The 71,716-nt window shown below is 48.5% G+C and overlaps 1 protein-coding gene across 1 annotated transcript; it reads right to left on the bottom strand.

The window, feature by feature from the left end:
- Positions 1-35,074: 35,074 nt before the first annotated feature.
- WSCD1 (WSC domain containing 1) lies at positions 35,075-68,273 on the bottom strand. The gene is made up of 8 exons (XM_063112127.1): positions 67,595-68,273; positions 60,881-60,995; positions 59,137-59,321; positions 55,117-55,238; positions 42,333-42,492; positions 41,215-41,379; positions 38,085-38,285; positions 35,075-36,000 (listed from the first exon to the last, which is right to left on the bottom strand). The coding sequence occupies exons 1-8, from the start codon at positions 68,019-68,021 to the stop codon at positions 35,648-35,650; spliced, it is 1,728 nt and encodes a 575-aa protein (XP_062968197.1). The 5' UTR covers positions 68,022-68,273; the 3' UTR covers positions 35,075-35,647.
- Between the last annotated feature and the right edge of the window lie 3,443 nt (positions 68,274-71,716).

Below are 71,716 nucleotides of genomic sequence, written 5' to 3'. Positions count from 1 at the left end.
TAAATCTCAAGCCTCACTACTGTTAATTGAACCTACATCCCTCCTTCCTGACCATGGGTTGACTTTCTCTTTTATGAGTTTCTTGGCAATAACAGTGACTTCACCAATCTCCTGTCACTTCAACAAGGGAGCAGTGATGACATTTCATCTAAGGACACTGTAACAGCAGCGATACCTTCATGCATCTGTCAAGGGTATGATGTTGGGAATGTGAAGTGCTCCCCAGGACCCGCAGATGCCCCTTCTCCTTTCCTGCTGGGGTGTCTTTCCAGATCCGCACCCCTTCTCCAGAGGCCCAGGCTCTGTTCACGAGTTGAGTATGAAGTTGAACCCTGCTCCTGGGAAATGCACTCATTCTATGCTTTGCTCCGTTCAAGTTTCTGCAACAATGGGTGGAGGATGGGCGCTTCAGAATGGTGACAGGACCCTCTGGCTCTCTGGGCCCTTGCTGTGGTCACTCTTCTAATGTGTGTAAGCAGAGGGGGGTGAGGTCTGGGTGATGGCCGGCTGATGCTGTGTGCTGAATGACTGGGCCCATGTGCGCATGCACTGGGAAGGAGGCCCCACTGCGCACTTGAATCAGGCGCTGGCATCACAGAGGACGTTGTCTTCCCCGACGGGAAAATTGCTTCCCCTGCTCCCTACTCAGACTGGGAGGCTAATACTACGCTCATTTTAGAAAATTCAGATAATACCAAAATATATAAAGAAGAAATGGAAAAAAAAAATTACCCAAAATATCATTACTCAGAAATAACCACTGTTAACATCTTGGTGAATGCTAATACCAGACTGATTTTTCTTTATGCGCGGGTGTGATAGATACATTGTTATTTACAGCCCCGTTTGCTATTTAAGGAGGGCAGGTTCTGGTCAGTGAAAGGCCTGTTGGGAGCTGACCCTGAGCCCCACTTTGGGTTTGGATACGTGCAGGGGTGGCCTAGATCCGAATTTGGGGTGGGGCAGAAAAGGGACTGAATTGCTGCTTTGCAAAGTGGGAACAACTCTGAGCTCCCAGGGCCAATCAAGAGCTGGAGGGAGAGCAGCAGAGCTGAAAATAGAAAGGAAAATAAAGCAGCAGAGCACAGCCCAGCAGGAGGCTGGAGCCCTGGGCGTGGGAGTGGTCAAGGGACTTTTGAAAAACAGGGACACCTAATTGCTGAATTTCAAATTGTTTGCTTTGCTGCTATGAAAAGCCTTTAACAATGTTTATGGCACACACAGACCTAGTGTGTGTTCTAGCCGGAGACATTAAGGAAAGGGTTGAATCCATATCTAAGGGGTGGAACCAAAATAGGTACGTGGAACAGTAAAACACTCCCGACTTGATCTAGTTAAGCAGGAGAAAGGGGTGGGAAGGGAAGGGGAAGGGATGGAAAATCTGGATGTGACCATGTCAACAAAAGTCCTTCAGGAATTCACAGAAATATTTGGATTGGGGGTTCCCCAATTTGTGGATGGGGAATCCAAGACAAACTTTTCTAGATCTGAAACTATAGGCTGGCCCTAGACCTCTGGGATATATGTTTATGTTTACACGTTTTCTTTAAAGGAAATTTTACAGCACCGGCTGTTTTATATCTCTTTTTACTTAGTCCTGTGTCTTATGTGTCTTGGCTTGTCAATAAGTATGTGTCTAGCTCACTCTTCTCCATGTCTAGATGGTAAATTATTGGAAAGAAGCTAGCAGTGGAAATAGCCACTCCCCTAGTGATGGGCATTTAGGCAATTTCCTAAACTTCTGGAATAACATTCCTCTACTTATATCTTTGCACGTTTGTTGAGGTGGCCACTTAAAAAATGTGTTTTAGGTTAGAGTACCATAAACAAACAAACAACCCCCCCAAAACAAAAATCATACTGTTGATTCTTTTTTTTCCCCGTCTTCCTGAGACTCAGTTGTTTGAAGCAGGACCAGCAAGCCGCAGTGATCCCTGCAGGCTGCAGGTGGTGATGGTGATTTTACTAAAAGTTACCTGATCCATCAGACTGTGGGTGAGGCAGCATCTACACCCCTTAGCCTGGGAGAGCCAAAGGAACACGGGACCAGTCTTTCCCCTGAATTTGAAATTGGAACTGGGCCTGTTTGGTCTTTAACACATATTTGCTTTACAACTGTGACCTGTGACTGCCGCTGGGAAGTCTGCTATGCGAAAGGGATTTTGTGTCTCTGAAAAACTTGTCAGTTGAGGCAAGAAGATACCATTTGGTTGTATTGTCAATGGCAGGGAATATCAGAGTTGGAAACTTTGAGATCGTTTGGTCTGGCGTTTTCATTTTACAGATGGAGAATGTCCATAATTACACAACTTGTAAGAAAATTAAAGCCAAAGTTATTATTAGCATTTTATATATTTTTTAAGTCTGAAATTTAATAACAGCCCTGTGAGGTGGGCACCTTTCTATTGCCACTTTTCAGTGGAGGAAAGAGGGAAAGAGAGAGAGAGGAGACTTGAACGCCAGCAGTTTGGAGCCAGGTTCTGCACACTAAATCACTGTACACCCACTGTCCCCTGGATGTGAAAGGGGGAGGGACTCTGGGGCCCTTGACCTAAAGTTCTCAGCTTTGTCCCTGTCATGGGGTGGCTCTCAGGCAGAGCTGCCAATGTGTGGAGGGGCCTTTGGCCACATGCCTCTCTGTCCCGGTGTCCGTCTCTCACAGCTGTGAGCCTGGGGGGACGTTCTAGGTGGACAGCGCAAATGAATAATTCAATAAAAGTGAATAATTTCCATGGAAACCTTGCCAGCACGTGACCTGCTCTGCTGCCTCCAAGGGCTGGGTTCACCCTAATAAAGAAACACATTTGTCAGCGCGAACTGGGATAACGTTCTCTTTTAAGGGAACTGAAATGAAACTAGGTCGGCTGATGGCAGCGGGGCCAGGGCTTGTAGGAGCCTTGTTCAAACATATTGTCGGCATGTCGGATCTTGGGGAAAGCCCAGCATCTCTGCAGTGTTGGCAAAAGGACTGCCCTTTCTGTCAGGAGAGGGGCATGACGATCAGTTCATAAGTACCCTTGAATGTGAAACCCTACATTATCCCACAATGCACAAAGGACTCCCAGGCACAAGGTTGCAGAGCCCTCATAATATCTTCCATGGTAAGAAAAGGAAACTGAGGCCCAGTAAGTCTAAGTCTTTTAGAGCTTAGCCAAAGGTGACTTAGCTTGGATCAGGGCCCAAGCAAGGTGATCTTTCTACTGTGACCCTGATGCTCTCGCTAAACCGACCCACCCAGGCACATGATACGGAAGCTGAACTCTTAGAGTGTGAAGGCTGAACTACATCATTCACTTTCTCTATCAATTTTCCTGTTTAAACTAAAAATGTACATTTGTGGATTGCTTTAGGTTGGGAGACAATCTAGGATCATTTGGAGCTCGGCCTGGGACAGGGGTCAGAACTCAGTCCAGGGTAAAGACACCTTTGGGGCAGAGTTGAAAAGATTAGCCTGGGATGAGCATTGGGCTAATTCTGGGACTGAACTGAAACTCAGACAAAGATCAAGGTCCAGACCAGGGTCAGGGTTGTGCCTGGGACTGGTAGGGTCAAGGCTCAGCCTGTCCTGGAGGAATTAGAAACTTCCCTATGAAGAACTTGCTGAAAATACCTGAATCTTGTTGCTGTGGAAGAGTGAGGGGCAGACTGAAGACCTGCAGAGCTGGCCAGGATAGACACCCACCAGGTGGGGGTGGGTGGAACAAAGTCATGCTGGAACCCTTGGGGGGCTTCTGAGAGTCGGGGCATAAACACTCCATGCCCAGAAGCATAGGAGAGAGGTGGTCCTAAAATGAAACAGAGTCATGAATTTGGGGGGCAGGAGCAGCATAGGCCCGAGTGTGGAAGTTCAAATGAGTGTACCTTATACCTCTTTCCCATGGCTCTCCCTCCTTCTCATCTTTACTCCTGGGGAGGCTGAGTAATGGCCCCCAGAGATACCCAGATCCTCATCCCTGGAACCTGTGATGGTTGTCTTACGGCAGGTGGGGTTTTGCCAATGTGATTGAGTTAAGGATCTTAAGATGGGGAGATTATCCTGGGTTATCTGGGTGGGCTCTAGACATAATCACAAGCGTCCTTATAAGGGGAAAGGCAGAGGGAGATTTGGTTATAGAAGAGGGCAATGTGATAACTGAAGCAAGATCATATGCCATTGGTTCTGAAGATGGACAAAAGGGCCACAAGCCAAGAAATGCAAGGAATGTCGTTCTAGAAGCTGGAAAAGGCAAGGAAATGGATTCTCCCTTACAGACTCCAGAGAGTGTGAGACCCTGCCAGCACCTTGATTTCATCCCAGTGAAATTAAGTTTGGACTTCTGATTGTCGGTGAACTGTAAGAGAGCAAATGTGTGTTAAGTCACCAAGTTTCTGGGAGTTTGGTACAGCAGCCATAGGAAACCACTACAACTCCCCATCCCTCCCGTCCACTCCCTAGGATCACACTCCTGAATAAAATGCTCACACAGAAGCCTCTTCGTTGGCTCTGCTTTCTGGGGAACCCAGGGTAAGATACTATCTGGCTAGGAATCAGGCCTCAGCCTCATGTGCACAGACAGCCCTGCTCTCTCAGGCTCACAATCCCGTGAACACCAGTGCGCACCTGCCCCGTCACATCTACAAGGCAATCATAGCAGACTCAGTCTGGTACAGGATGGGAATCAGCCACCGAGAGCCAGAGCAATGTGAGAAGTACATCAGGGGATGCTTGGGGGCATGGTCAGAACCTGGTGCAGCTATGCTTTTGCCTGCATCAGTGAGTGTATGAGTTCCTATGCTCCTCGGTGGAGGCCTGGTCATGGGTGTCTTGGTGGGTTTACGAAGGACTGGCCACTCTAGGATATACCTGAGATGCCTGGAAGCTCTGTACCCATGGCATGCTGGCATATCACTTAGTGTTTGTCTATAATGCAAATGTCATCCTCTTAGGTGGAGCTTCCTTGTGCAGTGTACAACCTGAACGACCATACAGGGTGCTCCTGATGAGCTGCTTGGTTTTGGGCAGGTTATTTTACCTCTCTAAGTTTCTATTTCTTCTGTAAAATGGGAATACTCAGAGCACCTCCCTCAGAGTGTTATTCTGAGGACTTGACTTGATAATTCATGTGGACCCTGGAGTACAATACTTAACAAACGGTAATGGCATATGTTGTTGCTGTTACTATAAGTTTCATAAAGGTGGTATAAGCAACTTCATGGAGCCCTGCTTTTCAACATTACTGCCAAGTTAGTTCTTTGATGAGATGTACTCCCTTAATTTTAGCAGCATCAGGGGCCCAATGTTTCTTCCTCCTTCCAAGATGACACTGTGAACTTGGAGCCTTACCGAGGTGACCACAACCTGTGACCAGTCCTGGGGCCACAAGGGTGGCAGGCAGCCTTTGGAGAGCAAGGTTAGAAGCACCAGGTTCACGAAAGAGCGCTGTGAGCTTCATCACCACGTGTAAGCACTATGCCTTTCTGCTCCTCCCAACAGATGAGAGGAGAGAGCCTCAGAGGGGCTGGTGCCTGGCCCAAGGTCACACAGCCAGCAAGCTGTGGAACCAGGATTCAAACCGAGACATCCTGACTCCTAGTCCTTAGCTCTCTCCTCTACCTCTTTCTTAGGCCTCTGGCAGCTGAGGGAACAAAAGCAGAAGAGGAGGAAATGGAGAAGGATCCCGATCCCAGGTGCTGCCTCGGTGGAGGGGCTCTCACTTCAGACCTTGGATAGCAGCCACACAAGCATAAAATGAAGTGACAATCTGCGAGTGCGGTCTCTCTTTTTCCAATTCAGCTACTACGTCTGCCAACAGCAAATATCATCATTTCAGGCTATGGGAGAACTGCAGCTTTCGGGAACCTCTGTCACATCAACGTAAATCTCTCACCATTTCCTCCTGCCTTGGCAGAGACATTCCTTTAAATTGTGTTACACACACCCTGGCTCCCACCCTCATTATGGGCATGTATGTTTTATTTGATGGCGGCCATCAAACATGCCCTGATTTGATTTGGGGACTTTGCAGCCATTAAGAGTGGATGCTTTCCTTTTGTATCTCTTTATGGGTCAGCTCACCAGAGTGGGGTAACAGTAATAGTGAAAATAATAATAACTGACGTTGACAGAATGTTGCCTCTGTGCCCAGCATCGTGCTGATCTCTTTGCGTCTAATATTTCATTTAATGTCTATAATTTACTAGGTGTGAGGTTGATATTATTATTATTTCCACTTTATAGGTATGGAAATGGAGGTTCAGAAAAGTTAAATAATAGAGCCAGGACTCCAGCACAAGTGTCTCCAATACCAATATCCATTTGCTTAATGTGCTGCTTCCCTTCCTCCAGAGATTGGGGGTCTTTGAGCCCTTTACTAAGTGTCATCTGCCTAACAGCTCCACAGCTTTAGAGATGAAGACTAGACCTGCATCCAAAACCCAGCCGCAAGCCCAGATGCTCATAAAGAGGCCCAAGTCCCAAAGTCCTGGCCCTTTCTAGGTCTAAGGCAGTGGTTCTCAGCCAAGGGCGATTTTGCCCCCAGGGAACGCTTGGCAATGTTTGGAGACTTTTGATTGGCAGGACTGGGTAGAAGGGGGTGATAATAGCATCCAGTGAGTAGAGGCCAGGGATATTAAAATCCCACAGAGCACAATACAGTACCTGAAAACAAGAATCATCCATTCCAAAATGTCAATAATGTTGAAGCTGAGAAGTCCTTGCCTTTGTCATTGGCTTTAGAGATAATGATCTAATCTTATGTTGAGATCCTTAATTTAATTGCCTCTGCCAAGACGCTGTCTTCCCCCTTTTTTCCATATAAGGTCACATTCACAGGTTCTGGGGGTTAGAATGTGAACCTATCTTTCTGGGGGCCACCATTCAACCCACTACAGATACTAATGCCTACATCCTTGAATGGGATTATAAATGTGAAAGCACCAAGCAGAGATCCTCAGTAAATCTTAGATGACTCTAGGAGACTCAGGGCCTAGCATGCAATAGGAACTTGGTAATTATCTGCAGAAGGAATTGCATGAATGGTATAGCCACACCCTATCCTAGTAGAGCGACAGATGCCTCATGGTTTCATTTGGTGCTTTGGGTCTTGGTTATTTGATACTGTTTATGACCCCTTGTTTCAGGCTAAGTATCTGAGGTCAGCCCTGGCCCTGCCTCCTCCCTCTTGCCTGACTGGCCCAGCCCCCCACCCATCCTGGGAGCATCCCTGGAACCCCAGGTAGACACACAGACACCTCAGAGCCCAAATCACCAGCCTGCATTTGGGGAGGCAGGTTTGTGGGTGGGCCTCCCTTTCAATACCATCCTTGAGAGTCCTTGGTGCTGCCTGCACAGCAGTCCAGTTCTCCCCGCTCCTGAGCACGTGGGAGGGTTGCACTTCCTGGCTCCCTTTGGTTGGGTGCATCTGTGTGGCTACTTCCTGTATGGACGTGACATGCTTCAGTTTTGAGCTGCAGCATTTAAATACCGGGGCAAGCTCCTTGAGAGCTGTCTCCCATGCACGCGATGGTCCAGAAAGTGGCTGGCTCCCAAGTGTGAATCTCAGGGGAAGAGGGTGTGGAGCAAGATGGTTGACGAGCCTCAGTGGACAGGGTGCATGAGTGGGATACACACCTCGGGGCCCCTCACATTGTGTGACCTTATCTCTCCACGCTGAGACTCAGAGGAAGGGAGAGAAGTGCAGGCTGGGAAGGGACCAGGAGTGAGGTCAGGGGAAACACGACCCCACTGGGGACCCTGAATGAGGTGTGATTCCTAAAGAGCACACTGCTCTCTGCTCCTGCAAGGGGCCTTGGTGACACATGAAGGATTCACAGCCGAGGGGTGCAATGGAAATCTCTTCTTGGGTCAGGGTTAGTCACAGGGAACCTAAGGGGGGAATTATGCAAAACCTGCACTAAGAATCAATTCTGAGCCCAAGGTGTATAAACTTGATTTTTGACTTTTCAGATTCAAAAACAGTCTTTCCAAATGCATCGTTGAGGATTTGATAGTGGAGCAGAAAAAGGATGTGAGTGGAACACAGGGGAAATCCAAATAAAAGTCTGTATTGCAGTTAATAGGATTGTACCAATGTTCATGTCCCGGTTTTGATCAGTGTACTCAGATTACATGAGGCATTATTAACACCAGGGAAGCCAGGTGAAGGGAGCTCTCTGCATAATCTTTGCAGCTTTTCTGTAAATCTAAAATCATATTAAGATAAAAAGTTTTAGAAATCATCTCTCATTGCTTAATTGATATGGAGTTTTCTTTTGGGGTGATGGAAATGTTTTAGAACTAGATAGAAGTGTTGGCGGCACATTGTGAAATGGACTAAATGCCAGTGAACTGTACTCTTCAAAATGGTTGATTTTATGTCATATACATTTTCCCTCAATTTAAAAAAAAATCATAGGGGGAGGGAGGATTGGATAAGGGTCATCAAGAATAAGTATAATTTGTAACAGTGAACATGCTAATAATAAATAAATAAATAAATAAATAAAAATCATAAGGAGAAAAACAAGAACAAAACCAAAAATCTCTGTGGCAGTAATAGAGCAGGAATTTATACCACGGGTACTTGGGGCCATTGTTAGCAGCCCCCTTTTTAAACAGAAAGTTGGAAATGTTAAGACCCTTCAGGTCACCCAGATGATAAGGGGAAGGGCTGGGATTTGCACCCACGTCGTCTCACACCAGAGCCTGTGGGGTTAAGCAGTGTAGGGAAATTCCACAGAGAACATCCATGGGGTTAAAAGTTCTCCTCCTAAAATGGTACAGTTGGGGTCAACCAATTTTATGGGTCCTTTCATTCATGACTTCATTCATCCATTAAGCATTTCTGCAATGCCCACCGTGTCCCAGGCTTTGTGTAAGGCACCGGGATTCCAGCATGAACATGACCTTGTTCCTGACCTCATGAAGGTTATAGTCAAGTGTGGGAGACTGGCATTAAGTAAGCGAACATGTGAGCATGTAATGTAAATTGTGACACTTGCAATGAAGGACAAAGTCTGTTGCTACTGTGGGAATGACCGAGGGGACCTAATTTAGATGGAGAGACCCTGGCTGAGGAAGGGGAGTGAGAGTTAGCCAGATGCAGAAAGGGTGGTGGGTGGGGATGGGGAGGCTCTCAAGAAAGAGAACAACCTGCGAGAAGGCCCTGAGATGGGCATAAAATGGGCTCTTTTGAGGACCTGGATAAGTAGTATGGCTGGATCTGGAAATTTACAGAAAGAGAAAGGTAAGATAGTGTTGACAAGGCAGGTGGGAGCCAGATCCTGCAGAGCCTGGAAGGCTGAGGTGAGGCATGGAGATGCTCTCCAGTGCTGCAGAAGACTCTGGCCTGGGAGGGGTTAGGAAAGGTGAGGCTGAAGAAGCTTGGAAAATACCCAAGGACAACCCTGAGTTTGTCCCCCTGGAAGGCACTGGTTTCCCTGCATGTCACTGCATGGAGTGGCCCAGGACAGGGCTCAGAAGAGAGGCCCTGACAATGGAGGCAGCAATGAAAGAATGCAGGGGCAGCAAGGAGGGGTGGGGGCCTAGGAGCTGTCCTGGCATTGGCCCCTTTGCTGGGACGGGTGGTAGCATCATGCACATGAGTCTTGGAAGAGAGCAGGTGTTGGAGAAGAAATGAGGTGAGGGACATGCAGACTCTGGGGTGCCGGTGACACCCGGTTCTGCAGGCCATTGGGAATGTGAGATTGGAGTTGGAGATGGAGGTCAGGGTGGGAAGAGGGTAGGAACTGAGCAGCCCAGAACGACGGTCAGGCTGTGGGAACAGATGCAAGTGATGCGGGGGTTTAGATAAAGCAGGGAGAGCTGTGAGAATGGAAATTTGGGGAGTATCTAGGCTTGGGTGCCCAGGGGAGGAGGAAGAGCTGGTGAGGGAAACAGGCAGTCCTGAAGACAGGTCGGAAGACGACCAGTCTTTGGCAATGCAGAACCCAAAGGCAGTGGAGGAGGTGGACGCTGTCCAGCACTGCCAGGGCGCACGGATGGACAGGGGCAGGGAAAATGCGGTTCGGCTTGCCCGTTGGATATAAGAACATGAGACGGGGAAAGCAATCTTAGTGCAGTGCTGAGGGGTGAAACCATGGTTTCATTGAACGGAGGAGTAAATGGGCTGAGAGGGAGTGGAGGCAGTGAAGTGTCTGCACGCTGCGGGATGGAATGGCAGCTGGCCGAGGAGGGTTCCTTGGGGATGGAGGACAACCCACGTGCTGGTCAGCAGCCAGGAGGGGTCGGGCAACTAGGGAGAAGGTTGTGGAGCCGGCGCGAGGGCAGAGTTGGAGGACGCCAATGGAAGGGCCAGACATGAGGTGGGGTTAAAGGACCTTGAGTTAATTTCCATCAGTGAGTCAAGGGCTTTGGGGTCAGGTAGGGCATCTGCCAGGAACATCACCAGGCTCCAGCTGAGAGCTGGACCTGTCAGTGGGAGAAGTGGGAGCCTTGCTCAGTCAGCAGGTTGCCAGGTGTAGGACTGTCCCCAGCAATGCTCTGTCATCTAGGTGTGTTCACAGGAAGCAGACAGCAGAGATTCTGGAAAATGTGGAGTATGAGGCAGTGACAGTCATCAGCTGAGGTGGCCTGGCTGTGGGCAGTTCCACTCCTCAGAGAGCAGCAAGCCAGACTCTAGGACCTCGGACCCTTAACTCCTTGAAAGGCCAAGGACCAGAGATGCAAAGTAAAAAGAAATGGGGAGGATTAGGAAAACCCTAATTTAGGGTTTGCTGAATTAAGCCCTGTGCTAAATACTTCATGCAAGTCATCTCATGTAATCCTCATAATATCTTTGCAAGGGAGATGAGAAGAGAGATTGTTAGTGAGATCAAGGGGCTGAGCTGGAATTCAAACCCAGGGAAGTTAGAACCCAAAGCGCATGCTCACTCCCCAAGCCATGCTGCCTGCAGATCACAGAGAGCTCCAGCTAAGATAGCACTTCCACACTGCCTGGTCACTTGTGAGGCTGGGCATCTGATACGATGTGACATTGAAATGAAGATGACTTCTCTGAGCCTCGACAGGGCTGACTTCCTACTCAGATGATGAGAAGGATGAAGTAGCCCGGCTCACTGTTACTGCTTGGCCTCTGGCCCTCAGAGATGCATCATCCTAGGGGAAATTGAGGCAGCACAGCCCTGTCTTTAAATCGCAATGCAAGCTTCCTTGGAACATGCTTAAGCTGGCCATGCTGGCCAGATGGTGGTCTCCCTCTCTCCTGGCCCAAGTGGCTGATGGACCCAGGAAGAAGAAGGTGAAGGCTGACTTCAAGGCAAGTCAGCAGAGAGGAATCAGTCCCCTTCAGATGGATGGCATTAAACAATGAGAGTGGAGTCTTCTAATCGCATTACCTCACCCCAGGGGGTGTTTCCCGGCCCATTATCACATGGCGTGGTTGACTGGATCTCCATTTGTCACAGCAAACATCAGGCATATGGTAATGGTCCCGTAAAACATGCCCTGTTGGGTCTTAATGTCTATTTAATGACACCTGCTATGAAGGCTCCCATAACTGAACTCATAATGGGAGATGAGGGGATATTAGATTTTGGAGAGGAGAGCTCTCTGAATGACAGGCTGCCTCTTCCCAGGTGGCCAATGCTGTGCTAGGTTGGATGGGGGTGGCTGGCATGATGTCACAGAGTTTAACTGCAGGAAGGACTCCAAGGGACAAGCTGGCCAAAAGCCCTCTTTGTCCATGTGGTAAGGGTGTGGGGGTGCTGAGACCCTGAGGGAGGGGGACTGGACTGATTCCAGGGGGCAAACATGGAAACCAAGCTTGATTTACATTTCTTTCACTGACTGTGTTCAAAATGAATTAATCTGGTTCAAAATGAATCCCAACCACTCCATTTCCTATCTGGGGCGGGGAAGAAAACCTGGAGCTTGGTGGGAGTGGGAAATACCAAGCTAGAGGAATTTATTTCTCACCTTCCCAAGAGCTGGAAGTCTTCCACCCCACACCCCTCCATCTTTTGGTCTTTCTGCATCTCTCGGCCTCTACCGTCATCCTCAGGTGGGGAGAAGCGAGTGGGTCCTAGAGAGAAGGTTTTGGAAAAGAGAGATTTCACTTGCCTTCCACGTGAAAATCTCATCCTGGCAATCGTGGCAGTTCTCAGAACATGTGGATACCATCTATTTACCACACACTGGGTTAAATGCTGGGATGCTTACAATGGCAGGCAGCATTTTCCAAAGACAACTGTGACAACGGCTTCCATCCCACATGCTCTTCTATAATGTGACTCCTTCAAGAAAAGGAGTCTAAATTCTCCACTCCTGGAATCTGTGTTGGCCTGTGACTCACTTGTAACCATTGGGATGTGGTTGGATGCTCCAATCTAGTCAACCACACCCGCACTCCCAGCTGACAGCCACCATTGACTGCCAGCCATGTGAGGGAGTCACCCTAGACTTTCCAGCCCAGTTGAGCCTTTACTTCAGATGACTGCAGCCCCAATTGTTATGTGACCGCAAACTGCATGAGAGACTGCTCAGCTGAGCCCTTCCTGAATTCTTGACCCACGTAATTGTAAGCAGAATAGAATTATAGTTTTGAAGCCTTTAGGTTTTGGGGTAATTTGTTACACATAGTAAATAGAAAGCTTTCAGTGATGAATCAAATTCAGCCCTTGCCCTTGAAAGATTCACAATAAGAGATTGGAGACTCTTTAACCACTGCTCGAACTGTGATGTGGTGGCTGCTGTAACACGGGGGCATGCATAGGAGATGGCCAAATAGCCAGGGAAAAAGGCATTCGGTGAGGAAGGCTTGGCATGTGGAAGGGTAAGGAGGTATCACAGGACGCCAAGTAGGTACCACTGTGGTGCCAGACAGGGAGCTCTGGCATGCCCTCCGAGGTACAGAGCAGTATGCAGGAGAGTGTCCAGAACCACTGGTTAAAGATTGCCCGTTTTCCTGGAACATGAATTAAGCTTACTAGGAAGTAAGTGAAAACATTTTTGTATTAAAACCGACAAGAATACTCATATATTACAAAATAAAAACAAAAATTACATAATTTTTTAGAATTGGATTGGAAAAGTTCAAATAAATTTTGTACCTTGCTGCAGCCCCCTTGGAGATGCAGATTTGTTGCTGAGGGGCCCTTTAATGGAAACTTTGAGAAGCTCTGTGAAGTTGAGGGGTCACTCTCAGGAATTTTCACCTGGACGTGTGATATGATCAGTCCTGTTTTAGGAGCATTTCTCTGTAAACAAGAATGGAAGACGGTCTGGGTAAGACTGAATGTAGGAGGCCTGTTGAGAGCCTGTTGGAACATACAAGGTGGAGCTTCTTTGAAATGGGGGGACGGTGGGGATGAGAGGAGGGACAATTTGAAAAGACATTTAAAAGTTAGAATTGACAGCACCCACCCCCCCGACATTGCAGATATCTCTGCTTGGATGTCTCTTTCTCCAAGAATTTTCCATCTGATATGGATTAGAATCCCTCCTAAGTGGTCTGACGCCTGCTATGTTCCCCTCATCACACTGCCTGGTCACAACACCAGCATCGCCAGTGGCACTTACTGAGTGCTCTCTGCATGCCGGGCTCTTCACATGTCCTCATTTAGGGATGTGTCTACCTGTTTAGTACAGGAAATGCACCTGCCCCCAAAGAGGAGCTTAAGCAAGAAAGTGGCTTGAGCAAGAACTATTCCTCCCATGACAAAAAGTCTGGAAGTAAGTGGAATAGACTTTGCACAGGTGTCCAAGGATGTCATTTGGAAGCCAAGTCCTTTCCAGCTTCCCACTCCATCAGCCTGAGCATGTGGTTTTACCCTCATGGTCTCATGTTGGCTGGCTCTTCCGTGTATGTTTCTGGCCAGCACATAAAGAAAAAGTTGCTCTCATGAAACTTTGTCCTTCTATTCAGGAAGGGATGCCCTCACCAAGACTTCTACCTGCTTCTCACTGCCCAGAACTGAGACATGTGGGCATTCTTCTCAGCAAGGGAGTCTGGGGAGGTAAGCATTTTGTCAGGGTGCCTTCCCACTCCAGTGGTATTATGGATATTTTGTCGGCAACTAGCTGTATCAACCATAACACGTATTAATGTATTTAATTCTCGCAATGTTCCTATGTTGTAGTTGTTACTATTAATGTAGTCTTATGAATGAGGGACTTGAGAAACAGGGAAGTTAAGTACTTTTTTAAAAGATCACATAGTTAGTAGATGAAGGAGCTGAGGATGGCATGTTTATCTCCTACGAGACCATAAGCAACCTGAGGGCAGGACCATGTATTTACATTTTACTTGTATACCTGTATCCCCATCACCTGGCATAGTATTGTTAATTGGCTTGATGATTATTTGGATGTTTTCCTGACAATCTAGTAAAAATTTGTACTTATCCCATATCTGGCTTCTCTGTCCTCCTTCTCATGACAACGGAAAGAGAGATCGGAAGGAGTCTTCACCCTGGCACTTCATTCCTCTTGGCCAAAGTCAGTTTGGGCTTGTTCAGCTCGGACCAAGTTCTGTGGACTGCCAGCCCAGCCATGCTTGGCTGAGCACACCAGGACTTAACAAGGTCTGAATTGTTTCAAGGAGTGTTTTAAACAAGTTGTAAATGTATTTCACCAAGTCCCATCGCTGTATATAATTGATGGAGCTGATGAAAAGCAATCATGATCCCATGAATCATTTCTGCCTGTTTACAAGTGCATTTCATTCCCCATCTTCCAGAAGGATGCACAAAGCACACTTTAAAGGAAAATGTATTTGATATTGACATATGGTAAGACCGTCTTGCATTCCACTTTCTCACTGGCTCATGTGATATGTGAAAAAGAAAAAGGCAAGCTCATAATTACTATAGATTTTATTTAAAAAAAATCCACAGATAATTGCTTTTAAGTATAAACAAAGGCATTTGCAAGAATGATTATTTTACCTCCGCTTGGTTTACTTTAGGATAAGAAATACGGCAGGCACCTTGGGGTGTCATTATTTGTATACACATCTTTCACTCTCACTTGAAAAGATGGAATGTGTCTTGTTCCAATTTATAGCCACAGTTTCCTTGACCCCAGTGCCCTTGCTAAGGCTTAGCACAAGTAACCATTTGTTGATTGTATGAACAAATGAATGAATGAAAGAATAAGCCTTCTGGAAGAAATGTCAAACAACTCTGAGGGGCAGTCTTCCTTGTTTACAGTGATGATTGGGATTGCCTAACAGTCTGCACAGCAGTTCAACATGAAAGAAGTGATAGTAGAAAACTTGAATTAGTGACATTGTATCAGTCTGCTGATGCTGTGGTAATGCTGCATAACAAACCAACCCCAAACACAGTGGCTTAAAATGATAAGTATTTATTCATATAATTATGGGTCTGTAGGTTGATTATGGCTGATCTAGGCTGGGCTCAGGTGAGTGACACTGCTTTAGGGTACAGATTGGCTGGGCATGGCCAGGTTGATTTCACATGTTTCTTCTGGGGTCCAGTCTGAAGTGGCAACATCTACATGGCCCATAATCTTCTCATGGTGTATCACTGGAGTGCTGAAAGAGCAAACTCAATTGCACAAGAACAACTCAAGCCTCTACTTGCATTACTTCAATAACATCTCATCAGCTCAAATAAGTCATATGGTCAACCCAGAAATCAAGGAGGGAGAAGTATACTTTTAGACCCCAGGCCATGGAAAGAGTGTGCAAGTAATTCTATCACAAAGTAGCGAAGAGTTGGAACCAAAAATTCAATCTACCACAAAGGAAGCCATAGGGATAAAGAGGAGGAGACAGAAAGTGAGGTGATGAGCAGAGAGAATAAGCAGAAGTTGGAGTGGAGAGAGAAGGGGAAGAATCTGGGCTGCATCTAGGTTACTGAGTTGGAATTTTAGTCCCATGGAAGGGTAGGAACCACTACAGTAGACTCATAGTAGCACATAATGCACTATGTAAAAAAGCAGAAAGATATAATTTCCTGAGAGTTATTAGGTCTGTTGAAGAGAGAGACCCAAAAAGCTAAGTGTAGGTGTGGATGGTGGGCATTGGCTAGACACCTGCACCAGCTGTGTGACTTCAGCACCCAGATCAGCTACCGCCTCCTCCCACTGCCCCTGGCCCTCTGCCCCCTGCTCTCTCCAGTCATCAGTGATTTTCTCCATGCTAAATGCAATGGACACTTACCAGACTTCTCTTATTTTAATTGCCTATAGCCAACGACACTGCCAATTTCTTCCTTCCTGAAATTCCCCATTCTCTTAGATTCTGCATTATGATTCTCATTTGCATTTCCCTCCTATCGCCCTGACTATTGCTTCTTACTGTCTTTTCCAGGCTTATTCAAATTTTCAAGGAGGAAAATGTTAGCTAGAGAAGCAGAAGAATTTGGCAGCAAATGGTCCAAATATCTTTTGCCTTGGAAACGGCTAGAGCTTTGTGCTGACAATCCTGCTGTGATATGGAATATGGGTAGTGAGCTCATTTGGGATCAACTGCCACATGTGAACAGTGACACCCCCTGTCCCCCAATAATAAATGTGGATACAAGTTCAAGCCAGCTTTAGCCACATCATCATTTCTACCCTCCTCTGAGTCCCTGGGGGTAGGCTTTGTACCTAAATCATCTGGGTCTCCTACATAGCCCCAGCAGAGGGTCTGGCAAGTAGTGGGTGTGTTTTATGGACTGCACCCAGTTAATATTTATTGCATATGCAAAGGGAAGGGAGGCACAGCCTTGATCTAAAATAATATAAAATATGCTTCCCCTACATCATAGCAACCTTCAACCCATCTTTCCACTCCATCTCTCATCTCACAACCCTTTACCTGCCTACACTCCACTAAAATTGATCCCATGCTAGTCTGAACGAACCTACCTCTGTGCCTTAGCCCCTCACATTGGCTGCTGACCTCTCCACCTGCCCCCCACCCTTTCATTATTCCAAATTCATCTCAAATGCCCCTTCTTCTATGAAGCCTTCCCTGATTCCCCAGCAGGAAGCAATTACTTTGCCACTGAACTCCTTTAGCCCTTTCTCCAGTGCGTTTATTACTGTCCACCTTGTATCACCATTATTTCTGCCAGCTGCCTATATACTCTACTTCCCCAGTTCCTTGCAGTGGGGAGTTTGTTTCAAGTTTCATTTACTCCAGTTTAGGCAATGATTTGAATAGAGCAATAAGTAGTTAAGTAACAAATTGGGGTAGGGGTGGCAATATGGGAAAACAAAATCTGATAGGTTCTTAAAAACTCCTATCTCAGGCTTGTAGTTTTGCAAAAGAAAAGAGTAAAATCAGTTCTTATTGAATCTGTCTTCTCTTTGCAGAATTATTTTGTGGTCTCTTTCATTGGGCCAATTACATTTATGAAGATGAATTATGACAGGCGAGAACCCACTTGCATGTATTACTGTGTGCTAACTACCTAATTAGCGGCCGGTGTCTAGGAAGGGAGTTTGTTGGATATATCCATAAGAAACAAACACATTATGATCCATAAAAAACAATGAGCAATGATAATTTCATTTTTATTGGTCATTTAAAAACATTCACTGATAATTCTCCCCATGCTTAATAGGCATATGTTTGCTTCCTTTAAAATATACCCATAAACTTGTCACAGAAAAAGCACTCATAATTGTTCGGCCTCGTTTCCACCATGAAACCTAAATGAAAGACTTTCAAAGATGTAAAGTGTGGAGTTCGTCAAGGGCATTTAAACAGGTGGTACCAGCTATCCCGAATCAGCAGGTCTTTCCTGAGAACCTGGCACGGGCCAAGCCCAGTACTAGCTACTGCTTTGTTCTTCAGCCAAGGGAGTTTCACACCTGAGAGGGTTTATCTTCTGTTTTGCATTTGAATTAGAAAAGGATGAGCCTTTGGAACCAGTATCCCTTCCTTTCAGTGGATAGTCAAGAGGATGCTGGAAGTCCTTTCAGGGGACCTGGACCTCAAGGCCAGGCCTAATGCAGACACATAGCAGATGATAATAAATGTTAATTTTGTGAATAAATGATCAAAGGCTGGATGGGAGAATGAATGAATTAACGAATGATTGGATGGATGGATGGATAGATTCAGTCCAATCGGGTGGGACTTCTCATATCCTATCCCTCAAGGTTCTGGCAGAGACGGCAGATCTCACTGCCACTGGTTCTCAGCTCTTCTGGAAAGCGGACCAGATTCCTGGGCACCCGGGGAGGTAGTTACAGCCTCAAGAGCTACTCTCAAGTTCAGAAAGGAAAATGCTTTCATATGCTTCCAAAATCACTTTAGGAAATTATTTCGATCTTCCTAACTGGAAATTAAATCCTCCACACGCATTTCATCTCCTTCTTGCTCCTTTTGGCCATGCACCTCTGTTCTCTGGCCCCTGGTGGACCCCTGGTTCCAAGGTCCACTTTCCTATCATGTGCAAGGCCAGAAAACCATCAAGGACAAGAAAAGAGATTAAGTTAATTGGCTGCCCCCCAGAGAGAAGAACCTTGCTCACTGGCCTTCAGAACATGCTGGTTTCTCTCCAGAAACAAGACTCGTCAATTTTCTTGTGCTCTGAAGTGCTTGGAAGCCTAATAAACTTTCTGAGTGTGGGATGTATGTGTATGTGTTTATGAATGCAAGAGAAAGCATGTGTGTGCACGTGTGTATGTGTGCGCACACCTGTATATGTGTGCATGTGTGTGATTGTGTATATTTGTGAATTTGTATGTATGTGTGTATGCATATGTGTTTTTGTGTGTGAGAAAGTGTGTTCACACATGTATATGAGTGTAAGTGTGTATGTGTTTATGTGAGGCAGGAATTACATGTTGCATGTCTTATATACATGTGTGTGCATACATGAGTGTATATGTGTGAATGTGTGTGTGAATGTGTATGTGTTTGTGTGTGTGTGTGTGTGTGTGAGAGAAAGTGTGTTCATGCAAGTGTATATAGAGTACTTCAAAAAGTTCACGGAAATGTTTGTGTTATATTTTAATTCTATTTTTTCATGAACTTTTTGAAGTACCCTTGTATGCATGTGTGTATGTGTTTATGTGTGGGACAGAAAATGTGTGTATGCAGGTCTGCAGGTGTGTGCCCATGTAATACATGTGTGTATGCATGTGTGTGTGTGTGTGAAAAAGTGTGTTTACACATGTGCGTGCATGTGTGTTTGTGTTGTCACTGAGTGTCTGTGTGTGTCTCCAGAATTTTTCTTGCGTGGGGCAAGTGGGGAGAAGGGAGAAGAGCCGATGCTCCAGGGCTTGTCCCCCTCCTTCTGAGCATCAGGAAGGCAGGGTGGCTGCCAGTGGGCAGGCAGGCCGGGCCCCCGTCTGTGTTTTCACCCCTGGCCAAGCCCGGGTGAGGAGGCTACTCCCTGAGCTAAGCATGGTGGCCATGGGCTTGCCTAGCACCCAAGACTCCTCTGGGACAGAGACACAGTTATGTCTCCCACATTCCTGCAGCAGTGGTCTCGTCCTGCCCCCTCCTGTAGTACCCACAGCTGCAGCCTGGAGTCCATGCTGCTGTGGCCTGCTCACCTTCTGTCCTTTCTCTGGTTTCCTACGTCCCCCTTGGCTTTTTTCCTCTCTCCAAACATATCCAGCCCATACTGCTCTCTGACACTAGGTAGCAACCTAAGCACCATTATTTGTCCCAGGAGGTTCATGTGAAAGGGTGGGAATGAGCACAAGTCACCCACCCCTGCTGGTCTGGGTGCAGCTCTAAAGTCCTGTCCTCCTGGGGATAGTCAGAGCATTGTTCTGGACCCAAAAGGATGAGGCAGTCTTCTCATATCCCTTGGGAGTGTATTTGGAATGACACCCGCTGCTCTGGTTTCTATAACAAGTGTGTCGATGGGATTTTCCTGAGCAGGAGGATGGCAGGCATCCACTGATGGAAGAGAACGCTCGCTGTTATTGCTTGGATTCTAGGAAATGCCCTGATTGAGTCAAGGCAGCGGATGGTTTTTCTATATTTGCATGAATTTTTCTCATATTACCCACTTGTTCACTAATGCATTTGTTTGTTATTTCAACAAACATTTAATGAGCATCTAATGAGCCAGTGGGTCAGAGTGGTTAGCTCAGGAATTGGGCATCCTGGGTTCAAATCCCAGCTCTGCCATTTCCATGAGACCTCTCTGAACCCCCTATTTCCTTATCTGTGAAATAGGAGTAAATACATTATGTGCCTCATGAGATTGTGCTGAGGACTAAATGAAATCCCATCTTAAACCCTCCATAAATGTTAGCTATTATTACTATTGTTGATAGTGTCATCATAAGTATTACTCTGAACGAGGTCGTGAGTGAGGTGCTAGAAGAAACCAATGAATAACACAGCCCGTGTTGTGCAGGAGCTCGTAGTCAAGTTGCAAAGGCAGATATGAAAAAACTCCATTGATGGCTAACAGCAGAATGGCGGAAATGTAGCTGTGGGGATTCCAGAGGACAGACCCCTTAATTCTGTCTGGGGGAACAAAGAAGGCTTGCTGAAGGAGGCAGGTCCATCCAGATCGGACCTTGAAGGATGTTAAGATGTGAATAGTCAGAGAGAGGGAAGAAAGACATTTGAGGCAGAGGAAGAGGTACCATCTTGAGTGGCTGAAGCACAAAGGGCAGGTTACAGCTGTGAAAAAATGGTTATGTGTGTGTGTGTGGGGGGGGTTTGCAGAGGGCCTTGAATACCAAGCCAAGTGGGGCATTTGGGTTTTATTCTACTGGCCATGGGGAGTAAATCCAACACCTTAAGCAAGGGAGCAATTGGATCTGATCATTGCCAAGGGTAAAACTTGCCGTTATAAAAATAAATATGCTTACCCAAGATAGAAATATTGGCAGGAATAAGCAGCCAGATTTTTGATTCTTTGCCTGTGTGGGTTTACTTCCTGCCACAGGAAAAGGGGCCAAGAAGAATGATGCCACAGGATGCCTCGTGTCCAGAGTGGGCAGCCAACTTGCACTCACAGGCACCATGGGGCAGGGACAATGAAGAAGGCATCTAGCACCACCCGGAGCTTCTTCCAATCTCTACAGCCCCAGTAGGCTCCTAGGGATCTGGGGAAATTACAGATGGGAAACTGAGGCTCAGGAGGACTAATCACAAAGTAAGTTGGAGCCAGATGGACCTGAGTCTGAATCCTCATTCTACCTCTTAACTAGCTTTGTGAGGTTGGGGACAAATTGTTTAACTTTTCTGAGGTCCAATTTCCTTGTCTGTAAAATGGGAATAATAATGGTGACTATTCCACAGGGTCATAGTGCGGACTCAGCGAGAGAATATGTAGAAAGTTTCTGGCAAGATGTTGGGCATGCATTCACCAAACAGTAGCTGGCAGGGATAGCTCAGGAGGCTTTGAAAGGCTCAGCACATAGGACCTCCTGACCTCTCGTCTCCCTGCCTCCTTCAGTCCTTCTGGCCAGTGCACTCTGACCAGGCTGCGATCCACCCCAGCACAGGCTAGAGAAGAGCAGGAATGAACAGTGCAGATGCCTGTCTCGGAGGGTTTATACTCAGAGAAAACCAAAGCATGTCAAGTATTTTTCACCACTTCTCCAAAGAGGGTAAGATTTGCATCATACATCTTTTCTTCTAGGACCTTTGAAATTTTAGCTGTACGTGGTAAAACACATTGATGAATTTCTCCATGAATATTTATTGAAATAGCACTCTAGATACAAAGCTATTTGAAAAGTGAGCCTCCAAGGAAAATGCATTTTGTGCAGCCATTGATCTTAAAATATTTACTATGAATATGCTCATCCTAGAACGATTACACACTGCTTTTTATTATTTGTTCTGGATGAAATTGCAGAGTAAAAACCTAGATGGTTTTTACAAGCTGAATCGTATTGGTGAGATGATCTTCTGGACTGTGTTCAGCTTTCCTCCCAGCCCTTGATTTGTTGGTTTCTGGCAACTTTTCCAGAGATGTCTTTGGGATTCGCAAACAACTAGTGAAAGGGGGACTAAACACACACCTGCCAACAGGTGAACTGTGAAAACAGATAATTAGAGAATCATGGATCCTTGAGCTAGAAGGACTCCCAGAGGTCATCTTGCCCAGTGCCCTTACTTAGATAGGAAGGTGCCCTGAAAAATACTCTGCAGTTAGAGGCCATTTCTCAACACACCCATTGGATTGGCAAAAGTTGGAAGTAGTAATAATTCCTAAAGTCTGTAAAGATACAGGAAAAGAAGCATTTCATACATTGCTTGTGGGAATATAAATTTCTACAGACATTTTGAAGAGCAGGACACCAATATTGATTAAAATTAAAACTACACATACTCTTAGAACCAGCAATTTTACTTTTGGGAATCTATCCTACAGAACTAAAAGCACTAGTGTGTAAATGTGCGTGTAGAGTAATGCTTGTTGCAGCATCTAGAAACAACCTGGATATCCATCGGAGAAGAAATGTGGGAACAACTTGGTCCCTGACTCTGTAGACTAGTGGCCTACATTTTTGATTACCCATTTAATGATAGCAATGCTCCTCTAAAATATGGATATTTATTTGCATGTATGAATATCTTAAGTATAGGATAAACAAACACAAAATAGAAATTTTGAAGAGATGAGATAAAAATTAATAGATAAAAGTTTGAATATTTTCTCTCAGGCCAGTGGAATGTGTGCACCCCATTTTGAAGATACCTACAAGAGAATATTAGGCCACCTTCTTTTTTAAATTGAAACGTAATTGATTATACATATTTGTGGGGTACAGAGTTGACTATCAGTATTTGTGTACAATATGTGATGATCAAATCAGGATAGCTGGCATATTTACCAATATAAAATGTATTCATTCTTTGTGTCCATTAATCCATTTCTCCCTGACTCTATTAGGCTGCCTTCTGAAGGCGTGAATATAGTGCATAATTCAGTGGGAATATCTGTGCATTGTATTTTCACATTTTTGCAAAAACAAATGATGAGCCCCCAATTTTAATATCTATGTCTATAGGTATATAGATCTAGACATATATATATACACACACACACACACACACACACACACACACACACATGCTTTTATATATTTATACAGGAATAGAGAATCGTGTGAATGGATCGTGCCAGACTGTCACTACTGGTGACTATATCAGGAAGCTGGACAGGAACGTGGGAAAAATGAGTTATAAAAAATACTATAGAAAAATGGAAAAATATTCATAACATAATTTTAAATAAAAAGAAGAAAGTAAAAGTCTATGTATTTCATTAGATCATATAAGTAAACAGAAAATTAGCAGAAAAAAAGGACTAGAAAACAACACAGACAACTGAGTGAATTGATTTGATTAGGTACACAATTTTTGTCTTGGGTTTTGGTTGTCATTTTGATTATTTACTTCCTGTCCTTCCCTCAGCACAGTGACGCCATTCATTGGTCTCTATAGAGACCTTCTGCACAGCCAAGTCAACACTCCAAGGGCCCATATTCACGTGTCTTCATTTCACACACCCAGCAGGCAGGCTGGGGTCTCTCAGCCCCATGTCCAAGCAACCAGAAAAGAGACTCTCAGACTGCCCCAGTTCAGATCAGCAGGCTCCAATGGGAGATCTGGCCAGGGAGACAAGGTCATAAGGTTCCCAGATGCGAGCTCCACCACTGTGCTTGAGTGGTAGTTCTCAGGGAAGGGGAGAGTCCACTAGAGAGTGCACGGGCAGGGAGTGGTAGAGTCGGTTCTAGAGCCTGAGACCCCAGGCCCCAGGTCTGATGGTCGTTCCACATTTCAGAAGTGCTTCATTCCCCACATCCAAGGATGGTAACCCCGAGAAAGACATGCTCAGTGGTTTATGGGATTAGGGCAAGCAAGAGGTGTCAAAATGGAGCATCTCCATGGGAAAACGGCAGAGTAACTCACAGAGCAGAATTTGGCCATGAAAAAAAGTGAAATAGATGAGGTGTCTCCAGGTTATTTCCATCCATTGTCCTTCTGCAATTGAAAATCTGCATAGAACAGTTTGCTTAGGGTGTCCCCTGGCCAGGGCAGCTCTCAGACCTGAGGACTTGCTGGCATCCTGTGCATAGAATGTCCTCTTCCTGTCCCCATTCTTCAGTCTGACCCTGAGCAGCTCAGCCCACTGACAGAGAGAGAGATTGAGAGAGAGAAAGAGAGAGAGAGCAGGGCCTGGCAGAGGGCTCTGTTAGGAAGTGCACTTCCTAACAGAAATTGTTGGAATAAGCCCTGCTCAGTGCTCAGAGGTGCAGGAGAACCCACTTTGTCTGGGCAACTTCCTTGATCAGAAATTGATGGTGCCAGAGACACACTTGGCTACTGGGCCGTTTGAGGGGAAAATTGAATTATAATCCTAACATCCTTTGTACATCTGGAAATTTGTCATAGTAATTAAATGCTAATAAGGCGAGAGAGATTAAATGGATAGTTTCCTTAAAGATTACACTCCACCACCCAAGGTCAGGTAGAAATGATAAGTAATGTAGTGATGTAGTCAGATCACTCCGGCTGAATAAATGTCATGACGGAAGCAAGGAGTCGTTCAGTTTTCTATATTTGAACATCTCATTAGCATCTGTGTCATTCAGAGACGTATTGGGTGGCAGAAAGGTGACATTTAAGGTCTCTCATGGAAAGCCAAGCCTTTAATTATCTGATGGAGGTTAATGTGGCCATGGGACAGAGGAAGCCTGAGCATAGCAGTCAATAATGAATTATGTTAAGTGCAGGTTTCCTGCGTGGGCCCGTGGAGTGGGCCATTCCACTAGGATTCTGGCCAGAGTTTTCCTGCCTTGCTCGTTCCCTTCCAGGATGAATGTGGGGACCTGGACAGTTCTCCTTGGTATAAGGAACTAAGGGCTGCAGTTGTAAGGGAGGAGACTCCAGGAAATGAGCTCTCAGCTCCAACAATGAGGTGAGCAGGAGCCTAGCCAGCCTATGGGGCTGGAGAAGCTTTGCTGAGGATGCAGAAGGCTGTGAGTGGCTGTGTGCAGGGGCGAGACCAGGTGGACTGTGACCCTAGAGCAGGAGGCCCTTGATGGCAGTATGGTATGCAGCTCCCTGCTTTCCAGGATTCACGCCTTTGTGTCTCTCCCTCCGCTGGAGGAGGGCTGCATCTAGTGAACTTGTGGCAAAAGTGCTGTGGTGTCACTTCCAAGATTAGGTTTCAAAAAACTGTGATTTCCATCTTCCTCACACTCTCTCTAGCTCTTCTTGCTTGCTCATTCTGATGGAGCCAGCTGTTACATTGTGAGATGCCCTATGGAGAGGCCAGGGTGGCAAGGAACAGAGGGTGGCCACTGTCCAACAGCCAGCAAGAGATTGAGGCCCTCAGCCCAGCAACCTGAAAGGAATGGAATGCTGCCACTCCGCTATGTGACTGAGCTTGCAAGTGGGTCCTCCCCGAGCAGAGCCTTCAGATAAGACTGCAGCCCAGGCCAGCTTCTTGACTGGATTCTTGACCCAGGAAACTCTGAGTTCATAAATGTTTGTTTTAAGTCATGGCTTTGAGTTGTGGCTAGGTTTGGGGGTAATTTGTTACATAGCAATAGATAATGCAATGAGCCTTAGACTTTATGATGCTACTGGGGTGGGAAGCCCTAGGCTGGCCACTAGGCAGACTGTCCTTGCTGTGTCTCTGCATTCTCAGCCTTTCCCCATCCTGTGGAGAGGAAGGTTCTACCTGCACCTAATCTGGGAGTTAGGTCTTTGTGCTGTACCTTGGGGTCTGCAATAGATGGAGGTTTATATTAAAAGAATGTTCTGCTATAGGTTTAATGCTTAGCTTCAGGTAATAAGCTGCTGAACTAGAGAAGGTAGAAATGCCACTGTTCCCCACGTGCCCCAAGGCAAACAAGAACAGCAGCCATTTGCTGGAGATGGCTTTAGAGAGAAGGTGTGGATTGAGCCATTAGACTATCTTTCAAAACACCCATGACTGGAAGTTTTGACAGATACCCTGCCAATTTGGTTCCTGCTCTTCTCCTAGAGTTGGGAAGAGATGGTTGACCAAGAACTGGTGTGGTAGCTCAGAACAACTCTTCAGCAGAATTTGGTGGCTGCCATATTTCTTCACCTTTTATACCTGCAGCACGGAACAATGATAGCTCAACTCAGTCCCTGAGCTTCTCAATAAATAGCTGGTAGGAAAAGTCAGCCAGGTGTCTTCAGCAACTTCTCAACTTGTAAATAGGAAAAACAAGGAAGTGTTTTCCAGGAAGATATTATTTTCTGGTAAAACTTTAAAATCCAGGTGATTTAGGAGTTTCATAAATCCCTCTTCCTGTTCTGCTGACATTTTCTGTGCCTCCTGCACATCGGGTCCTGTGCTGTAAACATTGTCCCTGCCTCCACTAGCTTAAAAATCTAAGGAAGGAAATACATAAATATAGCTTTCCAAGTGAATGAAAAATATTGGATAGTTGTGTATTGAATTTAAAAAATAAAGAATGAAAGGAATTAACAAAAATTATTTTCAGGGTATTTTATTTTTCCCAGGGCACTATCCATTTTGGGGGGAGACCTGGAAGTCTGTCTGTTATGATATCATTGGTGAGGGCCTGTGTTGAGAAGACACAAAAATCATTCCTTTTCATGAGATCATGTGAATGAAATAAGGAGAATTTTAGAATGGTTAAGCTAGATGAGTATTTAGACAATTCTAATGTCCAACTTCTAATTTTTTTTAATGAAGAAATTGAGATTCAGAGAGGAGAAGATACTTGCCCAAGGTCATACAACAAATAAATGACACTTCTGGATGAGAACCCAGATCTTCCTACCCCAACGTGGTATTTTTTATGATGCTCTTAGAGCACCAAAGACCTGGTTTTCGTGTCCAATAACCTGGTTTTTCTGATGGCAAATTTAACATCAAGACCTGATTTTTATGATGGCAGGTTAAGCAAGCACTTGCCTTGTTCCCATAATCAAATCTACACAATGACATAGCCATGCCTGAAAATGAGAAGGGGCACCAGAGTGGACCCAAATCTGAGCAAACTCTGAAACATAGAAAGTAAATGGAACACCTAGAGGGAAGCCAGAGCTCAGGACATAGCTGAGAATTCTGCCTCAGAAATACGGGTGCTCCAAAGAAATGATTACGTTTTGTAATGATGAATATGCTAATTATCCTGACTTGAACATTGTACACAGGTATCGATATTCAACCCTGTACCCCACAAATATGTATAATCAATTAGGTTTCAATAAAAAAAGAAAGAAAGAAAGGAATACAGGTGCATCCTACCAAGAGTTGGTGAAATTTGGGAGCAGGAGGTGGCCTCGGGTAACTAACTGGGTCACCAGTTAAGGTATCATACCTGGGACAGCCAGGATGGTTGACACCTGCACAGTTCTCCTCTCTGTTCATGAACACACAAGCACCAACATTTTGATAAACACCAAAACCATGCAAGAGGCAGCAAGATCAACAAGTGGAAAAACTCACACCCGAGGAAACAGAGCTAATAGAGAAGGCAGTACAGAAGTTCACATGCGTACATTTCATATCCTCAGAGAGTCGTGGAAGGGTATCATATCCTGGAAACACGTTCATATTGTTATGAAAAATCAACAAGAGGTCTCAGGAATAAAAAACACACCCATAGAAATCAACAGGAGGGTTGAAGAGCAGAATGGATACTGTGAAGAGCAAGTTATACTTTTTGACTATCAAAGTGAATTTTTTTTAGAACCCAACACAATGGGATTGAGAGATGGAAAATATGGAAAAAAGAGCAGAGATGTGGAAACTAGATTCCTGAGTTTTGACATCAGTGTAAAGGAATGCCAGAATGAGAGATTAGAGAAAGAAAGAGATGGTAATATTCAAAGAAATAATAGTTAATAAGTCCGAAAATTAAGGAAAGAAGTACAGAAATAAACTAAAAAAGAAAAAAAAAAATTCAGAGGAGATAATCTGGGGGAAGGAATAACAGGAAGTGACTCTTTAATGGATACAGAGTTTATGTTTAGGATGACAAAAAAATTTGGGAAGTAGATAGACGTGATGGTCACACAACATTGTGAATGTAATGTATTAATTCCACAAAATTGTATGTTTAAAATGGTTAAAATGGCAAACCTTACATTATATATATTTTATCACACACACACACACACAAAATCCAGACATTGAACATTGCACTATGTGCTCAGCAGGATAAGGAAAAAAAAAGTATAGAATTGGCCAATATGAATTGGGTATGTTCCTTTAGCTTCAGAAATGGATTCTGTTAAAGTTGGTGCAGTAGACTGGGGACAATAGCTCTGAATTTATTATTATTATTTGTACATAACCTGATCCTCTTGGATGATGCTCTCAAAATATCCACTACATTCAATATGGTCCAATGGTCAGTGTTGCTCTATAGGCCGTGAAGAATGCACTGGTTGCTGGACTTTCTCGTAACTGGTGGTGTGGTGGGCAGACCCAAAGCTGATTCCCAGTCATCCCCACCTCCTGGTGTTTGTACCTTTGTATAATCCCCTCCCCTTGGGTGTGGCTAGGGCCTGTGACTCACTTCTAACCAGTAGACCATGGCAAAGGTGAGGGGCATCATTCCTGAGACTGCGTTATGTATGTAAAACTGTCTCACTCCCCGGCTGGCCTTGAAGAAGCAAACAGCCATGTGGTGAACTGCTTATCTGCAGCCCAGAGAAACTGAGGACCTCAGTCTTACAACCACAAGCCACTTAATTGGGCCACCAGTATGAGGGACCTTGGAAGTGGGCTCTTCCCCACTCAGATCTCCAGATGAAACTGCTGTCTGGCTGACACCTTGATGGCAGCCTAGTGACATCACGAAGCAGAGAATCCAGCCAAACCATGAGCAGGCTCCTGGCCCACAGGAACTGCGGGATGATGATTGTGTGCTGTTTTAAGCTGTTCAGTTTGTGGTCATTTGTTATGCAGCAACAGAAAATGAATCCAGGTGATTTTGGTGAGGTATGATTTGAACCTTTGGCAAGTCCCTTTGTACAAATGGATGGCTGAAGGCTGGGCAAGCATCTGTGCTAAGTACCACTACTCTGCTCCCTTGGGCTTCCTCCCAGACACACAGTGAACATGTGCCATGCCTTCCAAAGGGGGTAGATCACCATGCCAGCTGGATGTGGGCAGGAGAGTTATCCACATGAGTTGATGCCAGAGCCTAGGGGACCAGGCTTCTTGTCACTTGTAATGCTCAGGGTAGCTGGAATGGGATTCAAAGGGGCTGTTGTCTATCAGCAACTGATGAGCAAAAATGTGCTCATCACACATACACGCTACTGGTTTCAGCCCACCAGAGATGCTTGCCTATTCATATTGGGAAGACCAGGGCCTTTCTCCTTCCTGGGATGTCTGTGACTTGGATGAAAACTTGAAGTTCTTACCTTATGGCAAGTTGTGGTCTATCTCTCTGACCTCACTTCTTCAGAAAGAGATGCTTCCTCTGAGCAGGTTTTTAAGTGCTGGGGATGTTTGATAAATGGCTCTGAAAAGTGAACTCAGGTGCCTACCCAAAAGCATTATGGCAAGGAATTAGCAGTGAAATTAATGGAGTTGCTTCCAAATGAGCTGAATGTGCACACTTGTCTCATTTCCAGCAACTTCTTGAAGAATTATAGGGATGCATTGTGGGGCAATCAGGTGGTTTAGTGGAAGAGCCCACGCTCTGGCTCCACCTCCACCGCTCATTTCTCACAGTCTGACCTCGGATAAGACCCTTCCCATTCTGAGTTTCATTTTCCTCATCTGTAAAATAAAGGGGTTAAACTTTGGCCAATTCAGTCTCAGAAACTAAACTTCTTCTTACCCCCACATGAAAATAATAATGTCCACCTCAATGAGGCTCATGTGGGATGATGTCTGTGGAACTTTGTGACTTGTGAGAACACTAGTTACTGTTATTGATCATTGTTGGTCACACCTTCAAGCCATGGATCTGTCACTGCTGATGTCTGAACCCCCCCCCCCCAAAGTCTTGAGTACTGAAGACATCTTGGAAAGCTAATTCATTCAGCTCATGCTTATGATTATAGCATTGTATTGGTTGGGGTTCTCCAGAGAGAGAGAATCAATAGGATATGTTATAATTATATGAGAGGGATTTATTAGGGGAATTAGCTCACGTGACTATGAAGAAAAGTCCCACGATAAGCCGTCTACAAACTGGATGCCGGTAGCGTGGCTCAGTCCAAGTCCAAAGGCCTCAAAACGAGGGAAGCTGATGGTGTCCTTGGTGTAAGTTCTGGAACCTAAAAGCTGAAGAGTCTTGAGCTCTGATGTCCACGGACAAGAGAAGGGTGTATCCCAGCTCCAGTGGATAGAGAGAGAGCTTCACCTCTTTCCTCTGTTTTTTGTTCTCTCCAGACCCCTAGCAGATTGGATGGTTCCCACCCACACTGAGGGTGGGTCTTTCCCACCCAGTCCACTCAGACTCTCATATTAATCTCTGCTGGAAAACACCCTCATGGACACACCTAAAAAGATAGCTTTACCAGGTTTCTCAGCATTCCTTCATCTAACCAAGTTGACACCTAGAATTAACCTTCACAAGCATCAACTGGAATTCTTTTTATTTTTGTTTATCATCAAGATGCCTTAATTTATATAAGTAATTATGCTTATAGTTTAGGGTGGATCTGCTCATATTTCCCATGGCAGGGACCTGGATTTCTGCAATGTTTCTGCACAGTGCTAATTGTCAGGAGGAGCCCAAATCTATCTTCAGGCACAAAAGGGAGCCCTGTGGACAAATATAATCACATTGATTTCCTGGGATCCTTGCCTTTCTCTGCAAGTTGGATGGACCTCCATTCTGGCACACTGTTTGATAGTCAGACATTCCAAACAGTTTGAAGATACGAGCCAGTATAACTCCCCTGTTCCTCCAGTTTCTGGCACACAGCAGGATTCAAGAGGGAAGGTGAGAGGAGAGGAACCCTCCACGACTTCATGGCACTTCTCCTCTAATGGCAGCAATTCTACTCTGCCCCAAGCTTGCATGACCCACTCAGCAAGATTAAAGCTGTATGGTTACTGATACCTACTCTCCCTAGAAGGCAGTTTACTGCCCATCTGTTGTTACTGAAACATGTCCCTTGACGGGTGTCTCACCCCCAATCCAATTAGCTCATCCAAGAATTCCTTCCAACACCATGTCATAATCTCACAAAAGGAGTTATGGTAAATACACAAGGGCCACACTTTTACAATCATTACAGATGGGTATTCCAGTCCTCTAGTCCTCTTACCTATCAAGCAGAGATGATAATCAAATAATAACCACACCAACAGGTTCATTAAGGATTAAATGAGACAACTGACGTTTTGGGCTGAGCGCCCAAGTGGAATTATTTTCTAGGGATATCTGGGTGACCTCACCAAGTACTGACTTAAAAATGCTACTTGTCTTAGATGACTGAGCACAGCTTCTTACTGAGCATTTCATACCCAGCTCCATTCCTTTGAAAGGTAACCTTCTAACCCTACCAGCTCATGAGGTCTGAATTTCAGGCTTTATCTACATCAGCCATAGGGACAGAGAATGTCAGAGCCTCAGGGCTTTTAATCCAAGCCCTTTGTACACTGCTCTGGGTTTTAAGTAACAGAAATGCAATGCAACACCACTTAAACAATAATGAGAATTTATTGGCTCCTGTAACAAAAAAGTCCAGAGGTAGGACCTCTCTCAGACAAAGCTTGATCCTGTACATAATAGCACCATGGACCTGGTTTCTTCTCATTAAGGATGGTCCTCCATCAGGGTCCCAAGGTGGCCACTATAAAAACCTCGGATTACAGTCTTCTTCTTTCACATCCAGCAGGGCGATGAAAAGTTTCCATCCAACATCCCCAGAAAGGTCTTGAAATTCCCTCTGGCTGTAATAGCTCACACAATCATGTCTGAACCAATCACTGTAGCCAGGAGATGAACATGTTGTTGGCTTAGTCCAGGTTAAGTGTTCTCCCCCGGAGATGAAGAGGGAGTCAGCTCTGGCAGATTATACAAATCCCCAAACAGAAGCAAGGGGATGCCAGGAAAGGAAATGGCAGAATGGATGTTGAAACTGTAACCAAGCATCTACCACATCCCTCATTTTATGGATGGAAAACTGAGAATAGAGACAGAAAAGGCCTTGTCCAGATGACAGCAGGGCTGGGACCACATCCAGCCCTTTGGTCTGAAGACTCTGTATTATTTCCACTCCACATTATGCCTACCGCCTTCAGGCCACCTCACCCAACATTGAGTGGTGATCACTGTGAGGTCATTTCAATCCATTTCTCTCTAATCTTAAACAAACCGTTTGGAATCCATTGAATTTAAACCTCTCCAATGAGTTTCCAGTCAAAAGAAAATAAACCTGGACCCCAAGAATTCTTGCAGCCACAAGACCAACCTTAGCACTTCCTCCTCCCTTCTTGGGGCCCCCTGAGAACCAAGTAGCTAAGGGGAAAAATGCATTCTGATGTGCAAACATTATCACATATTCATGCACTCCAAATCTAATTTTAGCTGCAAGAGACTTCATTATAAGATGCTCATATAATTAAGCAGCTTTCTTCCCAGGGTTTGGAAGCCTGTCTATTCTTCTCTCCTTTACACATCACTGGGATTATCAGAATGTGTTTTAGCTTTTTAAAAATTACATATTTTTGTTTTTCCAAATTGATCTACAACAGGAGATGAAATCCACGAAAATTACATGTTTTAACACAGGTTTGTGTAACTCCGCAGCCTCGCTATTAATGTTGGAATCTGTAGACAGTGAGAATTTTGCTGTTCTGTTCTAATTGGTTCCCAATGCATTCACCACACTTTGCCCTACATATTGATCAGCTTTTACTCCTTGGCTAGATTGGGACAGTAACCTCTTTACGGAGAAGCCAAGAAATGTAGATGAGACCTAACTTGGAGAGAGACAAATGGACTTTCTTGAAAGGACAGATAGATCCCCCTTCCTGTTTCTGATGAGATCTGCTATGGCGGCAGACCCAGATGATTTGCACCTCCTTGCTCCTCCGACACCTTCACCAGTGGCAGTCCACCCGGAAGGACATGAGGTCTCTGGTCACCTGGTGGCAGTGAATATACCAACCCCCAGGAGGAAGAGTCCAGTGCCATCGCTCTCCCCAGACTCCAGGGGTGGTGGGGTAAGCCCCTGAGCTCATGCCCTGGCTGTAGTCCCAGACAGTCCTCTCTCCACACCTTTGTCCTTCCCAGCCACTATGGCTTTTGAGTCTTCTCCTTTAAAGATCGTCTGGATGGTTTGGGAGAGTGAAGGCCAGAGCCAGGGAGCCAATCCCAGGAGGAGGCCAGCTTCCTCATTTTCCATCAGTCCGGTGCTGTGTCTGCTGTCTCTTTTGAGACTCTAGATTTGCTTTGGGACACAGGTGTGCGCTGGAATCCCCTCCCAAGGCGGTGTGGAAACTCCTGACGGGTCTCAACTGCTCCCACAGCTCAGGGGAAACGGCCTCATCAGGTCCTTCACAGACTGAACCATAGAGCCATCTGGTGCAAATAAACATTTACAAAGACCTTGGTGTTCCCAACTTTGAATGGAACTGAGGGATGCTGTGGAAGGCGCAGGAACAGCCTTGCACAATGTGTGTTTTGAGGAATCCCAGGAAGGACTTAGAGGCCACCAGGAGCACAGATCTTCAAACCTACCCACTGGCCAAACTGAAGGCTGACGAAGCTTCCCCCTGAGCAGGGGCAGCTCCCCTGGACCCTCCACCCTCTACCTGCACTCACTGGGAGTAGCTCTCAGCTCCCCATTGTCCAGCAGGGAGCAGAGGGTCAGGGCATTCCAGTTTTCCCAAACCCCTTGCCCTGTTTTCTCCTGATGCAGCTTGGCTCAGGCTGAGGGGAGGTCAGGTTTACCCAGGCCTGGAGAACCGGCAGAGGGGCTGCCCAAGTTCAGGTCCACCTACCTCCCCCCTCACAGGGGCCAGTGCAACGTGATCTCCATAATCCTCCCTGCATCTCGGCTGCCTGAGCCTCACTCCCGGGTTGCACAATCCCCTCAGACCTGAGCCCAGTCTCTACAGCCTCCTTTCTGAGCCCAGGACATGTACCAGAGGGTGACTCAAGGTCACCTGCATCAGCACCTCTCCCAGTCTCAGTCCCAGGCTGGCAGGCCTGCCGTGAGGACAGAGCCCTTTCCTGCGCACCCCCCGTCACTCCCCTCCTTGTGCTGCACAGACATGAGAGACACACGCCCCACACTCAACTGTCCACCTATTTTGCAAACACACCAGGGCTCCCTAAGCCTCTGAGCCTTTGCACGTGCTGTTCTCTCTGCCTTGATTGTCCTTCCTCTCTCCTTTGCTGGGATAAATCCTACAGACTCTTTGAGACCAGTTTAAAGTTGCTGCAATGCATTCCCCAAAGATCCTGGGCACTGTGGCTGACTCCTCACCGAGCCTGCACAGCACCCACGCTCCTCCGCTGTGGGATTTCTCATGCCCACTTGTGACAGCTCTGTGCCCGCCCCCACTAGACCATGAACAGGATGGGGAGGGGGCAGGAGAGGTCCTTCCCATCTGTCCTCTCTCCGTGGCCAGCACACAGGAGGCGTCAGTGTCCATGACTGCCTCTACTCTTTGGTTGAGGAAATGTATGAACAAGTGGGAAAGATGCCAGCCTTGCAGAAACAGAGACAGAGGGTGACAACGCAACAATGACAGGAACTAGTAGGGTGGACAGCAGAATGACAGACAGCTCTGCCACCAGGGGTGGGGCAGAAGTTGGGGCCATGGCCTGTCCTCATGGTCGTGTCGATGGGCCACAGAGCACCCTTTCCTCATGACCCCAGCACGGGACCCCACAGAGACCAGGGGCCTGACAATATGGGTGGACAACCAGTCCCAGTAATCCCCAAGACACACCCCAAGACCCCTCCTGCTGGCGTATGGGTCCCTCTGGTCCTGGTCTCCCCTGGAAGCCCCACCTTCACCCTGCCAGCCCCCTGCTTCTGGGGAGTGATGTGAATCCCCAGCTTGCCAGGAACAGTCAGGGGAAGAAGCCGGGCAGGGAGGCCATGCTGTGAGGGGCACCGATGTAGGGCAAGTCAGAAGGGCAGGGGTGGGCTCCACTCTGCCCATGGTGCTGCTAGCCCACCCGCAGAGAAGACAGAGACGGGCCTGCAGAGTCGGCAGTGCCTGGTAGTCACACCACGCACAATTTATGGGATGTCAGACACGCAGTCAGGACCGCACAGCCCAGCAGCAACAGTCTCTACACCCACCTCCACCTGCTGATCCTTGCTGCTCGAGGCACAAATGCCCACCCAGCCCAGCACCCCAGAGTCAAGGACACTGAGGAACAAGCATGTGCCCGGGCTGGAGGCAGGAAATCTGAGGCCTCCAAGAACCCAGGGTGCATGTGCATCTGTGTGCGAGAGAGACAGCCAGCCTCTAGGAGCATGTACCCTGGCATATGCAAGTCTGGGACTGTCTAGCACACCCCACTGGGTGGCTTAGGTGTGTCAATATGAGCACTGTGAGCATGGAGCGGTGTCTGAGTGTGTCTGAGAGTGTGTGGGGGTCTGGCTGGGAGTGTGTCCATTTGTGTCTGTCCTGTGAAGTGTGTCTATCTGGGCGGGCTTGTGTCCAGGTGTCCCTGCACATGAGGCAGCACTCCCACGGGCCTTCCTGCTGGCCGTGCGTCCCGCGAGGCTGGGCCTGGGTGTGAGCACGTTGTGAAGCCCATGGTGCAATCGAGCCTCGGCGGGGCGGGTGGTGCAGCCGGAGCCTATCATCTGGGCACGTACTCCCTGGGCAGCCCAGCCCAGTTGTGGTCCCGCAGGGCCTGGTCCACTGTCCGGATGTAGCCATCGATCAAGTCCTTCATCTCCGGGGTGAAGGGCTCCGGCTCGGGAGGGCGCCGGCCGCGCCGCCGGAAGCTGCCCTCCTTGTTGTTCTCGACGCACAGCAGCCGTTCGTCGCTCACGGACACGTTGAGGAAGGCCACCATCTCCCGCAGCGTGGGCACCAGGCTGTGCCGCAGCTCCTCGTAGTGCACCACCAGCAGCCGCTTCCCGTACTTGAGCCAGTCCAGGACGTGCGAGGACCACCATGAGGCGTAGCTGTTGACGAAGTCCGGCCACTCTGGAGCAGGGAGAGAAGGGACACAGAGTGAGGGGACGACCCTGCCAGGGCTGCTGGCCCCTCTGGACTGCTCAGGCCGGGGAAGCTGCTGGATTTCCCACGGCCCCCTGCCTAGGGCCAGTTTGCCTGGAATGCCCCTGGAGGCAGACCCTTTTGGTGACTGAGCAGTGTGTGTGTTAGGGGACAGGGGCAGTGCTGAGCCTCTGCTAGGGTGATACCGCCATGCAGGCTCTATCGCCTGACCTGGGTCCTCCTATAAAGCTAAGTCAATGTGTAGCAGATGGATGGCTACGGGGTCTTGTGGGTTTTGGTGCCAGCGTGAACCTGTGATACTGCTGCGTGGTAAGACACACAATGAAGCCACAGACAGGGCTGGCCTCAAACTTCCACAGATGATCTACTCTATGAGATTTATTTTCCAGAAAATTAAGAAAGTAATTGTTTTTGGAGAGGGGCAGGGTACAAATGGCAAGCATCATCCCAACAAAAATAGTTTCCATAATTGGGTTATTAATACACCTTGAACGCTGTGGGAGCGTTCTCTCATCCTTGCCATGACCTTATGAGATAGGGACTATCCTTGTTTTTCAGATGAGAAAACTGAGGCTCAGAAGGCAAGGTACACAGCTTGCCTGGGGTCGAATGGCTTGTGAGAAGCAGAGGAGGGATCTGAGCTCAGCCTGCCTGGCTGTGAGGTGTGGCCTAGGTGAGAGGGACAGGGAAGGACTGGAAGCCAGCCTAGGACGCCCATCAGCCTCAGCTGGTCCAGAGTCACAGAGGGGACAGAAGCACAGGCCTGCCTGGCCAGTATCTCATTGCCCACCCACCCTGTCCGCACACAGCTTTATGTCTGACTCACTGATAATTTTACACCACTTACCACTGGACTTGTATTTCTATTACTTATCACCCAAAGGCTAGACTGTGTGTGCCTCGAGGCAGAGATCCTGATCCCTTTAGCCTGGGCCCTGCTGCCTTGCCCAGTGCCCGGCACACAGCAGGACTTCAGTAAGCATGGGTCACCAGACTGACTCCATGAATAAAGGTACAGTGGGGAACACGCCAGTTTGACCCGGAATCAGAAAATTTGTTTGTTATGGACTGAATGTCTGCATTCCACCCTTCCTCCTCCTGCCAGCAAACTCCTATGTTGAAGCCCTCACACTCAATATGATGGTATATGGAGGTGGGGCCTTTGGGAGGTAATTAGGGTTAGATGAGGTCATGAGGGTGGGACCACAGTGATGGGATTATTGTCCTTATAAGAAGAGACACCAGAGAGCTTTTGGTCTTTCCATCATGTGAAGACACAGTGAGAAGGAGGCTGTCTGCAAGCCAGGAAGAGAGTCCTCACTAGAAACTGAATCATCTGGCACTTTGATCTTGGATTTCCAACCTCCAGAACTGTGAGAAATAAGTGTCTGTTTCTTAAGCCACCCAGTCTATGATATTTTGTTATGGCAGCCAGAGCTGATTCATACATTGGGTTCCAGTCCCAGCTCTGCCACCCACCACCCAGGCCACCTGGACATGTCAAGTAGCCATGTACTCTGGGCTCATCTAGAAAGTAGGGCTGATGGTAATTCCCCTGCAGGACACTGTGAAGAGCCAGTGAGAGGCAGCTCAGGAGGGACTGACATGTTGAGCACTGACCACAGACCCAACACACACAGTATCACCCTGATCTCTGAATGCCCCATGAGATGTAGGGTACTGTCTCACTTTATGAAGGAGGGACCTGGTTCTGGAGGCAGAGGAAGTTGCAAACCAGGTCCACCTGCATGCAATGCTAGTGCTCTTCTCACAGCTCTGTGTGAGTGCCTGGGTATGTGCAGGGATAGAGAAGAGGTGTATATCAGCCCACTACCCCATTTGGTGGGGACAGAGGAGATTCTTGGCAATTGAGCTGGTATCCATGTAAAACACCGTGATGTGTGGATCTGAACAGGCATGGAAGGGTGGGGAAGAGGTGAGCACGAGTCCAGGCACAGCAGCAGTAAGTCCACAGAGGACTGTGTGTACTGATCCTGCATCCCAACAGGCACCTTGTCTGCACTGACAAGCCAACCACCAGCTCCATTTACCTTTGCTCTTCCAGTTGCGGTCTGCTGCGTAGCCCAAGTGCCCCGCACATTTCCTGTTGAATTCAGCCACGAGGGATCGGTACGGGTTCCGGATCAGCAGGATGGCTGAGTCAAACATCTCGATCTCCCTCCTGCCGCTCTCATGGGTCTTTACACAGATAGTGCGCCGGCTCCGCCAGTGGTCCTTCTCACCCTTGAACCCTGCCAGGAGAAATGACAGGGTCCTGTGAAGGGAGGTGTCCATGGGGCCCCTGTCCCACAGCAGCAGATAGGTCTGAGCACTAACCTGCAACCCTGAGGGGAAGCCAGTATCAGGGTCATCCTGGGTGGCATGAACAGAGGGCATGGGAAGGACCTGTGGATGGTGACTGGAGCAGCCACCACAGGAGTGACCCCTGACCGAGGGGCAGTGAGAGTAGAAGGCATCTAAGAGCACACTGGAGATACATACATACATTTTGGGTATTTTCATGGAGATAATTTCACAAGTATCACTAAAAACGTCATGAGTTAACCATAGCTGTGGGTATAGCCAGATGAAGAGACTGAGGCTCAGAGTGGGTGCATGACTTGCCCAAGATCATACAGTACCATCAAAACGGTGCCTGGGCTCTCTCTGCATGGCTTTGTATGTCCCCGGGAGGCTCCCAACTTCCCCTTACCTCCCCACGGTGGGGACAGGCTCCCCACCGTTGGGCTCAAGGGCTGTAAACAGCTGCAGCCCCACCCTCTGCTCTATGCCATTGTCCTATAACAGGGCCCCAGCCTTGCATATATGGATTCTCCACCTCAGGCCCCAGAGCAGGTCTGGTCAAGGTCTCATCCACAGTGTTTCAGCTTAGCCCTGAGGAACCCAGAGCCCATTTTTTTATGAATAGAGACTTGCTCCCATTGACAAATCTCTTTGCGGCCCGTCTCCTTTCTCAGCTCCTTGATACAGTACTGGGTGCTCAGACCCTGCATGACTACTGGCTGAGAGGGCCAGACTCTGTCCATCCATCCAGTCTCATGTTTATCAACAAAGATTATGTGTGCTCACTGTGTTGGACTTTGTGTTGGGAATAAAAGGATAAGACTCAGACCTTGTCTTTAAGCTTACAGTCTAGTAGGCTGAGTAGCCCAAGAACAGAACATAGGGGCTTATGTTCTAGAACAAAGAGTAGGGGGAACAAACACTGGGATCTCCTAGAAGGCTTCCTGGAAAGATGTCTCCCGAACCTCATCTCCCAGCCACATCCCAATGTAGTCCATGCCATCCAGCTCTGGGGACATGCTCCATAGAGGCTCAAGAGCTTATCATGCACTCTTGGAAACAAAACAAGTCCTATGCCCTGCCCACCTTCAAGAGTAGCTGGGAAGCATTTATATCTACAGCAAGCAGTGAAGTGTTCTTTGAAGCCTGAAAAATGCAAGCCTCTTTTGAATTTAGAAGTCTGAATTTGCCCAGTGAAACTCAACATGTTTTAAACTTATCTCTACCACAGGCCAAACACCAAAAGCTTTGCTTTGATTCATTCTATCAAATGTCTGGGAAATGCCATGAAAGGAACATTCAAAACATGAGCTAAATAAACTTGAAATCTGGTCTTCGACAACTGTGAGACCTAGGGTGCCTTTGGTACTGCCTCAGCCTATTCCAATGACAGCTATTCTGCCTTGCAGCTCAGACCACATTCACCTGACATAACAGATTGGCATTTTGGCATTGGAGCTGCCTTGTGAATTTCGCATGTGTGTGTGTCATCATTCCATCAGTATTCTGAGGCCAGTGGCTACATGTAACCAGTCCTGTAAGGTTCAAAGATGTTCTGAGTATCTCTAAAGCCTCTTTGAGGCAGTCTTATCCCAACCCTTACGCCTGTCTATTCCAATCATTGGGCTAGTTAGCCATATGTAGACCGAAACAGCCAGCTGCTTGAATAAGGCAAGCCTTCCAGATGAACAAGGTAGGTGAATGCAGCCTGGGCACACTGGGTGATTCCCAGGGGACTTTGCCATAGTGGGCAGAACCATGAGCTTCATCCGGCTACTTCCTCCCTCATTTGCAGGTGCCTGCAACACTCAAGACTCCCAAGGAAGATGGGTCTGGGTTATGTGGACAACCTTGGCTTTTTCCCAACCAGACAAGATTGTCGTGAGTAATTCCAGAACCCATTGCCAAGCTCAGGAAGTTTCCATTTCTCTAGGACGTTATTGAGAGTATCACCTTTCCCTAAACCAAACTCTGGTTTAGAAACCCAGAGAAAATGCTGTAACACTTGACTATGGAGTAAAACATTTTGCCAAATTTAGATGCCACCTGACTTGTCTGAGGTTGTTCATTCTTAAATAGTACACATCCTGGAGCCATTTAAGTTAATTTATTTGGCATAATGAGACTTCTTATTTCTACAAGGGAAAGATGAAAAACCATAAAACTCTTTTTGGACCTATTTTAAAAAGTTGCATTTTAATGAACTACCCCTTGCCTCAAAAAAATTTTTAAAAAAGGCACATTAAGTTAGTTTCACTTCTAATTATTGAGGGTTCTAAAATGTTTTAGATTCAAGAAATGTTATAGAGGGGGAATTCAGGCTGCTAGTATTTTCCTTTGCATCTAGAACAGGCAACACCTCATGAAGTCCCACTTGGAGGGTGGTCCTGGGGCTGGCTGCCTCAGCATCGTCTGGAGCTTGCTGGAAGCAAATCCTAGGCCCCCCTCAGACCATCTGAATCAGATTCTCTGGAGGTGAGGCCCACCACGGGAGCTCCCACTCCCCAGTGCAGGGGTACAGTGGGAATGAGGTACCTATGGACCCTAAGCCCCCACTGTCTCCATGGCCACTGCCAAACCCTGGCTCCCAGCATAGCACAGGGAACTCCACATTCTGCTAGGGTAGGTGTGTGGGGGGTGTGTGGCTGGGCGGAGCAATGCCACCCACCCAGGGACAGACAACAAGATGGTCTGAGGAGGGTCTAGGGATTTGCTTCCAACAAGCTCCAGGTGATGCTTTTAACAGGCCTTCCAGGTGATTCTCATGCACACTCTAGTCTGGGAAGCATGGCTCTAGTGCTCCGAGGCGTGTGGCTGGTGAGGGGACAATCTGGCTACTGGGAGCAGCTTCCCACCCGTTCTGCAGCTTTGACCGACCTTTGTTGTAGAGGGTTCCATCAAAGTAGTAGCTCCCTGTGTAGAAGCCTGTGGCGTGCTCGATGAGGTGTCTCGCCCATGTGTTCCCAGCTCCTGGGAAGCTCGACAAAGCCACAAACACTTTGGATTTAGTGGGCAGGAACCTCCTGTCTGTGCACCGAGTGTCTGAAAGTCCAGAAGTCACCACAGGGTTACTCACCTCTGCTATGACTCACAGAACCAGCACTAGACTACCCTAGACAGGGACTGGTTTTGACCCAAGACTCCCATTTAATAGATGGGGAAACCAGGGCCCAAAGAAGGGAAGGAATCCACCCCCTGTACCCTGGTCTGTGGCTAGCCAGAGAAAGCCCACCACGGGAGCTCCCACTCCCCAGTGTGGGAGTAGGGTGGGAATGAGGTGCCTATGGACCCTAAGCCCCCACTGTCTCCATGGCCACTGCCAAACCCTGGCTGACAGCATAGCACAGAGAACTCCACAATCAGCTAGGCGAGGTATGTGTGTGGGGGGTGTGTGTGGCTGGGCGGAGCAATGCTACACACCCAGGGACAGACAACAACTAGCCTGAGCCGGACTAATTTCAGGCAAGCAACTCTCTGTCTCTTATCACCCTTCCCCAGGGCTGCTGCTAGGAGCCTGTGAAATCACAGCCCCAAACCCACAGGGCTATGTGATAAAGGTGGTAACGGCTCTCCCACCTCTCCTCAGTTCCTGAGCTCATCTGGAGCAGACCTGATACCCACACCGAGGAGGATGCCCAACTCCTGCAGGCATTGGCAGCCCTGTGGCCCGGAGGCTCCCATTCTTGCATGTCTCTCAACCCCACCCCCTGTCCTTGCTATCCTTCTGGGCCCTGCCTCTCTCTGCTCTTCTTACCACCTTCAACCCCAGAGAGACTCAGAAAAAGGGCCAGGTGTTCTTCAGAGTCTGGCATTCCGCCTCAGGAGAGGGTGGAGGCCTTACCCTTCCTGTGATCTCCACCACCTACCCACACATTGGGGACTTTACACAAACACCTTCCCCCCAGAACTGCACACAGAGGCATGACTGGCCTCTCCAAATCTTGGAAGATCTGCCAACCTCCCACCCGGATGCCACCACTTGATGCAGAGCTCACCTTGCACGGGTGTCTGGTAGACCTCACAGTAATCCGCCAGCCTCCGCGCCTCAGGGTCCTGGTCACATAGTGAGCTGTCTGCAGCATCCCGCAGGCTGAACTGGGGGGTGGGGTAAGCACAGTAGCACTCCCAGCCCCTGAGGATGGCCAAGGGGAACTCCTGCCAGGGAAGGGGAGGAAGAGGAAACCACGAGTGAATGCAAGGGTCACTACTCTGTAGCTCAGGTACTGGAAGAGCACCATGACGTGCTGCCGGCTGCACGGGGTCAACCAGGATGACCATCACCCTTCCATTGACAGGCTCTGCCCAAACCCAAGGGAGACAAAGCTCCACAAGACATGTCTTCTTCTCTCAAGTGGCACATGGTTGGGTGACAAGTTAACAGTCACAACACAGTGTGTGCAGTACTATGACAGAGGGCTGGGGAAAGCATACAGAGCAGAGAGCTGAGCCTGGAACTGGGCTGTCTAGATGTTGGGTATTCCCAAGAGTGCCAGGGAAGGAAAAGCACTCTGGGCAGGGCATCCACGTGAGTGAGCATCTGCGTGGGAAAGAGCAGGGCAGATTCCCATATAATCATCTTTCCAAAGATGGGGATGGTTGGGAAGAGTGGCCTTGTTCCCCCAAGGTGCTCAGCCCAATGGGGGCTTCTTGAAAAAGGAGGGGTCCTGCCAGGGTCAGGAGAGGGGAGGTGTCTCACTGTGGCCAAGCCAGCTCCCAGCAGTTTCTTCAGTGGGTTCTTTTTCCCCTTTGGGGGGGGTCTCCACCATGCAGTGGAGAGAGCTGGGGTGTTGGCGTGCTGAAGACCAAAGTGTGAATTCTAGTTCTCTTGCTGAGCAACCTTGGGCAAGGTGCTTAACCTCTCTGAATTTCATGGTTGAAAAAAGTAATAAAATGCATCTTGTATGTTTATGATGAGGGCTAGATGAAAGGAGCCTGGCACGCAGTACGTGCTTCCACGGAGGGATGGGCCTGCCTTGACTTCCTTACCCCGTAGGGCATCGGCCATGGCTTGCTCAAAGTTGCATTTACCCACCTCTCCCACATATTCTTTTTTGAGCACTAGGTAGGACGTTTAGTCCCATTTCATCTCTGCCCTCTCTGCATCTTACAACTGGGAGATGCCAAGCCTCCTGGAGTGTAGAGAGATGAGACAGTAGTCTGTGAGTGTGTGCATGCAGGAGGGGGCAGTGGGCAGGGAAGACTTCTCACTGCTAAGGGAGATGCTGCACAAACCTCTTTATTTTCTGCCCACAGCAAAAATGTCATAAATAAATAAGTAAAAGAAAATCAATAGCATTTTCTGAGCGTGGCTTGGTAAAGCCGGGGATCTCAATACTCATGAAAGACAACAGACAGTGTCCTACAGACAGCCCAGGGAGGGCAATGCAGAGTCTTGGTGGTGGGGCCCTGGGGGGGCATCTTAGGAGGGAGTGGGAGGAAGTGCTGCTGGGTGTTGCTCCTCCCATGCTGGATCCTCTCCTCAATGTCCAGCAGCCCCCGTGAAAGCCTCTGCCCACCCCTGATTCTTCTTCCAGCCAAGGAGGGTGCTGCACTTGAGTGAGTAGAAGGAAGGCTGCCAAGCCCTGTAGGCACCTCCAGCTAGACTCCACTGTGGGCCCCCTCGCCACTTCCCAACAGGAAGCGAGATCTGTGGCCTGACCCTCAATCGGAACACAATGGCTTTCCTCTAAGCAAGTTTTCCTGCTGTCCTGAGTTTGTAAAGAGAGATCCCCATGACTGCCACCTGCAGCCTCTGCAGCTCCATCCATCTGATCCCACAAAGCCTTCATCCCAACTTGTCCCCCACCAATACCTTCAGCACCGACAGCAGCAGAAACGAATAGCCAGGTGCAGCATGGTGCACACAGCAGTCTGTTTCCAGCGCTTCTGTCCACACTGGCTGTGACTGCTGCATTGTGTCCCCCAGTACCCCGGAATGTGACCTTATTTAGAAATAGCGTCTTTACAGAGATAATTATGTTAAAGTGAGGCCATTTTAGGGTGGGCCATAATCCAATCTGGCTGGAGTCCTATTAGAAGAGGAGGTTAGACACAGAAACCTAGGGACAACCATAGAAGGACACAGGGAGAAGGTGCCATCCACAGCCAGGCAGAGACCTCAGGAGAAACCAAACCTGCTGACACCTTCATCTCAAACTTCCAGTCTCTAGAACTATGAGAAAATAAGTGCCTGCTGTTAAGCCCCCCGACTACAGAACTTTGGTATGGCAGCCCCAGCTGACTGATACAATGGCTTTCTCACTGTCCTTGACCACTGCACTCACGCTCCCACCTCAGGACCTTTGCACTTGTTGCCTCCCTGCCTGGAAGGTTCTCCCAGATGCCCGCATGACTCTCTTCTCTCCTTCGCTTTCTTCAAGGCTTTCTCTATGAGGCCTTTCCTGGCCACCCCTTTGAGGTTGCAGCACCCCTCCAGCTTTCACCAACACACCTTGCTGTGCTTTCTAATTTTGTTTAATTCAGCCATAACTTACCTGGATGAAAAGCTCTGATCCCAAGTGAACCATGCAATTGGTTTTGACAAGTGCATATCAAGATATAGCATTTCCGTGACACCAGCAGTTCCTCTGCCCCTTCACAGCCATCCCTCTGTCCCTGAAGACAACCATTATTCTGATTTATATCAGCACTGATTAGTTGTGTCTATTCTGATGCCATATGAATAGAATCACCCAGTACATATTTTTGTGCGCCTGGCTTCTTTCATTCAGAAAACTATTTGTTAAATCCTCCCATGTTGTTTTATGTGTCAGTAGATCGTTCCTTTTCACTGCTATGTAGTACTCCATGTGTGGAAGTACCAGTTTGCTAAATCATTCGCTTGTGGACATCTGGGCTGTTTCTGGTTTTTAGCTATTGTGAGTAGAGCTGCTCTGAACACTCTTGTACAAGGTTTTTAGTGGATACCCTTTATTTCTCAATGGTAAACACCTACAATTCCTGCTTCATTTGTCTTCACAGTGCTTATCACCATACAACATAACACATATTTTACTTATTTATCTGGTTTACTGTCTGCCTCTACCCACAAGAATGTAGGCAGGAATTTTTGTGTGTTTAGTGTATTTACTGTATCCTCAGTACCTAGAACAGTGTCTAGGACATGACAGATGCCCTGTAAATGTCTGATGGATGAATGAGTGAATGAATGAATGGACATCCTTTCCAGATCCCAACCCCCCTCAAGAGCTGTGGACAACAAACTTGGCTGTGATCCTTCTGCTGGTTTTAGTCGCTTGTATCACTGGGCATCGAGCAGCAGAAGAAATCCTGCTACATCTAAAAAAACCTTCCCCAACCCCAGGAACTTAGGGGGCCTCTGCTGTCCTGGGATTCCTGTTCAGAGGAAGAGAATTTTCCAGCATGGTAAATCAGCTCAGGGCACGACAGCTCTGCCTCCCTCCCCGGTGGTGACACTGCTGCCGACGCTGATGCTTCACAAGCTTATATCCCAGGGCTAGAGAACAGGCTGCCCCCACCAGTGACCCGAACCTTTTTGCTTCCTTGAGTGGATTAAACTGTCAAGTTTCCGGGTGTTTGCAGAGCGACGGGAGAGCTGCAGACAGTAATGTGGTTTTATTTACAACATAACCACTTCAGCAACATCACTGGATTCTGAAAACACAGAACAATTTTCAGCCCCTTGGGGATTTCTAGGACATGATTTCCATAAAAATTAAATATTGATGAATCTTATTTCTCTGCCAACTTCCCTGCTCCCCCTACCTCCACCCTAAGCTACAGTGGAGAGAGAGAGAGAGCAGAGAAAAAGAAAAGGAAAAAAGGACCAGAGAAAGCAAGGCAGAAAAACAAAGAACACAGATGTGGGATTGTTTCAATCAAACAGACGAGGGGTTAAAGAGGGAGCCAGCTCAGCCTGTGTCCGAGAGCACAACAGATGCACATCTTCATCCCAATCCTGCGTCTGCAGCCTGAGCCTGGGCTCAGCCTGTGCCCGGGGCTGGGGTTTGGGTGGGCACTCAGCCTGGTGCCAGGTCCTGAGACAGCAAGGGCAGGGGCTCTATAAGCAGCAGGGATCCAGGTGCAAAGGCTTGGTCTGTGGCCAAGGGGTCAAGAAGTGGCGATTCCACTAGGCAAGGGGCAAGGGCCCAAACAGGACCCCTCTAACAAACCGGCATATCTGGGCCTCATCTTCTGCATCTTCATTCCTCCCCCAGCATCTTTCTTGGGATTACACACAATTACAAAGATATCAGAGATCACAGAAGGGGAAACTGAGGTTCAGAGGAAGCTGGTGACCAGCCTGTCAGGTGAGTGGGAACAGAGGTCAGCCCTCTGGACTTCAGGGTCTGGGCCTTGCCACACCACCACACCTCAACCCCTGAAGCAAACACATGCACGTGATAGATTTCTGATGAAATCCGCAAACTGGATGGCAGGTCGCTCTGCCAGTCTCTTGTCTCCAGGGCAGTTCCCTTCAACTCCAGAGGCAGAGCTGGACATTCAAGATACAAAAAGGAAGGAAGATGTCCACAAAGGTGGCTATGGGGCTGGGGGGGGCAAAGTGGCAGAGTTCTGCTTTCAGGCAAATGTCAGGCTGAATGAAAACTCATCCAGTGATACCGTAGCTGGGAATGGGGGATATATGGTTTAGAGAGGCAGCTACCGGGAGGTGGACACAGCCCAAGGCTTTTTGTCACGAACCTCTGGTTTTAATCCCATCTGTGGGCTGCTGACAAGCCACTGGGCATCTCCAAGCCTCAGTTTTATCATCTGTAAAAGCACATAGCTTAATGATGAAGGACTCTGGTGTCTGCAGGTGTGAGTTTAAATTTAGATGGATTGAGTCTTAGTTTCTCTACCCAAATGGGAGATCTAGGGGTTGAAATACTCCGAGATGCCTTTCAGAGAGGAAACCTGCAGCAACTTGGATGGGCTGAGACAAGGTGAAGCCAAATGCATGGGAGCAGGGGCAGGGGCTGCGCCGGACCCCCCAGTATATACCCTTGTCCATGTAAAGAATGGACTCAGTCCCTTCTGCGTGCCCAGCGTTGAGGTGCTCGCAGCTCTAGCATACACTCTCAACAGACACTGGAACACCCGTCCTATGGATGTGAGAAAAAAATCAAGCAAGACCATATGGGGCAAATGTTGGAGTGTCTCCAGGGGACCCTACAGGATGCCTGTATGGGCGAATAGCTGGCTGAAGACTGGAGTCCCCAGACAGCGACTACCTAACCCACCAACCCACCCCCAGACAACACTTTCCCTGTCAAAACCAAACATCCATCAGGCAGAGAAGTGACTCACAGTGTGACTCGAAACCACCAAACCATGGAGATCCCAAGGCACCTGAATTTCTGCCGACCTGGGAAAGGACCAGATCCTCATCGCAGGCAGTTTCTCATACTTCTCCCACACAGCAAAAGAACTAGGGGCCGCCGTATAATAATGATCACAGTCATCATCTGGAACACTCGCTACTCCAGAGCACCCCAAAACATAAATCACAAAACTGTTCATGTCCACAAAGTCACTGATTCCACATCACAATCTGGTGAGGCATTTTAATCTCCACCCATCCCATTTAGCAGATGAGAAAACCAAGGCTCAGTGCTGTGTGATCTGGCTAGGATCACAAAGCAAGGAAGTGGCAGAGCAGGATATGAACCCAGGTTAGTATGACTCTCCAGCTTCTTTCGAAGGAGGAGGTTAGGACACCCAAGTCCCAAAATGTATTAAAAGTCTTAAAACTGTACATATAAAATGTACATATCCTTTGCCCTAGCAATTCCATATCCAATAATACAGACCAATGAAATAATTATGAACGTGCTCAAGGGTTTATTTTCAAGGATGTTTGTGGCAGTATTGTTGCAAAAAAAGAAAAAAGAAGAAAGGAAGGATGGCCTAAATGTCCAGCAGTAGAAGATGGGATGACGTGCAGCCATGAAAAGCACAGCACGGCAAAAGAGAATGTCACAACATAGTAAATGAGAAAAGGGAACCAACGTGGAAAGGAAAGATTCAGTATCTACAAAACAAATTCCGTACGCACACACATAGAATGAAAGACCAAAAGGATCTAAAATGTTATTAGTTGTTTTCTCTGATGCGGTAAAGTGACAGGTAAGTTTTATTTTTATTTTTGCACTTCCATATTTTCTAAAATAGATATGCATTAACTTTGTAACCCTCCAAACAAACAAACAATAAGTGTTCTTAAAAATGCACACTGAGTACAATATTAACAGGCTTACTACAGACTTTTAAGAAGAAATTCAAAGCAGCACTATATCAGTCACCTATGGGAAGGAGTGTATAGCATTTTGGCAAAGGGAAAATTCTTATTATCAAGGTTCACAAAATCCAGACTCTCACCCAACCCTTGGCAAAGACAAGAAAAAGGGTGCCCCACGGAGACCATGAGTCTACCTAGGACAGGCTGCCTCTATCGGGATCCAAGTGCATTTAGAAAGAGCATCTGCCCAGCAGAGAACAAACAGGTTCCACATTAATGTGAGCCTTTCCATATCACAGGTGGCCAGATTAAAAATGATCAAAAAAACCCAAAAACCAAAAACCAAAAAACAACAACCTTAGAAGAAATGTCAATGGGAAAACATCCAGGTAATTAATATTCTGCATGAAGAATGTAGATACCCTAAAGAGGTTAAAAGAAAGGGTAACACCTCTCTTCCTCCTCTCCTCCCAATTCCTTTATAAGTAGAACCACTAGCAGCTGCTGGGAGAACAAGCCTCTGACCATAGTAGCCGGTGAAGTGTCACACATTGGTAACCTATTTGCAGACGGTGCTAGATATCTCTCACCAGCCCCCTTTCGGAACACTCCCACAAATGGTCTATCTACTTGTGCACAAATATTGGGCTTCAACATTAATTATCCCAGATCCAAATCAGCAGCAGTGCAAATATCCAGCTGCCCTTTGCTTGTTCTCACCTTGCATCTAAGCAAAGGGGGCGTTGGATCCTAAAAGCTACTATGAATGAGCAGGTCTCCTTCCATCTCCAATACCATCAGGACATTAGACAAGATCATTTTCCTGGGTTTAAAAACACATTACATTGGTCAAGTCCCTCTTACTGGCAGAGAATCAGATCATTAAGAGGCTGATATTGCCCCAAATGTTCTTCTTCTGTCAGACTACACTCTTGGAGCTTCTCAAATCCATTTTCTCTAACGAGCAAAAAATAGTGGAGATTTTTATCTGGGGCCACAAATAAGCCTCAGATGGTACTCAAAATTGGGGGTGCTGCAAAGAGGGCCCCCCTCTTTTCCTGCTTCCAGGGCCCACCTCCCACTTCTGCTGCTCTGGGCCCCATGTCCCAGCCAGCCCTAATTATGCCCTGAGCCCCCAACCCCCAGGCTTGGCTCAGCCCCACTTAACACTCTAGTGTGAGCATTTCCCATCATAAATGTCTTTGAAAACATTTTCAATGGCTGTATTATAGTCCACTGCACGGCTGAGGCATAATCTAACCAATCCCACATAATAGGACATTTGAGCTTGTTTTTCAGCCAAATTAGGATGAAATGAAGATGTCACTAGACCTCCTGCTACCAGCCTCTCTGGAGAGGGAAGTGCACAGCAGGAAGGTACAGCCAGACCTCCCCAGATTCCCTTTCACCCACCCCCAACCTTTGGGGGAGAAGACAGGAACCAGGCCCCACAAACAGGTGCCTGGCCTCCACAGCCCTGGTCAGATGAACTTCCAGCTGACCCCACACCACCAGACCTCAGTGCTGGAGGCAGAATTTGCTTCTTCATCCCCACCAAATAGTTAGAAAAGGCCACTGTTCCTCAGGATTCAGAGCCATGGGGAGTATGGGCCAAGCCTGGGCATTGCTGCCCAGCACAGCCAAGCAGGCTCTCTAGGGCCATGGGTCTCAACAGGGGGCGATTTTGCCCTCCAGGGGACATTTGGCAATGTCTGGAGACAGTCTGAGTTGTGACAACTGCAGGGAGAGGTGCTATTGGCATCTAGTGGGTAGAGACCAGGGATGCTGCTAAATATTCTACAATGCACAGACAGATCCTAAAACAGAGATTATGCAACCAGAAATGTCAACAGTTCCAAGGCTGAGAAACCCTGCTGTGGGGTGAAGTCAGAATTCCAGCAAAGGCCCCACCAGGAATCTGCAGAGCTGAGAGCTAGGGGCTAAGAATACAGAAGGACTAAGTCCAGGTTATACCAGCATCCAAGGGCATGGCAGGGGAGAATGGACGGATGGTGTGGGAACCAAAGACCCACTCTGTGGGTAGAGGGCGGTTTTACACCTGGGGCATCGTTCTTGCTCTACCTGGAATTTCTAACTCCAAAACCAGGTCATAGGTCAGCTTCTGTGGCAGCTTTGAGAAAGCGTCTCTGAGGGTGGCCTGAGGAACGCTGCCCCCCAGAGGGACCCATGGAGGACTCCCCTCCCCACTGGCCAGGTCTGTCCTCTCTTCCCTGCAGTATGCCTCATCATTCCCCTGGGTGGTTCCCACTTCTTAGTGTCCCCATGTCCTCTCATGTAAATTCCCTCTGGAGTGTGTCTCAGATCTACTCGCTCTCTTATCAGCTCTCATCCTCTCCCGGCTCCAGAACTTCCTACCGACAGTTATAAAGTGTCATGCCAGTCATACCACTCCCTCCCTGCCACACCATCAGTAGCCCCTTTTTACCCACTGAAAAAAGTCTGAACTTTGAGGCAGGTATCCAAGGCCCTCTGCAATTTGTCCCCATTCCCACCTTTCCCACCACCCACTAACCCTGGGCTGCTTTCCCAACACCCTGTCCTGCTCAGCGCTTGCCTTCTCTTGGAATGCACTCACTCCCCTCATCCGCCGCCGACCTTGACACTGCCCCACATGCTCCAGCACCAGCCCTTCCAAAAAGAGACAATACTCTTCGCTTCGAAGCCTCTTTCCAAGCCTCCTTCACCTGCTTTAGGCACTGACCTTGCTCTGCCACATGTCAGAGCTGCCTGGGTTCCCATCTTAGCCCCTCCCCAGCAGTGAGCTCTACCTTTCCAGTGGGGCCAGGTCTCATGCCCCTCTGGGCTTTGCTGGTACCCAACACATGGCTTTACCCATCACAAGTGGCAGCATATGTGTTTTGCAAAATCCCACTAAATGTGTTCTGCCAAGAGCTGCTTTGAATGTTAAAGCTCTAAGTGGTGACACCATTCCTTATAGCTGCAAAATTCTGTGGCTCTTAACAATGGGACTCGAGGAAACACCCATCCTTCTGGCCCCATCCGACAATGCAGAGAAGGCTGGAGAAAGGGGCAAGCATCAGCACGGACCCCAGCGCTGTGTGCTCTGAGGGCAAAGGCCATTTCTGAGAACCCCGGATGCCCTTAACATTGTTCTGACATGAATGATTCACAGCTGCACTAGCCAGAGCTGAGCAGGTAACCCATCCTTGAAATGCATTGCGAAGGAGCCGGACAAGGGGTTAAGGTGCAAAATGGCATAAGAGACCAAGAGCCTGCAGCTATCTTTTGGCAAATGCTCCACTGTGAAATTGTAGCAATCTGGGTTTGTGCCAGTAAATATGAAGAAAGGCTGAAAATAGAAGTTGAAGAGTTTTAAATCTCTAAATTCTTGTCTGTAACCACAAGGCAGAAATCTCTGGGCCCTACGGGCTGCCTGCAGAGTGGTGCCCCAGAATACTAAGATGCTGCCTTAACCCACCCTCCCCCAAAAAAGGATTACAAGGGCAGCTTGGGTCCCACACCCACACTGCTGGTAGGGTGTAAAATGAGTATAACCTTTGTTGTCCAAAATGACAAAGACATGCACTCTGACTTTGTGTCTCCTGCTAATTTATTCCAACAGATTCACTCACACAAAATGACCTACATATGTACAAGGGTAGTCACTGCAGCATTCTTTGTAAAAGCAAAAGACTGAAAACAACCTAAATGCTTAACAGTAGGGTATTGGTTAAATAAATTATAGGACAACATGTAATGGGAAAAATGAATGAGAAAGCATTTTCTGTACTGATATGGAACGATCTCCAAGACAGATCGTCCCGTGGAAAGAGCTCAGAGCAGAATAGTGCGGCAGCTGAGTGTGGTCTGCAGGGTTCATAATGGAACAGGCAAGAATGCAATTGCATGAATATTCATAGAGTCTCTCTGAAAGTGGACATGAGAAGCCAGGACCATGGGCTGCCTCCAAAGAAGGAAACTGGGTAGAAAAGACACAGGAGTGAGAGCAAGACTCTCCACTTTGGTATCTTTTTATTGTATTCCATGTGAACATATCACCCACTTAAAGTGAACCCGAAACACTAAGGGCACATAGCCACAATGGCTGCCTGCTCCCTTTCCTCCAGCTGCTTCTCATCTCTTCTGTCTCCTCCCCACCGTCACCCCAAACGGCTGCAGCATGTAAAGGTCCAGGCTGTGGTGTCAGGAGCTGGGGCTGTGGGGCTTGTCGCTCTGTGCCTGTGTGTGAATGCTCTCGCCTCTAGAAACCTGCATTGCCTTTTGTAGCCAATGGGGATCTGGAAACCTCCCCTGCAGATAACCCGTGGGAAGGCCTGTAGCCCAGAGCCCAGCAGGACTACTCCAAGTGTGCTGACTGAGGGAGGTCTGCCTTCAGCCTGGCCTGGACCAGCCAAGATCTTCTAATTCTAGTCAGGGGTCTCTCTGGGGAACTGCTCTGAGCTGCAGGTGCAAGGGAGTCCCTGAGAGGGTGGTTTGTTCCCTTGTGTGCATGAGCAGGGGCTGGCAGCTGAGCAGGTGTCCGTGCTGCCTCGACCCACAGCTCTGCCCACAAGGGGCAGCGGGAAGAAAAGGTCCCCAGGGACATCTGCAAATCAATAAACTGCCTTCTCAGCTTGCTGCATTGTGTCCCATGAGCCTTGATGCCCAAGACATCCTTGGCAGTGGTTTCAGAAATGCTAGTGATGCAGGAGAGCCCCTTCAGAGGATGCACTTAGGGCAACAGGAAAGAGCACATGAAAGGCTTTGTTCTCCATCCACCCTCCGAGGGAAGCACCCCAGAGAGCTGAGGAGCATGGGAGGCAGAGAGAGGGCAGTGGGGGTGGAGCAGAGGACATGCTCCCTTAGACCCAATCTCATCTGCTCCCACTGAAGCCCACCCCTGCAGCCTTCAAACTGCCAGCAGGCAAGAGAGCTAGGTGAGTTCAAATCCCAGCTCCACCACCTACTGCCTGTGCAGCCTCAAGCAGACTGCTCCAGCTCTCTGCCTCAGTTCCCTCACCTGCAAAATGCAGATAATTATAGTACCTATCCCATAGGGTTGTTATGAGGATTAAATGGGTTAACAAGTGTAAAGTGCTTGGAACGGTACCTGGCATGGAATAAATGACCAATAAATGTTAACTTCTTTTCATCATCATCATCACCTCATCATCACCATCATCACCATCAATATCATCACCGTCACCATCATCACCTCATCATCATCACCACCATCACCTCATCATCACCATCATCATCATCACCGTCATCATCACCATTGTTTTAGTCCATTTTGTGTCGCTATAACAGAATACTTGGAACTGGGTAATTTATAAAGAAAATGAAATCTATTGCTTACACTTTCTGAGGCTGAGAAGTCCAAAGCCCATCTGATGGTGGCAACAGTGACCCAGGGGTCTCACTTTGCAAGATGGTGGAAGCAGAGAGAGCAAGAGAGCAAGACAGACTCTCCTCTTCTTTTAAAGCCCTCAGAACCATGCCCCTGACCACCATTTTAAATCCATTCACTACGTCACGGTCCTATGATCCAATCACCCCTTCAAGCTCCACCTTCCAATTACCAAAATAGGATTTCCCACCCTCTTACCAGTCATAGTGCGGGCTAAGTTTCTAATACATAAAACTTGGGGGATACAGTTCAAGCTTCAGGGAGTTTTGGGGGGACATAATTCAATCCACTACAATAATCATCACCTCAACATTATCACCATCATCATCACCAAGGCCTTCCTCTCCCTTTAGCCCTGTTCTGTCACACTGCCAAGCATCACAGCCACAGAGAGGCTACTGAGCCCTAGTACATCTGGGGCAGCCCAGCCCCCAGCCTACTGATACCTGGGGCATCTTATAGTACCACAGCATCCACCCCAGTCTGGAGACTGTTGGACTCCAGCCCCAAATCTCCAAACTTTTTGGACACAGTCTGACGGATCTCCCCAGCATTGCTTCACACGCTCCCGATCCTGCCTTTTGCAAGTCCCATCTGGCCCTGACCAACTTTCCTTACCCCAGAGCTAGTATATGATACAGGGACAGTGGCCCTGCTTACCCAGCTCAGCCCTTGCACAGAGTCACTCTCCACTCCTCAGCCCGAGCTGAACCAAAAGTACAGGTGTGACTATGGCCCCTGGAGTCAGATTCATGGCTCCACACTGTCAGCACAAATCTCAGAAAATCCATCAGCTATCCCCACGTCCCAAGCCAGCATCTTCTTGCTTCTGAACCAAGTCAACTTAACATTTGACACTTGTGCCAAGAGCTTACATCAGAAAGGCATGCTCCTTTCAGCTTTACAACCTTCGCTGACAATTCCCCACCCAGCCCTGAAGCACCAGCACTGGCTACGGGCTCCCTGTCATAAAGTGCTTGGAACAGTACCATCTCCGTGACATCTGGGATATGGCCACCTCCTTCCCACACCTCCCTCCTCATCTACCACCCAGATGTCAGAGTGGACATCTGCAGCCCAGCACAGGCACCCACCCCCTCTCTGGAGACCACCACACACACTGGATGGTTCAAAGAAAGGGTTGTGACATTATAATTGGTCTTACTTTATGGGAACAAAATCCCGAGCACATCTCCACGGTCACATTAGCCTGTATCAGGGAGTTGGGGAAGGCTTGTGTGATGTTCTCTGGCAGCTGGAAGCACCCACGGTAGGTGGCAGTCCGCCCTGTGGGGAAGGAAATGGGTTTCTGGTGAGAAATGGTGCACCCACGGTTGCTGGTGTCTGTCACAAGGGAAAATACTGGCTTTAGATTCTGAGACAAGTATAAATATACTTAGGAGGGGCAGATTTCAAACCCAGGAGGGCAAACTGCCCTGGACAGGGTGCAGACAAGCCAAGCTCTGGAGAGAGACCAGGCATCAGGACCTTGGTCAGCCAGGGTCACCAATGAAGGCCCACTCGGCTGAAACTGCTGAGCTTAGGCCTTACTTCTCCTGCCAGTTCTGCAGGGATGGCTTCATCTGTTCATCCTTCTCATCTTCCCTTCCACCAAAAAAATTGGGTTGTGCCTTTACTATGTGCCAGATTCCACAGGAGTTGACCCAAGGGGCTGATATTCTAGAAAATTCTGTCCACCCAGAGTGCACATTGAAAGAAAAGTAGACACAGAAGTCTGAAATCCTGCCACATTCCCTCTTGCTGTGCCATCTGAGTCACAACACTGCTTTGCTCCTTAGCAAGGCTTGCCTCTCTCTGATCTTGAACTCCCACCCAAATTCTAAGAATACTCCTCAAGCCCGTGTTACAAAGGAAGCCTCCTGCCATGTTGTTCTCCAGACCTTCTGGTGGAAAAGTCCAGCTCCCTACTTAGCTCCTTTGGTGCTGAACAAACCTTCTGGAATTTTTTCTTTGCTCGTATTTCTTCCAGACTCACCAGTTTCTCTAGATGGCATCATGATTCTCGTTTTGTGCTCCTTTTAACACAGCGTCTCCCAGGGCTCAGCATCTTCCCCAACTCTCTACCTGCCACCTCCTGGTGAGAGCAGAAACCCTCCCACCAGACAGAATCTGCCAAGCAGGACCAAACCCTGGATCTGAAATCCCATCCCAATAGACCACAGCATCAGTGGTCTGGATGGCAGGACATGGGCCTGTTAGGGTGTAGACACAGGAAAGCAGCCTGGTGTGGGGAAAATAGCCCAGACTTAGAGTCTTAAGTGTCTGGGTCCAAGTCCAGGTACTGCCACTGACTAGCTCTGCAACTCTGGAGTGTCACGGACTCAGAGAATCTCTGTTCCCTCACCTCCTTGGGGCCATTTCCTGATGGAGCTGCGTCTCCCCACCACCACGTGCCTCCCCTGCTTCGGTGTGAAGGCTGAGGGTGATGGCTTGTGCTGGGCTCACAAAACTTTCCTGTCCCATGGCATGATTGGGCCCCCAAAGAACAAATATCTAGATGGAGTGGGTGCTGGTTCTCAGCTAGCTCCAAGGGGGTGGGACACACACTGGGGACATAGGGTCAGGGCCACATGGCAAAGGGAGAGTTGGAAGGATAGGGAAGACACAGGAAGACAGAGTGGTCAATGCTGCAGAAAGTCCCGGGCCACAGGAAGGGACAGCAGGGGCTCACTGGGTCCTCCTGGAGGGTGCGTCCGGGTGACCTCTGTGTTCCTTGCATCCAGCCCTGACTCTGACACACAGCAGGTGCCCAATAAAGGCTGAGTAAATGAATGAACTGAATGAGGTAAGCACGTGATGGCACAGAGTAAACTACAACCGGTGAGTGACCCACTGCAGTCCACTCCACACCCTCCTTTGCTCCCCAGGTGACAGCCCATGGGCCACTTAGGGCAGAATGACACCTGCAAGGTGAGGACGTTAATGAAGTTCTCAGGCCTGACCTCTGATTCCAACCAGGGGAGCACACCCACGGGTCTCACTACTTGTGAACTCTCCTTGCTAACCACAGGCTGCAATTTACAATGGTGGTCACCTGGTCACCTTTTGACAGAGATCCTGTCAGCTCATCCCCTCGAGAAGGGAGTGAGAAGGCAAAGGCCAGCCACAAGGGCTCCACACCCTGCCTATTTCAGCACTGACCGTGACAGCAGGCTCAGCCGACGTGACGTGTGGGGCTGCTGCAGTGATCAGAACATTTGTCCCTTAAGCAATGGGCAACGTGGAGCAAAACATCCACGTGTAAGAGTCAGTGACTGGGCAGACAGCAGGGGCTGGTAGGACGTCCCCAAGTCCACATGCAGGCCTAGTCTTACTGGCGGCAGGTATGTTGTTTAAATCCAAAGAAATAAAACATCCAAGAAACCTGCGTGGAGCAGTCTGGACCCCAGGAAGCACATTTGCATGCCCAGGTGACAGGGCAAGACTACATCTGTGCACCACAGCAAATGAGTATCTGTTGAGTTCATGGCCTCATTAGTGAGTCTCTAAGCTAAAGAGTGTGTGGTTGGTGTCTCCATACCTGTCCCCATTGCCACTTCAGGACCCCCTGGCTCCTGGACACATCCTGGCTGAATGCATAAAGCACCTAAGAAGCCCTAGTTGGCCAGGGCTGGACACTGAGCCTGGCACTGTGACCCCATACACAGTGGCCAGCTGCGGCTGGCCTTCAGGCTCACCCATGGTTCTCAGGGATGGGCTTCTGTACTGCTTGGAAAACTCACTCACTGCTAGGAGAACTCTCCCAGAAACCTCTCTGCAGCCTTAGCTTTTGATCTACTACCACGTTTGAATGAATCCAGCAGCTGCTAGGGACCATGGCCAGGGGCGGCTACGTCTGTGAGTCGGTGTACCTGGACGCTGGGCTGGGCCCCCATCACCTACTGTCCCGTGCTTGCCAGTGGTGGGCGATGCTCACGCTCTGACTCCTTCCCACCGGAACCCTCCCAATCCTAGAAAGAATGGGACTAGTTATTTTAAAAGGAGCCCTCTGCTATTAGATTAAGTGGGCCCAGGGCGCATCACCTTGCAATGAGGGCAAACCTGAGTTGGGTCCCTCAGATGTCACCTCTGTGTGACAGCACTTTTAGTTGAAATCCTTGGGAGTCCGGTCTTGCTGTTTGATGTGTCAGCTTACTCTCCCTTATGCTTGAGTATTTCCTCCTAAATTCTGTAATTTTGAATTGTGAGATCAGCACTCAGTGAGAATTCACCTGTGGGAATCTTTCCACCTGGGTTGATGGCACATTTGCCTCTGCCAGCCACCTCCAGATGGCCCAGAGCCAACTTTTACGTTGGAGCTTTAAGGCAGACAATATAAATTTAAACCACAAGATCCAGACAAATGCAAGCCTGTGGTTAAAAATTCTTACGAAGACTTTTTTTCACCCGAAGCTCAGCTCAAAGCAGACAAGCTTTGTTTCTATCTCCCTGAACTAGTGGATGGTATTTCTTTTTTTCAAATAAACTTTCACTAATTCATACTTCAGTGAAATTGAATCCCACTTGATACAGAAGTTTCAGTCCAATCCCTACCCTGACAGGTCCAAGGCCTCCCTTCCTGTCCTGCGTGGACATTAACAACTCAACCTCATGGCCACCAAGAATGGCAACTCCCTCTGCTGAGAGCCAGGGCTGCACGGTGTCACCTCTTGCTCTCCCCAGTGTGCCTCTTCGTTCCCTCTTCACTTCCCAGTCCAGGGATTGGCTCACTTTCCTGCTAATTCAGCTACACATGTGCAATAATGTTTGCTACCCTCTATCCAGTATTCTCAGGGGTTTTATATCTAAAGAACTTTCAGAGTATCTGGTCTGCCCTATAGCTAGAAATCTAGGTCTACCTCTGCAGATCACAAAATAGACTGGGACCTAGAGAGGGGAAGTGAGCTGCCTGAGGCCACACAGCATGTCTGAGGCAGGCCTAGGCCCAGGCCCCCAGCCTCCCAGTCAGTTTCTCTCTCCTGCAGGGGACAGGAAAGATGTGCCTTGGTCATGAACTCAAGCAATTAAACCTTTGACGGACCCTGGCCCCACTCCCACTCTGCCAGGTGCTCATCCAAGGAGGGAGGGCATGGTCTGTCCCATGTGGCTGGGATGAGGAGCTGCGGGTGAGGGGCAGTTGGACTGTGTGGGACAGACAGAGGTCAGGGAGGGGCTCCACACTCACTCTTTCTGGAGCCCGGCTGTAGCTCCTCCACACGGTACACAGAGAGCCGGCCCACGGCCCCGCACACGGAGCCCTTCTCCCCTTTGCACTCGTGGTTACACTCCTCCAGCCCCACGCTCACCGCCGGGAGCCGGTTCCCGCAGTAGCACTCTGCACCAGCCTCCAAGCCGGCATAGACATAGGACCTGCAGGGAGACGGGGCCTGGGTGAGTCTGGACATTGGCCCAGAGTCAGAACTGCAGAAAGGTCTGGGGGCAGGCAATGGCAGCTAGGTCTGGGGCCAGGATGAGGGCTGAACTTGCAGCTGAGTTAGGTCTGGATGAGGAGGCAGGGGCCACAACCCTCAGCATATGGCTGGTCTTAGGCATCAGTCTTCAGCCAGACCCAAGGGTCACCTGCCTAAGTTGAGGAAACGGTCTTTCCTCTGGGATAAATGAATTGAACCAGCCCCCCTCATCACTCTGGTCAGCCCTGAGCTTTGTCCCCTAAGGAGCCATCCATGGTTATAGGTTACAATGGGTCTTAATCACTGTGTGCTGGTAAGCTGATCCTCAGGATGGGATGACGAGAGTCCTGACCTGTAGCACTGGCCAATGACTGTGGTGTCAAGACTGCCACCACAGATGATTTCAAGCTACTGGGCTCACCGCATTTCTAAGAATTTTACGTCTGCCCTTATGAGCCGGCTTGAACTGGCTCCAGCCGCAGTACAACGCCGGCCTGCTGCGCCGGCCACATGACGCTTCGTGTTACCAGAGTGCCTGGTGCCCAGCCCCTGCCTCCACAGCCATTTCTACACCCAGGTATAATACTACAGGCAAAGAAAGATTGGAAATCAACCTGAAACATAAGTACAGAAAATGGTTAATGTTTTCAAACTCCCTTCTCAGTGGATCTAGGTATAAAAAGCCCAGATTGGAAATACAGACATAAGCATCTCGTCCCCATTTGGCCACCTACTAGGTGTAAGACCTCAGACATCACTTACTGTCTCCAGGTCTCAGTTTCCCTAATTGTAGGGAGACTAAAACAAGATTGTCATCCTCAGTTTCAGCTCAGATTGTAAAGTATGTGTAATAGGCACCTTGTCCTTTCTTCAGCCTCAGTTTCTCCAGCTATAAAATGGGGATAATTAATTGCTACCTAGCAGAGGTGATGAGGATTTACATGATTAACAAAGTGAAAGAATCTGAGGTTATAGAAATAAATGAAAATTAAGATCTGCGATTCTGTTTTACCCATCTCCCTCAAGTACACGTGTGCATGTACACACACACACGCACACAGTGAATTGTAACTGCCTTACAGTAGGGACCATTCCCTGGCACACGAGAAGTGTCTGGTAATCACTGGGTGAGCTGGCAGTCTCAGAAAAGGCAAATCTCGTTATAATTACAGGATAGAAATACTTTTCCTAACAGAGCTGGAAAGGTCCAGAAATCTATGTTAAAGCCCTTTATTTTATTTTAAGCAAGTAAGTAAACTGAGACCCAGGGAAGGAAAAGAACTCACCATAGTCACACAGCGAGTCCCTGCTACAGCTGGACTAGCAGCCAGATCTCCAGACACTAGCCCAGTGCCCATGCCATCTGCCAACAAACTTTCTTCCTTCTGGACGCCTAGAATCTGAACAATTGATGCCTAATTACAGTATGACAGCCCACTGGCGGCCAAGCTATCACCTCATTCTGGGACTGTCTGGCCTTACTTCCAGGGAGTCAGCAGTCCACAGTGCAGTGCTTACCGCTCGGCACATGCATCCTGGCAGTGGGAGACAGTCATCTTCCTCAAGTCATAAAACACGGCCCCCTTCAGAATTCTCTCCTGGCTGTTGTCACTGAAGCATCCAACGTACGTGCCTATGGGGAGGGAAGCACAGCCGAGATCAGAGGCCTGGGAGACAAGGGAGGGGTCCTAAGGGGGCTGCCCTTAGGAAAAGCCCAGGGAATCTCTCCTTCCTGGCCAAGGTGGCTCCTAGAAGCTCCAGGCATGAGGGCTGCTGCCCAACCTTCCCCTCAGTGCTGGAGCCAAGGGGGCACCTGGACATGCCCATCTCATTTGCTTCCTGCCCTTTCTCTTAGTTAATGGCCCACTGTCCACCCGAACAGCCCTGCCAGGAACCCAGCATCGGCCTGATCACCACTTTCTCCCACTATCCCCAACTCCCAAGACTGGATGCCTTAGTTACCTCCCATGGACTCCACCCCCTCCTCACCATCTTAGGCTCAGGGAGGCCTCTCTGGCTCACGAATATCTTGAGACACAACTTCTGTTGCCTCGTTGTGCACCAGAGTGAGGAAATTAGTAGAGAAAGTCTGATACTAGCTAATATAAGGAAGATCTTTCAAACAGGGAGAGCTATTTCAAAAAAAAATCTGCTGTCCCAGAAGGGGAGTAAGTTGCATAGCTGGTGTGTGTGAGCAGAGTCCACGGAGTGTGAGAGATGTGTCCTGTGTGGGAATCACTACGACCAAGTGACTGCAAGCTCTCTCCAGTCTGGTCACCTCAGGAAATCTTTGGAAGGCGACAGGGGGGATATGATCACAAAGCAGTGGCAGTGTTGACCCAGCCATGCATGCACTGGGGTAGTCTGCCTCAGCCCTGCCCTGTCACCCAAGGGAGGAGGGCATCTCCCGAAGATGAGTGGAGAAGCCGGAGAGTGCCAGCGCAATGCAAACGCGGCGTCGGGCATGTAAATGTCATGCACGCCGTGGTGTTTTGAAGGAATGGCACACCGGGAATTTGCAAACACACCATCATGCAGTCCCCAAGCTGTGAACACACACCCACAAGAGCTGTGCCGAGATCTGGATCAGGCACCTGTAGCAAAGATGTTGCACGTCTCCCCAAGAATGTCTGCATTTGGCTCCTTGATGCCCATGAAATGTCACCTGTGGCACACCCAGCAGCCTTCACAGAAATTAGGCTGTCTCTGGGAAGTAACATGCCCAAGGCCTCCTGGCAGCCTGCCAGCTCCCAAATGGCTTTTGGCTTTTCAGTGAGGAGTAAAGTCCTGATGGTCTGTGAGTCTGGGAGTCCCCTGAGGGCAGGGAGACTCATTTGTTATTTTTTATTCCTGCCAAGAATCTAGTCCCAAGCAGCAGCTCAGGGTCATCTGCTAAGTGGTTTGGAGGAGGGGGGTCTGACAACCATTCATTTCTGGGCAACTCAGGAGTGACTTGACCTTCTGTGAATGCCACACTTAAATCCACCTCTGAACTTTGCTAAATCACTTCAACTATCCGTGCCTCAGTTTTCCCAACTGTCAGATGGGCAATGCCCACTAATATAGTTTGGATATATCTGTACCCCAAAAGCTCCTGTTGAAATCCGATTCCCAATGTGGCAGTGTTAGGAGGTGTTTGGGTCATGGGGGCGGATCCCTTATGAATAGATTAATGCCCTCCTGGGTGGGGGGAGGTAGTGAGTGAGTTCTCGCTTTATTAGTTCCCGTGAGAGCTGGTTGTTAAAAGGAGCCTGACACCTCCCCTCTCCCTCTCTTGCTCTCTCTCGCCATGTGATCTCCTTGTACCTGCCGGCTGTCTTCCGTGAGAGGAAGCAGCTTGAGGCCCATGCCAGATGCAGATGTCCCTGAATTGTGAGCCAAACAAATCTCTTTTCTTTATAAGTGCCCAGGCTCAGGTGTTCTGTTTCAGCAACACAAAAATGGACTAATACACCCACCCCACCTGCCTCACCTTGCCCAGGCTTGCTTTTCCTGCCCCACATTTGGGCCTTACCTGCTTCTCCCTCATGTCCACCTTTTGCTTCCTACCTGTCCTTGAAGGCTTGGGCCACTGACCCTGTCCACTCCAGCCCCCCACGGTCTGTCCTCTCCCTTGACTCTTATATGTGTCCATGAAAAACTTGTCTGTCAGCCTGACTCTTGTCATTAGCTGTTGTTGTTAACATCTTTTATCTCTGTGTATCCCATCTCTGCAACATGATCAAAGGCTCCTGGAGGGCAGGGGTCACGCCTACAGCCTAGCTGGTGACCTCCCAGTGTCCATCAGGGTTAGGCACAATGTCAGTGTCAACACCTAACCGTGAACAGTGGGTTCCAGCTCCTAAAAACCACACTGATATGCCCTGAGGGTGCCAGGGTAAGAACAGAGAGCCCATAAGCAAGGAGAAGGTGTTCCTATTGACTGCACCAAAGGGCACAGCAGAGGAGAATGACCAAGATGACAGGAGACTGGCCTTCCCGCCAGGACCCAAAGGAGCCAGAAATCCTCATATCAGAGAACACCAGGGCTGAAGCGGGAGCAACAGCCAGTCCCTTCTTCAATGTCTGCCAACACCCAGGCCTCTCAAGCTTCTTTATACAAGTCTGAGGATGACTGCGACCAGCATGCACCACTGCGGGCAGCTTTCACCCAGCTCAGCAAGCACGACTTTCTCTCCCCTGCCTGCCTACTTAGGAAAAGCAAACTAATACTTGAGAAGTTTCTGTGTTGCTCAGCAAAGAAAAATTCCAATACAGCTTCCAATTAAACATCCAAAACACAAGCTCAGAGATTATTAAACATTTATCACTGTAGATGGGAAATTAACTACAAGGCTCTAAAGGTGCCCGGGCTCAAGACTTTCCAAGATGGAGACTGGCTGGTACACACTTCTGGGGGAGTGAACGGAGACAGCCTTTGGAAATGAGCTGATTTAGGTTCAAATCCCAGTTCCACCGCTACCTGGCTGTGCAGCCTGAGCCTCAGCTTCCCCATCTGTACAATGGAGATATGGTGCAAATTCCATGGGGCGGTTGTGAGAATTCTGTAAGATAACACATGTAAAGTACCTGATGCAAGGCTTGACGTGTAGTAGGTGCTCAATAGTGATTGTTTTTATTGTTAATATACTGTTATTAATAATGAAAAATTTTTACTTTACTTCCCTGAAACTCAAATTCTTCATCATTAAAATGGTGATAACACTCCTTACATCATAAGGCTGTTTGAAAATTAAATTAAATGAGCTAACAGATGCACATCTACACAAAACAATGCTTGGCATGTAACAGATGTTCAAATAAATAACAGCTATTATTATTCTGATCCTATACTCTAACCTGGGATGCGTGATGGATGGATCAGTAAATATTAGCTGAATAATTAATACATTAATAAAAGAGATAAAAAATGGTGTCAAGCAGTTAGCTTCTGGTTCTTCTGAAAGCAAGGAGTGGCTACCCATCTCCAGGGGCCCTCTGATGGAACCGACTGGGGCGGAGAAGAAGCCCATGCCTGGCTGGCCCTTGTCGGTGTGTAGCAGGGGCCTGAGATGCAGACAGCCCCTCCGCTGGTAAGGAGGAGGTGAGCTCTTTTTTTTTCTGGAAAATAACAAATGGCTTTTCTAACTCCCCGACAGAGGCGAGAATGTACAGGAGAGAAAGAACTTCTGAGGGATACGCTGGGACACATTCTGAGGCGGATTTATGACTTTCGGCTGAAACAGAGGCATCGCGTTATTGTCTGTGACTCTGCATCTGTTCATTTGCACATCAAAATGGACATGCCGTGTGGCTATTAACGATGGCTTTGAAGATATTGGAATGTCTTTGGAAATTACTATCAATAAAAAACAAACTGGCTATGGAGAAGTTACTATTTTTCCCCTAGTAAACTTACTGACATTTTATTCCATTATGGATGTTGTCCAAGGTATAATGAAATGCTCGGTGATTGATGGAGCCTCCTGCAGCTTCCGCGGCTTGCAGGATCCCCTTTCAGGAGGATGGCGGGCTGCCCGGGCCACGAAGAGATGCCTGCTTTGTCTGCGGCCCCAGCAGCTGTCCCGAGGGCTGGACTGTGGATGACTTTCCACCAGAGAGGTCTGCCTGGCTGTGTAGGACTCACGGAGCCCCATGGGAGGAAGGGGGTCCCCAGAGGGTTTTCAGGCCACTGACCTGCCTTTGTGAATTCTCTGAAGCTCTCCAGCCATGTGATAACACAGCCTGCCCCAAATTGGTTTTTATATTCTGCAGGGAGGGTAAATTCTTCCCTAAATCCTGGGCATATTCAAAATATATCCTGAGGAGTGGGGGTGGGGTGGCAATGACCATTCAGAAGCACTGAAACAGGATCCTGGAGATGCCCCCTGCTGTACCAGGCATTAATTCTTTCCTTGCTGAGTAATGGGGAGGTTTGGGTGGTCACTGGGGAGGCAGCCAGAGTGTAGAGGGCACCCAAGGGGCCCAGAGCAATAAATGTTTCAACAGGCATAAAAGTGTTTTAATATTTTGACTCATAAGACCATACTGGTGTATAAAGTTGAGTATCAGTCCTGCTACATCCAACCACAATCTCTCCAGATTTTACTGAAGCTCCTACATCATGTCCTTAAGTCACTGGAAGTAACTTAAAATAAAGTAAATTGGTATTGTGACATGCATACTCTACATGCAGGGCTGTAGCTGAGTCAACCCGAGGCCTTCCCTTTGCTGGTCAGCTATAAAGGTCACTACTGTCTAATGAGCCCACAAGCCCTTTGCACATGCCTCTGCCATACCTCAGTCATGCTTTACACTAATCATTTTGGTGCGTATCTGACTCCACCACCAGACCGAGCTCCTCAAGGACACAGAAAAGAGCATACATGGAAACTCATATGGTGGATCCTTAGTAAGTGTGAGTTGAGAGAAATGAAGAGAAGAATCGAGGCCAATTTGCCCAAAGTCCGAGAGCTGATAAGGGTCAATACTAAGAGAGGAACCCAGATCTGTTTTCAAAGCTTGTGCTGTTTACATGGCTTCCTCTCAAGAAATTCATATTGACTTCTGCCAGCCATTTACACTTTAGTCTAAATAAGGTGCATGGGTGAAACCCACATAGAGACCTAACTTCTTGATGTAAAATGAGCTACAACACCAATCCCTCATTTATTCCTTCTCACGTGCAAGCCTTGCTGAGGAATCCTACAGCCAAAGGCTATAACCTAGATGATTTCTGAAGAAACTTCCTTCCACAGAGAAAACCCCCCACAGTTCTCCAGTCTTCACTCTACTGGGCTACCAGAGTCATCCTCCTAAGGCAAAGGCAGCTTATGCTCCTTTCTTTTCCCTGGCACTGTCTCTTCATCCTCAAAATAAAACCAAACTCCTAGGCCTGGCACTCACGGCCCTCCCTAACCCAGGTCCAGATGTCCCTCTTGCCTCATGTTCTTTTATATTCTGTCACTTAGCACTCTATGCTCCATCCACACTTTTTATAGTCAAGAGAGCAGTTCCTCTTGAGATGGAGGGTACATGATCAAGCAATGATGACAGGGATGCTGAGAAGCTGATTGAGCTCAATCACCATCCACCAACAACTTCAACGCTTACTGGGTACTCACCAAGCACCAGGGCCCTGCACAGAGAGTCTGCATAACAGTAAAGAGCTCCAACCTGCAGCTGACTGTCCCCATGCTGGAATCCCAGCAATGTGACTATGGTGGATCCTGTCATGCCTCTGCCATGCCTGCCAGGCCTGCCACTTCCAGTTTGCACTCTGAGATGTGTGCTCTCCTCTGGCTCCAGTCCCTAGCTGGACTAACCTCCAGTTGCCCAGTGGTAACCTGCTCGACAACACGCTCTTCACTGGCTGCCTTCCTTTCCCTGTCTCATTTCCTGCTCCCCTACCAGTGTTTCTTGGGATCGCATCTCAAATACAACATGTGCATTTGAATCCTGGTTTCAGGGTTTGCATCTGGGGGACCCAAACTAAGAAAACGACTTGGCAATTTACCTAGCTTCTGCATGCCTCAGCTACTTCACTTGTAAAATGGGATATAACAATAACAGAGATCTACAGGTGCACAGTAAATGTTATGTGAGTTAGCTACTTTCATTGAATATAAAAGCTGCCAGAGTGCCAAATAACATAGAAGGTCCTCTATCCTAGTGGTTCCCAGTTTAAGCATGCATCGGAATCACCTGGAGAAGGTGTTAATACACCAATTGCTGGCCCCTACCTCAGAGCTCCTGCTTCAGTACATCTGGGAGAACCTGAGAATTTGCACTTGTAACAAGTCCCCAGGTGATGCTGCTGCTGCTCTGGGACCCTGTTTTGAGAACCACAGTTCTATATTATCACATTTAATCTTCACAATAACCTTGGGGTGGGTGCCTCTATCTCCATTTCAAATGCAGCTGGAAAACTTAAGTGACATGTCCAAGGTCACTCAACAAGGTTGTGGCTGAGCCAGTATTCAAGCCAAGGTCTGTCTGGACCCAAAGCTGGAGTTCGAGGTGACCTGCCTGCACATCTCAGCCTTGAGCCATGTGCATTTCCAGCTGGTGAGTGAGCAAAACCCCGAAGCACATGTCACATCACAGGCCCTTCTTGTCTCCTGCAGAGCAGAAGGGAAGGAACAGTCAGTGAAGGCCATGAGCTGCCACAGGGCCAGAGAAAGGGGATCCCGAATCTGTGACCCTGAGCACGGCTCCTGAGAGCAGCTCCCAAATGTGCAGCTGAGCACCTACCTTGGCTGTGGGCAGCTGGCCTGGAGGCCTCAGGGCCCAGAGCAGGTGGCCCCTGGGGGTCTCCCACGAAGTGGTGGAACCAGCGGCGCCGAAGCTGGCGCAGCTCTGAGTTGCGGCTCCGGAGCCAGCGGGGTCCAAGTCGGGGCCGAGCCAGGGGGCTGCGCAGCACGTCCACACCAAGCAGCAGCTCTGGGCTGACGCGGGTGTCATGCAGGGCTCTGCTGTCCAGCAGGCCCATGCCCAGTGCCACGGCGGCCACTGGCAAGGCCTGCAGGGGGCCAGGCGCCCGGGGGACCTGTGGGACGGCCACTCGGGCACGCTGCAGCAGCAGCAGGCTGCCGGTCATCAGGTAGGCAGCCGTGAGGAAGAAGAGCAGGAACTGCGTGCAGCGGAGAAACTTCTGGAGTCGAAAGAAAGGTTTGGCCATGCCCCTGGGCGGCAGGGCTCCCAGCTAGAGGCCGGGGACGGCTCCTAGCACCCAGGCGGGAGGGAGGCCAGGGCCTCCGGAGACGTCATCCTCGCATCCTGGCTCCTGGCATGTGCCTGTGCTCTCCGGGGTTACTGCCCCTGCTCCGTCTCCAGCAGGAGTTCAAATGGCTCCATCACATCTCCAGGGGCCAGCTGCAGCTTCTGCCCAGGTGTCACGAATTTCCACATCCCCGAGCTCTACCAACCCTCATGTCCTGGTTTGGAAACCTGGAAAAGTGGAGAAAGAGCACTTAGATGCAATAGGAGGGTCCACTGTCCCTACGCCTCATGCAGGAGCACTAGACAGAGAGCTGGGTTCAAATCCCAGCTCTGCCACTGGCCAGTTGCATGACACTGGGCAAGCTGCTTAACGTTGCTGGGCCTCAGCTTCCTTGAAGAAAACCCCTCCCTTGAGCAGTAGTGAAGACCTAGAGACGACAGCAATAGTGACAAGGTGCAGCAGGAACAGCAGCAACAGCTTTTTACTGAGTCCTTACTATGTGTCAGGCACTCAGCTGAACATTGTATATAGTATGTCACTTAATCCTCACCCCAACCCAATGAGGTACACACTGTAATATACCCATTTTACAGATGAGGAAGCTGTGGCAAAAGGAGACAACGTAGTTTTTCCAAAGTCACACAGTTGGTAAACAGAGGAGCCATGGTTTTGAACAATCTGTATTCAGAGCCTGTACTCTCAACTGTTACATGGCCCCTGTAATGAGACCTCACCACGTGTAAGCACACCTAGCCCAGGCAGGAGTATACAGCAGGTACTTGATATGAGTGCAGTCAGCTGACTCTCAAGGGTGCACTGGGACTGTGAGCTGTGTTTTGGAAGGGGCTTCTGCAGAAGCTGGTTGGCTTTAACACAGAAGGGGGCACAGGAAGGGTGGGGCTTTTGTAAGCCTTGTCAGGCCTCCTGGACTCGAGAGGCCAGAGCCAGAGGAATGGGACAACGCCTGGGCCGTGCACCTGTCAACAGAGAAGGACACCTGGTGTGGGGGGTAGGGGGGTATGCTGCACTCCCCAGGACTCAGCTCTCACTCTGGGCTTTGGTTCCCACGGCGTGCCTCTGAAGTGTGCTGTCGGGGTTGGCAGAGGGTTCTGCAGCTGCCATGAGCCAGGCTGCTGTGCAAGGAAAGCCCTTAGCACAAGGACAGGCTTGTCCCAGAAGAAAGGCCTCTAGAAGCGTGACTAAGCCACTGCCCGTAACTAATGTGGCCCGGGACCCCCGCCAGGCCCGTGCAGTGCTCAATGGCTGCTCTGTGCGCTGAGGACAGACAGTGGGTGTGAGAGGAAAGACAATGTTTGGGCTCTTGGGGTCCAGCATTCCAGGTCCCCAGAGAGGCTGGTAGCTCGGGGCAAAGATCCAAAGGGGCCCAGACTGGCATGACCCTTTTGGATGAGATGCTGAGGGCTGTCAGTTTCTGAGGTCTCTGAGCAGGGCAGAGATCTGGAAATATGGGTCGGCTGGTCTCCTAGGCTGGGGCAGGTTTGGCAGGCTCAGTAATCAGCAAATGAAAGTGGAATTAAACTCTGAGTTGCGAAGCCATTTCAGACAGGTCTCCAGAGCTTTTATTTTCTCTCTAAGCTGGTGTGTCTGCCAGGGCCACCCCAGACAGCCTCGTCAGATTTGTAAAACCACAGAGAAAATCCCAAGAAATCCTGACTGATCTCTCTGCCTCCAGCTTTGGCCCCTCCATTCCATCTTCCATAAGGCTGCCAGGGTGATCCTCCTAACACGCAAATCTGATCATGGTGCTCCCCTGCTTAAAACCCCTTTCAATAGCTCCCTGTGGCTTTGGGGATAAACTCCAAGCTCCTTAACATAACATACAAGGACCCCTTCACGATCCGGCCTCATTTCCTGCTGTGCCCTTTCTTTCAGTTTCCCCATCACACTCTCTCTCTCTCTCTCTCTCTCTCACACACACATACACACACACACACACAAAAAAAAAAAAAAAAAAAAAAAAAAAAAAAACTACATTCCAGCAGAGCCACATGTACCACAGCACATCTGTCTCGGTGCCTTTGCACATGCCACCATTTAAGCCTTCACCTCCCACTTCACCTGCCAAATCCCTGTGTATCTTCCACGGCTCAGCTCAGGTGTGGCCTCCTCGGAGAAGTTCTCCCTGACCACCACCCACCCACCCACGGTCAAGACTCCTTGGTCTTCCCACAGCCCGTGCTGACCCCCATCCCACATCACCATCCTGGGATGATTAGAATCTTCCCTCTGTTTGTTAATCATCCTTGCAGAACTGTGATCGAATCAAGGCTGGAGGCAATACCCTATCCATCTGTATAACTCCAGCCCCCAGCATGAGGCCTGGTACAGTGTAGATGCTCAGGGATCTTTGTCCCTGAATACATTTTAAAGATGAATGAGAGGACAGATAAATTGATAGGCAAATCCTGATAGCAGAAAGCTGCACCTGCAGGGTCGGGGCAAAGAAATCTCAAATGCCACTTATCCAGAGCCATGGACGAAGCCTGAAATGTGGGAGAGATGGAGAGTGCAAAGGCACAGGCCCTCTGAGCCGTCGAAGGATGCAGATTAACATAGTTGAGGTCTTTCAGACAGATGGAAGTTACCAAGAGTGCCTGAGCTTTCTAGGTTACCCCTTCTATGTTGCAATGCCACAAAGAGGGGTTTCCAGGTCTGTCCACAAAAGGGTTCTGGTTATGAGGATGGGGTCCTACCAGGGAAAAATCCTATAAGACTAAAACAAAAGGGGAGAGGGTGACTGACAGAAGAAAGCTTCTGATGAGATGGAGCAGAAAGGTGAGTAATGGTTCATCAGTTCAGGATTTTGAAGGCAAGATGTGGTGTGAATTCCATATGCATTTGACAGACAGGATTTAGATACACAATACAAGTAGGGATGGAGTGTGGTGGGGTGGGGAAGGGAGCTGTCAGGGCTAATCAATCAGGATTCAATCAATCTCACCTGGGTTCCCCAAGGCCCTCCAAAGTCCTCTCTGGTACCCCCCTTTTCCGGAGGGGACTGCCTGGTCTGGGAAGGAGGTGCTGGGCACAGATGCAGGAGACAGCCACTTGTAGGCCAGAGTTCCTATAAAGTCAGCTGTCACTCCCAACTTTAAAAATCACAGAGCTGATTTCCAGCCCAGAAAACTAGCTGCATGCATGCCCCAAAGCATCGGGAACTTGTCCCCCTGCCTTGGACTTCCACCACACTTTACCTCCAGCATCACGTTTGCCGATCATACCCCACTTTCTGCCACGCTCACCTCTCCCATAGGCTGGCAGCTCCTCCAGGGTGTGGATCACACCTGATTTATCTCCATGTCCCCAGATCCCAGCACACAGCTAGCAGAGCAGTGATGGTACAGGTAAATGTCTGTTGAGTGGCTAAACCCCAAAGAGGCCTGGGGGTGGGCTGGGAGACTTGGAATATCTGCACAAGGACTCACAGCCAAGCCACGAGGTAAGTCAGACAGCAGAATCGGCCAACACCTGGGGAGCGGGGGGTGATATCTAGCCACTGCCCGTCTGCACCAGGCCTCTAAGGCCATCAGCTGTGCCTGCTGTACCCAAAGCCAGCAAACCCTCCACTGTAGCAATTCTACCTTGGGCAAACTACTGCACAAGGCAGGGCCTCAGGCTCCTTGTCTGTTAAA

Source organism: Cynocephalus volans, chromosome 10 (assembly GCF_027409185.1).
Source record: "Cynocephalus volans isolate mCynVol1 chromosome 10, mCynVol1.pri, whole genome shotgun sequence".
Taxonomy (NCBI): domain Eukaryota; kingdom Metazoa; phylum Chordata; class Mammalia; order Dermoptera; family Cynocephalidae; genus Cynocephalus; species Cynocephalus volans.
The sequence above is the reverse complement of the archived record's forward strand: the minus strand, read 5'-3'. Positions and strand labels throughout refer to the sequence as shown.

Bases quoted from the DNA above. Each gene is read 5' to 3' on its own strand.
- WSCD1 (XM_063112127.1), bottom strand. From the start codon at position 68,021: ATGGCCAAACCTTTCTTTCGACTCCAGAAGTTTCTCCGCTGCACGCAG. The intron at 42,493-55,116 runs GTAAGACCAATT...CTTCCCTGGCAG, and splicing joins CGGGATTTTGTTCCCATAAA to GAGTTCCCCTTGGCCATCCT. The intron at 36,001-38,084 runs GTAAATGGAGCT...TCCCTGCTCCAG, and splicing joins CCGCAACTGGAAGAGCAAAG to AGTGGCCGGACTTCGTCAAC.